Source organism: Phascolarctos cinereus, unplaced genomic scaffold (genome assembly GCF_003287225.1).
Source record: "Phascolarctos cinereus isolate Bilbo 61053 unplaced genomic scaffold, phaCin_HiC Scaffold_5;HRSCAF=322, whole genome shotgun sequence".
In the NCBI taxonomy this organism is placed as follows: domain Eukaryota; kingdom Metazoa; phylum Chordata; class Mammalia; order Diprotodontia; family Phascolarctidae; genus Phascolarctos; species Phascolarctos cinereus.
The window spans coordinates 374701286-374768410 of NW_027555958.1; the positions used below are offsets into that span (position 1 = coordinate 374701286).

At 37.0% G+C, this 67125-nt stretch overlaps 1 pseudogene across 1 annotated transcript; it reads right to left on the minus strand.

Moving 5' to 3' along the window:
- Positions 1–19562: 19562 nt before the first annotated feature.
- On the minus strand, positions 19563–60704 carry LOC144457806 (C4b-binding protein alpha chain-like; annotated as a pseudogene). The gene is made up of 6 exons (XR_013487318.1): positions 59899–60704; positions 59065–59251; positions 57969–58068; positions 45788–45876; positions 35158–35352; positions 19563–19711 (listed from the first exon to the last, which is right to left on the minus strand). The product of XR_013487318.1 is annotated as a C4b-binding protein alpha chain-like (transcript).
- Positions 60705–67125: the final 6421 nt, after the last annotated feature.

Genomic DNA, 67125 nt, shown 5'->3' on the forward strand with positions numbered 1-67125 from the left:
TTTCAGACCTACTGAAAGGGTCTCAAGAACCGCCAGGAATCCAAGGACCAAAGCTTGAGTTTCGTTCATCTAGAGAATTAGAAATGATCTAGTCCAACATTATATAGATGGTAAAGTAAGGACCACAAAGGGAAACTGACTTGCTTAATGTCATGTTAGAAGGCAAGTGGCAAAGCTGGTACTCCAACCCAAGCCTTCTCGACTCTGAGGTCTGCTCCTCTTTTCACTACACTTCTGCTTCAGAAGCCCTAGCTACTTCAATCTGTGGAGAACTATTTTCCATTTTAGGACAGACGAGGTTAAATGAGGAAAAACTGTAGGATCAACATAAAACAGCTTCTTAGACACTCAAGAGAAGTAATGTGAAGTTTGAGTTTAATATTCATTTGGTATTTTCAAAAGTAAGTCACAGTATTATGCATAACATTTTTTTCAAGAAAAATTTCTCATTGGAACCCCCAAATCCCATCTCTAAAAAAATTGATACATTGATGAATTTGTGATCTTATTAACATTGTTCTTACTGCAACAGAAGAGATGGCAACCCCATCACAGCTTTTCATCCTTACTCAGAATGGAAGGATCAGAAGGGACCTTGGAAGCTATCAACTCCAACTGACCAGGAATCTCCTACATAATACTATTGACCAACAGTCATCTAGACTTTGCTTGAAGATCTCCAGTGAGTGGGAGCCCATTACCTCCTGAAATGGCCCTTCTACTTCCGTAAGTTTTTCCATACATTAAGCCTAAATCTGCCTCTGTAACTGCTATCATTCCTACTTCTGCTTTCTGAGGCCAAGCACAGTCTAATTTCTCTTTCACCTGAGAAGCCATCAGATATTTAAGAATATTTCATTCTTAGCAATGCTTTGTAGACAATGCTTAGCAATGTTTTCCTGGCAGCATCAATTATGACTATATTCATCACCGTAGGCAGCTAGTACTTATTGAGGTTGAAAAGTGTTGGGAGGTTCCTATTTTGACATGGATGCATACCCCAGAAAGAGATCAGAACTCTCAATGTTAACACAGTTGCATAAATACAGGGGCCTTGGAACCCCTCATCATGGAGTCACCAACCACTACTGTTTGTCTCTTATTCACCCGGTCCTTACTAGATAATTTCTCAGCTCACAGAACCTGTGGGTCTACATGATCATTCCTTTTCAGTCACTCCAGGAGCTCCCTATTGCCCTTGGGATCAAATATAAAGTCCTCTGTTGGGCATTTTAAGCACTTCATAACCTGACCTCTTCCTGACTTTCCAGTCTTCTTACACATTACTCTCTTTCACATAGCCTGCCATCCAGAAACACTGGTCTCCTTGCTCTTCCTCATACAAGATGATCCATTTCCTGATTCCATGCATTTCCGCTTGTTTTTCTTCATGCCTGGAATCCTCTTCCTCTTCATCTCTGTCTCTTGGCTTCCTTGGTCGGTAAGAAGCCTTTCCTGATCCCCCTTAATGGCAGTGCCTTCTTTCTTAGAGCATCTCCAATTTATCCTGTGTCTATCTTTGCTTGCATATAATTTGTTTTCATGTTGCCTCGCCCATTAGACTATGATCTCCTTGAGAGCAGGGATTGTATTTGGCCTTTCCTTGTATCCTCAGTATGCCTGGCACAAAGTGGCATTTAATAAATGCTTATTAACTTGACTTGATTTATAGCACAGGCTGCTGTTTCTTCCTGGGAGGTGCCAGTTCCCTCTCCTTTGGGAAGAAGATGGTATTTTAACTCAGTGGACCTTCTTCCATTTCTTCACTATGTAACATTCTGTTACCCTCCCAATATTTTGAAACAATTAAGAAATAATTTTCTTTCTCTTTAATTTTTTTCTCTTTGGTCTCATAATGAGAAAACTTTCCTAATTTGTTTTAAAGGAACACTTCATTGCTCCTGATAACCTGAAGAAAAGAGAAGTATTCCCCAAGCCCCTTTACCTTCTCTTCTTTGAAGACCAAAGTTGGCTTTGAGCATACACAGTGATTGTTTGGCTGTAGCAGAAAGCAAGCATCATATACGCTATGGAGATTATTGCAAAATTGTTTCTGTTCTCCATGCTTACTGGATGCAAGATCTGTATTCCTTTCTTGTAGAACTCTTGTCCATTTTCTCCCATAAATCCTCCACGTGGATCTACCCAACATTCTCTGGTAGATTTCTTGATGTTGTTCATCTTTTCATTCTTGTGGACGTCATCATGCTGAGTGACTACAAATGGATCTTGTGAACAGCTCACTAATTATCCCCCATTCTTGCTTCATGACTGGCCTGTTTCCTTTTTTTGGCCATATAGCTCTCTGGTCATTTCCACATTCATCTCACTTATGCTGTGCAATTCTTTCTTGATAATGTGCTGCGGTAAACTACTTCTACCCACAGTGTGCCTCTCCATTGTCCTCTGGATGTCCTCAAATTTTACCTCCTTAGAGACTGTATCTCTAGGATCACTGCTATATAGCATTACCAGAAGGATAATGATGTTAAAAAGATGATCCCTCATTCCAGGGAGAAGTAATTCAAAGCACTGCAGAATTTCCCAAATGCAATCCAGCTTGCCCTGCCATTCAGTTCTAGGCCTGATAGCCTGTACACATGCTATGCACACAACAGTATTCATGATTTTTTTCCTGTGCGGATTGCTAGAAATGTTATGAGTGATTACGGATCTCATTTAGAAGGCTCTTCACTCTTCTGGGACTTGACCCAATTGGGGTCACTTGGGGAGCCTCATCATTTATATTCCACTTCTGTTTGGATTCTGTGCTAACGTCCTCTATGACAGTGGTAAACACATTGGGCGAGCTTATGTTTCCCTATTGTATGCTTCTGTCTCATATTCATATGGATCTGTGACCTCATTGATTTGCGTGTTCACTCTAACAATGCAGATCATAACCATCAGTGCCTGCCCTTCCACGTAACCTTTGTCCATATTCTCTAATAAGTTTGCCATAGGCAAACATCCTTGATGTTTCCTGACATCACAAAGATTTCAGTGGAGCACTTGGACTGCATACTTGTCCTCTCTTGCCACATCACCCTCACCAGACCACCTTCTCTTCCTCTGACAATTTTTTACTCCTGTTTTTCTTTGAAGTTCCTCATTGATTATATATTGCTGCCTGTTCACATCCGCCACATATTTCTTCACTGTCCTTTGTGTGATATTTCAATTCTTCATAAAGATTTTATGTGCCATGTTTTATAGTCATATAGAGAATATTGGTTTCAAAATATGGAACTTTGTTTCTGAGAGGATATTGGAGGAACTTGGCAATTTTCTGATTTCCTGAATGCAAATCCAATCTGATTTCTCCTTCCTATTTAATTATAGGCCCAATTTATTGTCCATTTTATCATCTGTCTCAGATTGCACCCATACACACACACACACATATATATACAACTTATATGTATATTATTCATATATGTATATTATGTATTGATAGATTATTATATTCCATAGACTCTCCATCCAATTGCATTCCATAAATGTGGCAATAGACATTTTTCATCCACTTGTTCTTTCCAAATTTTATGGTCAGGCCAAACTCTTAAGAGGATTGGTATCTCTTTTAGGAGACTGCCATATTATAGGACTTGATATAACCAATATAATATCACTCACAAACAGTAGTATCTATAGGACTCACCAAATCAAAATTTGTTTCAATAGTCAACAAACAATAAAATCAGTGGAATCTTGTATTCTTTGTCTATAAAGACGTGGTCTGCTTTAGAATATTGTTTTCAGGGGCATCTATGTGGCACAATGGATAGAGCACCTGCCCTGAAGTCAAGGGGACCTGAGTTCAAATCCACCCTCAGACCAAACACTTGACACTTACTAAGCAGTGTGACCCTGGGAAAGTCACTTAACCCCAATTAGCTAAAAAAAAAAAGAAGAAGAATATTGTTTTCAGAAACCTGCCTATTCACTTCTCATGCCTTCATCAAGGATAAAGATAGATATTGTTTTCATAAAGATGGCAAAGTAAGCATAGGTTAATAGTTGCATTATGTTGATCTTTTTTCTGGTAATAGCAAGGTCGACACTTTTTTTTTTCAAGTCTTTGGGCATCTTGTACCCTTCAGATAACTTAAGAACTTATTTCTAAATACCCTCACAATTATGCCAAATTCAGCACAGATCTACCCCATATATAAATGGTCCCAATGGTTCCAACCATTGTTGCCATCTCTTTTTACTTTAGTTATATTTCTAATTCCTCATGCAATACAGTGGGAACTATGACACTGGAGTCCAGATGTGATGGCTCTATTGTGATTTATGGAGAAAACAGTTTGATCTGAAAATACTGATAAATCTTTTCCATTTTTCATGTTTGTTATTCTTCCGCTCAAATAGTGGAAGAAAAACTTAAATAGACTTATGTGATTTGAAATGATCTGGTATACTTGCATCTCTCTCCAAGATCTCTGTAAACTTTCTTTCCACTACTTTTCAATGTTTTCTGGGATAGTACTACTTAATCTTCTATCATCAAAAACATTTAAAAATCAACTTATATTCTAAACTAGTGTTCTTCTTGGCTATCATATCTCTCCACATAGCAAGACCAAATGTTTGTTGAGTAGGACAATTTTTAGGCTCTTTTGTTCTCCCCATTATGGTAATTAACTTACATCAGCTAAACTTCCACAAGAAATAGTGATATTAATAATGTTCTTTGTCCTATCCATTTCCAATTTTTCAATGTCAACAGCATATTTAAGTAGGTCACCTTAGAGTTTTCTCAATTATATGCCACATCATCTCATTTTTATCTTTTCTTCTTATTTAGTTTTGATTTTTATCTTTTTTCTAAGAAGCAGATGGTTTGCTTTTTAGTGAATTCTCAGTGTATAACATACAATAAAAGCTTGCTCATGATTGCATATGGATGACTGATTTGGAAGTGATTCACACATTGGTAAGGAGTTGTTTCCTATCTATTAGACTACAATCAGTTTAATTTATTTTATGTTGTTCGGTGCTCACCATGCCCCTCTCAACTTTTCTTTAAGCAAATATTCATATTATATAGGGGTAAGGCTTCTGTATAGTATACAAGCCTTTGGCTTCTTTCATTTCTTATTTCTGAATCATACTTTCCAACCTTTTTTCCTATTGTCATCTATTTCCACTTTTGCATTAAAGTCACCAAATATTAATGTTAATCTAATTTGAAAGTTCTTAACAACTTCTTTATAGAATTTCTCTTTTTTCTTATTCTTTGCAACACATATTGTTTCATAACTTTAGTTAGAGGAGTTATTTTACAAATGCTTATTTTGAGTAGTGCTATTTAAGATACAAGTAGGTTTCTTCTTGCCTTTGGATGTCAGGTAGGACCCATTTTGCTAACTCTTTTGCTTGCTTCTCTAAGGAGAAACTGTGAGCCATTCTTCCAATTATAATTTCATTTAAGGAATTCAGTGAGATTTTCAAGATTGATGTGATTCATTTCTTTCCGTTGCATGCCATTCACTGGTCACTGAACAAGGATCTTCATTTAGAGTACAAATAACTTAGTTCTCTAAAATGGTGGGGTTTTTAGCTTTCTTTTCCCTTTTCTGTCACTCTTCCATAATCAGTTTATAGGTAGAATTGAGTTACACAGGACAGAAAGCCATTTTATGTTTTTGTTGCTTTGTGGGTTACCACAGAAGACTTTCTCTGTATTCAGGTAGCCTGGACTTCAAAACATATAGTCTATTATTAAAACCATGCTTGAAGCCCTTCCATCATGAAATAACCTCTCCAAGTTTGTATTTTGCTGGCATAACCCTCAAAAATGAGTATTAGTTACCCTTCTGCCATAAAATGGTTTCAAAGTAGAACTTTGTGGAGGGACATTGAACGGAGGAAAAATAAAAATAAAGAAAAAATTACAATCCTAAAAAAAAAAATAGGAAAATTTATCAGCAAAATGAACAGGTCTTTAGACACACTAACAGGTAATAGAAACAACTTTTCAACAAACAAAATGATCTATAAAAGAAAATGTATTACGTGAGTGTAAGATGTTTCAGTAAAACTTACATGCTTGCAAGAAGGAATAGGTATAAACAACGTGGGCCAGCACAGTCTTTTATAGGGACAAGTTCATCCATGATTTATGTGTTTGAAAAGAGCATACTGAATTCATGAAATGATAACAAATGAAGTCTATATTAAAAATTAATAATCCAAGATGACCTTTTGAATTGGAGAACTATGGGAAAAATACAATTTATTTACGCAGGAGTAGTTTAATAGTTTAAGAGTAAGACAGGTAAGTGGTGCCGTGGTGGATAGAGTGCTGAGTCTGGGGTCAGGCAGACTCTCCATCCTGAGTTCAAATCTTGCCTCAGCCACTTACTAATTGTGTGACCCTGGGCAAGTCACTTAACCCTGTTGGCATCAGTTTCCTCATCTGTAAAATGAGCTGGAGAAGGAAATAGCAAACTACTCCAGTATCTTTGCAAAGAAGACTCCAAATGGGGTCGTGAAGAGTTGGACATGACTGAAAAACATTTGAACAACAGCAGTTTAAGGGAAATAGCCTATATTTTAAATTTGTTTTAATGCTTTTTTTTTTTTTAAAGAATGGGTCTCTCTATCTTGCCTAGCCCAAAAAGGTGGTGGCTGCTCACAGATCCGATTTCACTGCTGATCAGCATAGAAGCTATGATGTGTTCTGTTTTTTGTTTTGTTTTTGTTTTTAACTCTAGCACCCCCTCCTTAGGCAGCCTGGCTCCCTGCTATATTCCCCCTTTCCCTAAAAGCTCCACATATTGATGCCATACTTGATGTGGGTCAGCTTAGCATCTGATCAGCTTAGCACATGGCAGCTTAGCATTCACAAGCTCCAGGGATTCGTCAACCTCAGACTCCCTGGTACAAGAGAATACAGGTACATGTGATCATGACCAGCTTTTGAGTTTTTGCAAATGCTTTGTTTTGGTAGAGTTATGGATATTTGTCAATCTCTTCAAAGAAACTTTCTGGCTAAAAGTAGTTAATATTAGAAGCAATTTGTAAATATTATAAATTAAAAAAGCAACTTTTCTCATAGTGACAATAAATACCAGGGAAAACAAATCTTAAATGAATTAACATGCATAGTTCTAATCAAATGTGTTTGTGTACTTGACAGAGATACTTACCGCTGGTAGAAGAAGACCCTGGGAAGGAAAAAAAAAAGGTAAAATGTAATGTTGCAAGTCAGTTATTTTTTAATTCATATTTATGTAGCAGCAGTGTAAAGCCATCTTAACAAGCATCAGGAGACTGGTACCTCCAATGGGTAACTCCTAATGTGTTCTCTATCAGTGTGGGCTGTATCATACATGGTTTCTGTACTTGCTCCCATTCCTGGTGTGTATTTTCTTTTGGAGTGATTGCTGAGTTTACAGAGGGCATATTGTGCTTTGAACAAGGATTGGCTTTGTCAATTAATTACAATGATGTGATGATTTGTGCATTTAAGTCAATCACATCTGGTGAGCGTGTCTTATTCTCTAGAACAGGAAAAGGAAGAAACCGTAAGCTACTTGGGTCGATTTGGCTTGCTTAGCTCATTATTTGGTAAGAGAAAAAGACCATGAAAAGGGACTGCATGTTTTCTTAAGTGTGATTATCACTCCAGTAAAAATTTAGTATTTTGTGTCTCATTTAAAAAATTTATTTTAAAGTATAGTTATTAATTTAAAAATTAAATTTTGTTTTCTTTAGTCTGATGAATAAAATATTTATGATTGAATATTTAATAAATGTTTATATTTTAAAAAACTGCCTGGGTACACACTCTGACAACATGTACTATGAATGACTGGAAAGGATTTTGGAGGCTGACAACCACATATGTGACCCTGGGCAAGTCATTTATCCCTGTTTGCTTTAGTTTCATAAATGAGCTGGAGAAGGAAATGGCCTACCACTCCAATATTTTTGCCAAAAAAAAACCCCAAAAGAGGTCCTGAAAAATGACTGAACACCAGCAGCAACACTGCAAGGAGTTGTTGAGGGTAAATCAGAAAGAGACATTTTAATCAAGTATGGGACTAACTAGAATAACTCTAAATTATAAAAATAAAAACTAGTGGAGAGGGTTGTCAAATTACAATTATAATTAAATTATAATTATATTATAATATAACATTATAATTATAATTAAAAATTTAAAAATTCCACTCTCTGTATGTGTTTAAATCAGGAATTTGGTAATGATATTCAAGGCTAGTTGATTTAAATAGGTATTCTATTTAAAGGTCAATTATCTCCATCTCAGGTAAAGTATGGCAACTGCATAAGTTTTATCACTTGACCACGTGACTCTGAGACACAGCTGTTACCTGGTGACAATACATAATAATTGTAATTTCATGCCTTTTATTGATGAAGAATAATGTGATGATAATGAAATTCTTACGAGGTAAATCTGGAAATCTAACATATAAAGCCATAATAATAATGTTATAAGAAGGGCTGCACAAATGCAATCTAAGGAATGCTTGGTATGTATGAGTACACCAGAACTGTCATGAAGGTCAGAGTGGAACACAAAACAATTCAGTTCTGTTGACAAGCAGAGTTGATAAGGGGCTGAGATTGGTAGGCTGCCTACTTGAGTGCTCATCAAAGACATATTGAACTCCAATAGATAAATGATCAAAGGATACAAACAGGCAATTTTCAAAAGAAGAAAAGCAAGCTATCAACAACCCTACGAAAATATGTTTCAGATGACTAGCACTTAAAAAATGCAAATGAAAGCAACTCAGACTTTCTGCGACACACCTGTCATATTAACAAAAATGACAAATTTTGTAGGTGCTGTGGGAAAATAGGCACCCTGCTGCACTCTTGGTGGAGCTACATGCTTATTGACTGGCCGACACTAGCTTTGTTTGCAGTTATTTCATGCCACTGATTCATAGTGAGCTTGACTTTTTCTGTCAAGTAAGTCTCCTTCCTTCCATACTCATGTAATTCATTTAAAAAAATCTAAAGGAAGGAGTTTTACATTTTTCTCATATAATCTGATCTTGTTAATTTTTGCCTATTTTTAGCCTTTAATCCTACTCTACTCCCAAATTTATGTCTTCTGAAAATGTAATTAGCATGTCTTCTATGTCTTTATCCAAGTCATTGATACAGATGTTGAATAATATAGGACCAGTGAAAGAATCCTGTGCATTGCACTAGAGACCTCCTTCCAATCTCCTTCCAGGTTGATATTGATCCAACAACCAATGTTCTTTGGAAACAGTCATTGAACCAGTTTTATATCCATCATTATCCATTATCATTATCCAGACCATTCTTCTCTTCCTTAATTGACATAGTGAAAAAATAATAAGGCAATTTTTGTTTGGAGCTGGAGCAAAGAAGAAAGGAGAATTAAAGAGTGGTGAGTGAATTTGGAATTATCCATAAAGAAGTTTCACAGATAGCTACTGATTAGGGAATTAGAAGCATTACATTAATTACTGATTTCTAGCACCTGGATAAATATCAATTGCTAATCCAAGAATGGGAGAAAGTCTCAGAGAAGATTGTGCCAAACCATACTCAAACACTTACAAGTGACCAGGAACTTGGACTTCCTTAGCAAGCAAGCATTTTAAGCCTTCTGTTCCCCATATATCAGGGGAGCAACAAGGAACAACAGATTTGTGATTCAAGATATAAGGGAAGTGAGGAAACTTAAAGTGACTACAAGGGACCACGCTACAGTTGTATTTCTTTTGGAAGCAAACAGCAACTACATATGTAATCAATGTTAGCATCCCCAAGAAAGGAAAAAGAAGAAGGGCTAAAGGAATGCTTTTCTACCCTCCAGCATGTTGGAGAGGATGAAGGGTTCCCACACAGAACTAAAAAAAATAATCTAAGAAAAATACTTCAAAGAGGCAGAGAAGAATCTAAATCTCTTTAAGACGTTGGACTATGGGAGAATTTGTCATAGAAGAGGAGAAGAAATTCCAAATTGGTAAATTTTTATGCCATGGAACTAAAGAGTTGGAAAGTACCTCAGATGATTATCGATCAATCAATCCATTAACCAATTAATAAGGATTTATAAAGTGTTCTTTGCCAGCATTGTTAGGTGCTGGGTTATTTATCCCAACTGTTGCCCAAAGCATGAATTCCTTCTCTGACATCTAGGACAAGTGATATCTACTTGAAGACCTTCAATGAAAGAAGAAAGTTCTATCTTTCCACGTACCCATGCACACTGCTATGCGTAAAAAAGAGGTTGAATGAGTGAACCTTCTGGAGGCCCCTGTGCTAAAAACAGAATATCTGGTAAATTCTTGATTTGGCTTGCTGATAATTTCATTGTTCAGAAGCCAGCGGAAGGGATGGGAGGAACTGCTGAAATTCTGTACTTGATTTAGACCAAAAAGGAAGAATTGGCAATTTGCTGGTGTAGTACTAAAAACAGGAATCTTGGGGGGAAGAGTGTGTAACAGATAAAGAAGGGAAATGCCACACATAGTTTGGTGTATGTTCTACATTTTATGAGAGATCTTTTAAAAATTCAGGCACAAGGTATGTGGGATTCTATGGCTTAGGACTCTGAAAGAGAAGTCAACTTAAGGAAGATGGGAGATAGAAGAGTTATAATTGCATTGTGCCATCTTGCCTTTCATGATTGCCTCATGAAATCAATCCTCTGTCTCCTTGTGTTGGTTTGTGATACTCCTGTAGTCCCTGAGGCAAATGTCCATCAAATCGCTACCCTTATCCTTCTTCTCATGGTGATCTCACTCATTTCCATAGCTTCAATTCAGTGTATTTATGGAGATGGTTTTTCAATCTATATATTTGGCCCTAAAATTTTCTGAGCTTCAGTCCTTCATTTCCCACTGCTCACTAGATAACACCATTCACATATACTGCCCACACCTCAAATTCAACACATCTTTTGATGCTTTTGCTAGGAGCTGTTTTGGTGGAGTTCTATGGAGTATTACTGTGGCAATCTTCAGAGTACAACAGTGGTCACTAGAGGGCAGCATGTTTTCATCAAAAACAAGTCATGCCATACTAACTTCTTGTCCTCATGCAAGTCATTTAATAAATATTTGTTGAATTGAATTTCAACAGGATTATTAGACTGATACCTAGATTTCAACAACTACCTGGATATCATAAAGGTGGACCTGAGGTAGAACTGTTACCTAGATTCTTAATTGATTGGGTAATAACCCAAATAATGGCAATTAACTGATGTGTGTAAACCTGAAAGTGGGGTTCTAGTGAACTCCAGTGGATCTACAAGGCCCTTGTTTTACTCAAAATTCTTATCATTGACTTAGCTTAACTACGGATGGTATTCTTATCCAACCATGATGGCACAAAACCAGGAAGAATGTCGGCAATGCTGGAAAACAATCTCAATTAAGATAGGTGGATGATCCAAATCAATAAGGACATATGAAAAGTTCTGCATTCAGGTTAATAAAAAAATTTCACCAAACACAAGGGCCATATGTCTAGATAGCAATTCATGTGAAAATAGATTTGAGGTTTTAGTGGCTACAAGCTCAATATAATTAGAAAGTATGCCATAAGTTAAAAATTTGGTTACAATCTAAGTCCATATTAATAGAAATATGGTATTTGTACTCTGATGTTTCATGGGAAGATGGAAATGACCTCAACTCCTTGATAGCAGGGATTGTCTTTTGCCTCCTTTTGTATCTCCAGCACTTTACACAGTGCCTGACACATAGCAGGTATTTAATAAATGTTTATTGATTGATTGAAAGCTACAGCAGCAGACTAGAAATTCTGGAAGTTTCAATTAAGTTGGAAGTCATTAGAATAAAAGCCTTGTAGAACACTTATCTGAGGACCAGTCTAACTATATTTGGAAAGGTGATCACCAGAAAAAGGTTATTAGCCACAGAGTAATACTTTTTTCTTTTGGCCACAGTAACTCAAAACATTTACAAAGGTAGGCTGCAGTAGTGATTTGTGGTAATAGAAGGCCTCACATCAGTGAAACTCATATTTCTTTTGAATTACTAAAGAGATATCCAGAACAAAGGAGGTTATAAGCCTATTGCACACTGCCCTGGTTAGATCACATTTGTAGTACTATTCAGTTCTGGGGGTCATGTATTAAGAGAGATATTGACAGAATGGAGATCATCTAAAAGTTGGCAACCACAAAGCAAACCATCTTGTTTTAAAATACAAATTCAAAGAAGAGCTCTCTGTACACAAATATCTGGAAGAGAAAAAAGAAAGGTAAATTAAAGCATGATATTTCATGACTGGTAAAATACTTACTAATACTGATAGTGACAGTGATCATGGTGGTGATGTTGGTGATGGTCCTGGCAGTGGTAGCCTTAATAGCTAAGAGGAAAAAAAACAAACTTGGTTAAAATGTGATGTTTTGCCCTTTCCCTGTACATTCTCTACTGTGATGATCTTGTCTCTTCCCATGGATTCAATGATCACTTCTATGCAGATGGCCACAAAATCTATGTATTTAGCCATAAATTATTTGGATCAGGAACTTTTAATGATGCTATTGAGGGTGCCGATGGATCTCTTGAGAAGCTAACAAATTACGATATGCTTCATTAATCCTAACAGATTAGTATTTAGGGGCCTCTCTTAGAAAGGCAACAGATGTAGTAAACTCAGGAAGACTTAGGTTTAAATCCTACATCAGACACTTACTGTCTCTGTGCCCTGGGCAAGTCATTTCACTAATCTGGGCCTCAATTTCCTTGTTTGTAAAGCAGGGGAGGGGAGCGGAACTTAATAACCTCTAAGATCCTTTCCATCTCTAAATCCATGATCCTGTGATCTCCATAGGATTAAGTAGGAAAAAGGAATTATTTTTTACAGCAGTAGGGATATCCTAGATATAAGGAAGCTATAGTAAAGATTGCTAAATACCACATTCAAGCACCACACTCATTTCAGAATATCATAGAGATGGAAGATAGAAGATGTATGGATCGAATGCATTGGATGAGATAGATGCCAAGGTGCCTTTCACCTTTCAGATTCTGATTCTACAAAGATAATGAGTATTATCATTTCATAAAAGGAAAAGCAGTAGAAGATAGAAGATGAGCCTGTAGTGAGCTTGGTATGAGACCCACAAAGCCAGATAAATCATCCTGAGAGCTCAAATGTTTCACTGGCATCCAAGAAATACCAAAAAAATCAGAGGAGGCCTATGGTTTGTTGGATAGATTCTTTTTATATAAGATTTATACAAAGACATGAGCAAGCATCACATAGGATGAGGAGGCATGGATTATTTGTAAACTAAGGGTAGTACCTATAGTGCTGACTTCATGGATTTATTGAAGTATTAAAGTATATGAGCATATATTGGGGGGTGGTAGAGTTAGATCCCCTATTAATAGCTCTCCATCACTAGACCATTGCCAGCAATTAGTTTATCAGATAAACCTAGTCACCTTGAAACGTGCAATGATGACCTCTGAGGAGAAGGGACAAAAAGGCAAAAACATTTCAACTGGTGAGGTAGAAAAATTGAGGGAAGGAGATGAGTTAGCAAGGTGGGAAGGAGCTCTGACTAGCATAAGGATGAGTAAGCCCAGTGTTAGGAGAGGTGTATACTAGTCTGATGGGGCATGGTTGACCCTCAGTGAACATGGTAACATTCAACAGGCTTTTTCTCTGCCCTGTACCTATCAAGGCAGGCTGGGCTTGGCTGCTGTCGTGACAGGATGGTGTGATGGCACACATTGTGTCCAGTCCTGTACTCTATCTGCCAGGAAGAGAGAACTTGAGTGGGAAGCAATCAGCAATAAACACCAATGTCAGGTCGGAGTAGTTGAGAGATCAATTAGCAGGAGTATGGAAAGGCATGCAAGAAACCATAGATGAAAGAACCAAGAAGAGAAAGACAGAGGCAGGAAACCTGTATGCATAGGTGTTCAGCGAGCAGGAAGTAAACATGTGAGGACATGGAAAGTACCTGGAAGACTCTGTCATTGCTCACAGTAGAACTCATCTCTATCTCCTGCTTTCTGGTACACTCTAGCCCCTCCCTCAGACTTTAAAAAGTAGATAAGACTAATACTTCAGGAATCCATGATTTTGTCTGTGTGGGTATTCCCTTCACCAAAACACTATGCAATGTCTTATGACTTAGTAGATGATCTTTGAGAATTGCTGCAGATGAAAAATCAATCACTCTGTGCCCAACCCAGTTATAAGTCTACATGAACTTAGGTGGTAGCTGATGTTACAGTCCACCTTCAAGCCCATTCTCAAAGACTTTTTAGGTGACTAATATTTTCCTCATCTTGAACTCCAATTGCTATAGTTTTCAAGAAGCCAGGTCACATTGCTGCTGAATGACATCTTCAGGTAACAAGGACATAGTTTCTCAGCTCCAAGGCCAGCTCTCTATCCATTATACCAGATTGCCTAGGTTATCACTGGAAATATGGTGCCGCTCACTCGTGCCCACCAGCTGTGTCTCTATTTTCCTTGAGGTCACCCATAATATTAATTTCTCAGAGATTCCAGTGTTCTAAGATTTGCATCCTTAAACAGTATTGCCTGGAGAACATTTGTACTTGGATCTTTGTGCTAGGGAGAAGCTTGGGCTCATTATCACAATGAATCATAATATCACATAATTTCCTAAACGCATTCCAGCTTAATATCTTTCTCCTGTCAAATTATGGGTCCAATTCACTATCCATCTGCAGTGTCCATCCAGAATATGTGTACTTAAATCCTACTCCATCCAACTTTATAGCATAATCTAGGAAACAGGCATTTTGTATTCATTTAGTTGTTTTGTTTTTGTTTTTGTTTTTATTTTTGTTTTTTGTTTTTGGCGGAGGGACTGTTAGGCTGATTGCTTTTGAATAATCATGGATCTCATTGAGGAAACTATAATGTTCTGAAACTTAATACAAGTAACCTAGTTTTATCTACAAATAGGAACAGCTAGAGGAACTCACTCTGTACTGGGAATCCTCACATTTGGAAACTACAGAAGAAATCCTTCAGTTTTAACCTATAGAATGTGAGAATGCCTCTAAGTGTGAGTGAAGTTCCAACTTGTAGTTTAAAGAAACAAGATCTGTACCATATACTATTAATAGGAATCAATGCATTTATAGTTGAAGTATCTTAGACAGAATCTGATCCAACCTTTCTAAGACATCCAAATATTGGAAACAAGAATAAATGAATCTTGTTTTCAAGTAATTTTCTATTTAGATAGAGATAAAGGGGGAGAAGGGAGAAAATGAGAAAGAACTGAAACACAGTAAATGGAAAGAGAACTAACTTTATATATTTTAGATTTTATAAGTTATATATACATATATATGGAGAGAGGCAAACTATTTTAGATTTTATATATTTACATATTATTTACGTATATATGGCTAACTTTGTCTATTTTAGATTTCATATATTTACATACATGTGTATATATGTACATATATATGTATATGACAAAGTAATTTTATATATTTTAGATTTTAAGGTTAGTCCTAGCTCTGAGTTAAAAAAAAAAAAGAAGGAATGAGGATAATAAGAGAAATACGTCTGCCACAATTCTTTCTTCCCAGCTCTGGCATCCTTGTGTTGTCCTGATTCGAGAATTAAATACTTGAGGTAAGGAGGTGTGAGCCAAGAGAGAGTGAAGAAAAACTGACACCCGCTGAAATGCAGGATAAGAAGAGCTATAAAGACCTTCCTCTTATCTCATCAGGTGTGGCATACAAATAGGATTCCATCAAATTATTTCATTATAGAGATTACTAGTGTAAGGGATTTGTCTAAGTTCATTCACTGACCTCATCACAAAAAAGGGGCCAATTAATGAGGTATTAAATTGACTATGTAATTCAGCCACACCAAGGGATTTCTTAATGAGGCACAAATTAATCTCTTAAGTGAATCAGAGGTCATAATGTGATATGAAGAATGACAGACAAGATCACAAAGACATCGGCCAAGATGTCACAGTAATAATAATAGCTAGCATTTAGAGCAATTGAAGGGCAGCCAGGCAGTGCAGTAGATAAAGAGTACCATGCCTGGAGTCAGGAAGTCTCATCTTCCTGAATTAAAATCTGGCCTCAGACACTTACTAGCTGTTTGAACCTGGTCAAGTCGATTAACCCTGTTTACCTCAGTTTCCTCATCTGTAAATGAGCTAGAGAGGAAGAGGAAAATGACAAAAATTTCCCTAATGAATATTGATGCAAAATGTTAAAATAAAACACCAGAGAAGAGATGATAGCAATAGCAAAAAGATCACACACTACGACCGGGTGGAATTTATACCAGGGATGCAGGGTATCGGGTGTGGCCTTTTGACTGAGTCTAAGTATTACAGAACAAATCCTTTTATGAAGAGGGTTTGCTCTTTGAAGTTGGGCTTCAGTTAAAGGGCCGCACTTGATTCTAGAACATCAAGGGAAATGAAGAAAAAAACTATGTTTTGAGTAATGACTAAAATGTTTAAGATCTTAGCATCGTGATTTGGATTCTGAAGGTGCTTACGTTTAGTGAATTGAAACGTTTACAAATTTGCTAAAATTGTTACTAATAAAGCAGAAAAAATACTATATTTGGAGTCAGAAGACCTGGATTTGATAATTACCAGCTTTTGTTATTTATAAGCTGTATGGCCTTGATAAAGTACCATAGCTACTCTGAATATCACTAAATCTCATCTCTAAAATGGGTGAAAGAGGTTAAGAGTTGGACTAGAACACCAGATAATCTCTAAGGTCCCTAAATCATGATCAGACCATCTAGGAATTACTGGATGCTGTACTGAAGCTCTCTTCCTCTCTAAATTTACACCAAGTTGTAAAGAACAACTCCCTCACTTTGCACTAATGTGCAAAATAGTAGGGACATATTTGTCCCCAGGCAAAAATGAGAACATAATCCTGTGGGACACTGTGGTCAGAGACTGGATTGCCAGTGTAAACATGTTAGGCAGCTACCTTCCCATGATCACCAGCAATACTACAACAAGAACAAAACACTTAAGAACTGGCATTTAGAACTTCTCAGAGGAAGGGGGCTGCAGGTGTGAAATGTTCCTTATCTGTCAAATTCCATGAATGTGTGGGTTAGTTTTGCTGAAGGGCTTTTCTCCCCCTCCTCCTTTCTTTTCTTTTGTTTGCATCAAGGGATGGCTATCTGGCTAGTAGAGGGAAGAGGGAGATATTTAGAAATAGATTCATCTCAGCAGCAGCATCTCTAGACACAAAAAGCCAAAATATATCAGTGAAAATTAAAGACCAAGAAAAACCTATCAATCACCACCACCAAAACAATGTTCATTTGTCAATGATTACTGGGATTTAAGCTAAGAAGCCTAATTATAGAGGTGAATCCAAGAGGAGGAGTAGAAGAAGTCATCCTCTCCCTATAATTGTATTTATTTATTTATTTAGGCTAGGCAATGGGGCAAGGTGACTTGCCCAGGGTCATACAGTTGTGTTATGTGTCTTAGGCCAAATTTGAACTCAGGTCCTCCTGACTCCAGGCCTAGTGTTCTATCCACTAGCTGCCCCAAGTGCCCCCTATAATTTTAAAAGGCATTCTTTTAGATCAGAGGGAAGAACTTAATAGAGAATCTAATTAACTCGGAAGTACTGAAAGGGAGCTTGTCTGAGCTCCATGAACCCTTAAGTGCCACTGAACATTATCTCTTTTCCCTCTATGTTCCCATTCTTGTTTGTAGCTCTTTGATAGCCTTTGAATTGCATTACATTTATGTAAGTAAATTCACAGACTAAAAGCTATTAAATATTTTGACTTTTACTATATTTACTTGTGTACATATATTAAGTCTCCTGTGATACTGTAAACCCTAGGAGGGAAGTAATAACAAACCCTCAAGCATGGGGTTTAAGAGGAAGACAGTCGGCTGTTGAAGTTTACCAACTATGTAACCACAGGCAAGTACCTGAGCTTTTCTGAGTATTGGTTTCCCCACATGTAAAATAGGGTGGGGGCTTATCATTTCATTGAAATGCAGAACTCAAGTGAGGAAGTGTCTTCTACTGATGCAGTTGGCACCTTCTGTCTGAGCAACTGTATGGGGGGGGGGGGCAAGGCAGGACAGAACTTCAACCTGCAGCCTCTGGCTTTGAGGCCTGTTCTGTATCCAACACTGAGAGGTAGAATACTACCTTTCATATGTAAAGTAGCACTTATTTAATAAATGAGAATTATTCAATTCCTCAAAAAATATTATTTTTAATATTGCATTACCAACCTCAAAGAATTGTTGTGAGGATGACATTTTAAAAATTGTGACACATAGTCATTTATATATATTGAACTATGGCCTTACAGAAATATATCATGAAGAATAGTTTATTATATCACTTTAAATAAATGTGAGCTATTATTATGCTATGGAGAAATATTTGTGGAATAGAAATGTATTCTGCACAATAAAAAGAGGAACAAACATGTAAGTATGTATGTTAGAAAATGTAAAAATATGTCTTTCTAGTTCTTGTCACACCCTGCTTAAATGAAATTATTGAAAAGAGAAAAGGTTTCACTTTAATTCTGTTACTCCCAACAAGAGTGCTGAACAGTTTTTGGGATGATGGCTTTGTGGCTGCAACTTGATCAAGTCTATTTCAAGAAATTTATGAAGCCCACTCTTGGATGGTAGGGTGTTTCTAATGGCCCCAATTCATAACATAAATGTTGTCTGGAAAGCGAACAGGGGAGAGGAGGTGTGAGGTAGTGGGAGAACTGAAAAGAAGGTGTATGATGCCAGCTAGGCTCTCCCAAATCACCAACTTTCCTTTTTTTTTCTCCCTTTCAAAAGACTTCTGGTCATTAGTCTGGGGATTCCCCCAATGATAAAGAAAACAGCAGTGCTATGCACAGCACCAATCCTATTGGCCACAAAGAGAGAATTGGCTGATGTTTTAGGGTGTGGATGCTGCTGCAATGGTTGCCCAAACCTCCACCTATTATGATAGATAGACTGAGATAACTGAGAGCAAAAATACAAGCTCCTTATTGGCATTGGGAGTTGGTATTGCCTGGTACCTAGGCAGATCCCTGGGACCCAGGACCAGCAGCTTTTGAAAGCTGTGTCACCTGGTGAGACCCTCCCATATTTTCTTGAACTAGCTGATAGATCCTGTGATCCCTAAAAAGTGTCCTAGGCTCTATTCCTTTTGCTTCTTAGGGAAAGCAGGAAAGGGGTTTGTGATTTGGGAAGTAGAGAATTTTCCTTTTATATTCTGTATGATGAAATGTGTGTAGCCACAGGGTACATTGGCTCTAAAGTTATAGAAAAGATAAAATTCAATTAGATTGAAGAAATCTTCCCAGATATGGAGTGGAGATGGAACCACGGAGAAAGTTATGTGGACATTTCCTTCATTCTAACATTTCAGAGTATAGTCCATTTCTTTATCTTTAGGGTAAGTTTTGAATCTCACCAGTGTTCTACCTGCAAACTCCGGACACTCAAGTAAAGAAAGTGACAAGCATTTAGTAAGTACCTACTATGTACCAGAAACTGTGCAAATCACGTTTCAAATATTATCACAGGAAATCTTTTGCTCGCCTTCCATGTAAAATCCAGCATCGCATTCCAAGGCCACAGTGTCTTGATACTTATAAGGTGGCCCTTTTCCAGATAGCAAATGTCCATTTTGGAGTACTGGTTTTCCACAAGTGATAGCTCAAAATTAAATCAATCATTTTACATTGAAGTGAGGAAGTATTGAAAACAAAGACTAAAAAGAATCCTTTGAAAACAATTACCTTTTTTGTTTATTAAAAGAATATTCACTACATTCATCTTTTCATTTTGTATCTTTTTTCTTTATATCATAATATAATGTGTGGTTTTGGCACTGGGACAAAGTGAACCACCAAAAATATTTTCAGACCTAACTTCATTTGTAAAGTTAAGAAAAGTTTAGTGGTTTCATCATTAATAAATTAATAAAGTTTATATACACATACTAGGTGTTATGGGATAGTAGTTAGAAGAATGTTTAAAAAAAAGACTTCCTGGAGTGAAAGCAGTGACTTGCTTGAGCTCTCCCCCAAACCCCTCCAAATACTCATAAAAAATGGCTCTAAACAAAAAGAAGAGAGAAACACAAAAAAGACAGAGTGAAACAAATTTCCAGCCCAAGACAACCTGGAAGATTGATCAGAAAGGTGTATCGTGCTGGGCTGGGAGCGCAGGTGGGTGCACAGGCTTCAGCGTGGGCGCGCAGGCTGCAGCAAACCTGGAGCAGGCCTCAGAGGACTGAATCGCGGGCAGCTATGGAGGTTTCCAGACTCCTCAATCCACAAATGCCTAAGACAACTTAGAAGGTCAGTGGGAAAACTCTGTTTCTGTCGGTGGTCAGAGAGGAAGGCGGTTCAGCTCCATTCCCCAAGAGCCTGGCCGGGGGGGGGGGGGGCGGGCAGCTGCTTCCTGAGCTTCCGCCACAGACTGAGGGGGAATCCAGTGGCTGATCAGAGAGGGATTGCAGGGATCTGTTTGCCAGTGCTGAGGCAGGAATCTCTTGCTTTGCCCGTGTGTGGATCTGGGTCACAGTTCTGGGCTGAGGTGCTGGGGTGAGGAGGAGCGCTGGCGTGGTGGAGCTTGTACTGGCTGTGGAGAGGAACCCCTCCTCACAGTTACAGGACAGAAAGGAATACTTGTGGTCACAGGCCAGGAAAGGAGTAAACACCTCACCCCTTATCATACACACTTGGAAGAACTGAAAATTTACAGGTCCTACAAGTATCTCTGAAAACAGCTACACAAACCCCTGAAGCTTGGACAGTACACTCTCCACATTGGAAGCAGACTCTTACCTTAACAAAGAGTTTAAAACTCAAGTAATTGGCTGGGATCATGAGCAAGCAGCGCAAAAAGAGTCAGACTATATTATCTTACTTTGGTGACAAAGAAGATCAAAATATACAACCAGAAGAAACAACAAAATCAAAGCTCCTACATCCAAAGCCTCAAGAAAAATATGAATCAGTCCCAGGCCTTGGAAGAGCTCAAAAGGGATTTTGAGAAGCAAGTAAGGGAAGTAGAGGAAAAACTGGAAGAGAAATGAGAGTGATGCAAGAAAATCATGAAAAACAAGTCAACAGCTTGCTAAAGGGACCCAAAAAATACTGAAGAAAATAGCACCTTAAAAAACAGCCTAACCCAAATGGCAAAAGAGGTCCAAAAAGCCAATGAGGAGAAAAATGCCCTAAAAAGAAAAATTGGCCAAATGGAAAAGGAAGTCCAAAAGATTACTGAAGAAAATACTTCCTTAAAAATTAGAATAGAGCAATTGGAAGACAGTGACTTTATGAGAAATCAAGACACTGTAAAACAAATCCAAAAGAATGAAAAATTAGAAAACAATGTGAAATATCTCATTGGAAAAACAACTGACCTGGAAAATAGATCCAGGAGAGGAATTTAAAAATTATTGGACTATCTGAAAGCCATGATCAAAAAAAGAGCCTAGACATCATCTTTCAAGAAATTATCAAGGAAAACTGCCCTGATATTTTAGAACCAGAGGGCAAAATAGAAATTGAAAGAATCCACAGATCTCCTCCTGAAAGAGATCCCCAAAGGAAAACTCCTAGGAATATTGTAGCCAAATTCCAGAGTTCCCAGGTCAAGGAGAAAATATTACAAGCTGCCAGGAGGAAACAATTCAAGTACTGTGGAAACACAATCAGGATAACACAAGATTTAGCAGCTTCTACATTAAAGGACCGCAGGGCATGGAATATAATATTCTGGAGGGCAAAGGAGATAGGATTACAACCAAGAATCACCTACCCAGCAAAACTGAGTATAATCCTTCAGGGGAAAAAATGGTCATTCAGTGAAATAGAGGACTTTCAAGCATTCCTGATGAAAAGACCAGAGCTAAACAGAAAATTTGACTTTCAAATACAGGACTCCAGTGGAACATGAAGAGGTAAACAGGAAAGAGAAATCATAAGAGACTTATTAAGATTGAACTGTTTACATTCCTGCATAGAAAGATGATATTTGTAACTCATGAGAACTTTGTCAGTATTAGGGTAGTTGAAGGAAAAAATTCTATGTATGTATATGTAGATAGATAGAGGGCACAGGGTGAGTTGAAGATTAAGGGGTCATATCTGGAGAATAAAATTAAGGGATGAGAGAGGATGATACTCAGAGAAGAAAGGGAGAGGTAGAAGGGGGTAAATTATCTCACAAAAAAAAACAGAAAAGAAAGTCTCTCACAGTGGAGGGGAAACAGGGGAAGGTGAGAGGGAATGAGGGAATCTTATTCTCATAGGATTTGGCTTAAGGAGAGAATAACATACACATTCAATTGGGTATGGAAATCTGTCTTACCCTGCAGGAAAATAGGGGAGAAGGGGACAAGAGAGCAGGGGGATGATAGAGAGGAGGGCAGATTGGGAAAGAGGGTAATCAGAAGCAAATACTTCTGAGGAGGGACAGGATCAAAAGAAAGAATAGAATAAATGGGAGGGCAGGATTAAGGGAAATAGAGTTAGTTTTTTACAACATGTCTACTAAGGAAGTGTTTTGCATAACTGCACATGTACAACCTATATTGAGTTGCTTGTCTTTTCAATGAGGTGGGTGGGGAGGGAGGAAGGGAGAAAATTTGGAATTCAAAGTTTTAAAAACACATGTTTTAAAAAAAATGTTTTCACATGCAACTGGGAAATAAGAAATACAGGAAATGGGGTTCAGAAGTCTATCCTGCTCTACAGGAAAATAGAAGGGGAAGGGGATAAGAGAAGGGAGGGGGGAGAGATAGAAGAGAAGGCAGACCAGGGGAAAGGGTATTCAGAATGCATGCCATCTTGGGGTGGGGGGGGGTGAGAAATTTGGAACTCAAAAACTTGTGGAAATGAATATTGAAAACTAAAAATAAATAAATTCATAACAAAGAGCAAAAAAAAATAAAGGCCTCATTTCTAAAATATACAGAGAACTGAGTCAAATTTATAAGAATACAAGTCATTCCCCAATTGATAACTGGTTAAAGGATATAAACAGTCAGTTTTCAGATAAAGAAATCAAAGCTATATATATATATATATATATAGTGATGTGAAAAAAATACGTAAACCAATATTGATTAGAGAAATGCAAATGAAAACAACTCTGAGGTACCACATAACACCTATCAGAATCGCTAAGATAAAAAAAAAACAGGAAAATAATAAATGGTTGGAGTAGAAAATCAGAACACTGAGGCATCATTGGTGGAGTCTATGAACTGATCCAATCATTTTGGAGAACAATTTGGAACTATGCCCAAAGGGCTATAAAACTGTGCATACCCTTTGACCCAGCAATACCACTATTAGGTCTGTATCCCAAAGAGATCAAAGAAAAATGAAAAGGACCTATTTGTATAAAAATATTTATAGCAGCTCTTTTTGTGATGAAACTTGATTTATAGTACTTTTCTCTGAGGTTCTCTTGAGATGACACTAATTTGATTAATCCCTTTGATTAGCAAGAAACAATACAACTAGAACTTTACTCATTGTTATGTTTGAAATTGGGCTGTCATGCAGAATTGAATTAATAGTCACTGAATCCTTCCTTCCTACTCTCTTCTTCTCTCTTGCTGATCAGACTCTATAGATTTCATTTAATCTTCCTGTTCCAGTCTCTGCTGATGTTTCTCTGCATGTAGGATCTGATTCCTTACTTTATTTGTTTTCTTATTTTGGTTGATATGGTTAGGTGTATAATAAACATTTTTTAAAAGATGTATTTACTCCAGAGTTGTGCTTCTCTTTTGAATCCCAAGTGTATACTATTATACTAGGCCAAAAAAAATATACAAAATTTTAATTTCCCCATTTTTGGTAGATATGAATTTAATATAATTCATTTCATTTAATATATGATTGGTGAAGAAAATGGTCTAGTTTTTAAAAATAATAAAATTATATAGGTAGGTAGTTGGCATAGTGGATAGAATTCTGGACATGGATTCAGGAAGAATTGAGTTCAAGTCAACCCTCAGGTGCTTACTTGCTAGGGGATCCTGAGTAAATAAATTAATATCGGCCTCATTTTCCCAAAATTGTAAAAAATGAGAATAATCAGAGCAGTTACCTCTCAAAGTTGTTGTTAAGATAAAATTAGATAATATTTATAAAGCACTTTGCAAATTTTAAAGCACTATAAAAATTGCTAGTAATTATTATCATTGAAAGGTTTATATTTCACATTAAATTTCGATTTATATTTCATAGCTACAAGGATCCTACCAAGACATCATTTTTCCCTAATTTCTTAAGTTTGACAACAGTGACAGAATCTTTTCTGAGGAAGATAGTTAGGATAAAGATTTGCCTTTATTGCTTTGGGGACTTAAAATACAGAGATGTGTGATATATATACACACATACATGTATATGTAATAAACAGATAATTTAGTAAAGAGAGAGAGAGCACTGCCAGTACCTTCCCTTCTAAGTGACCTTATATCTGCTTCCTAAATATCTTATTTGTACATTATATCTACTCTGTTAGAAGGTAAGCTTCTTGAGAGTAGGGACTATTTCATTTTGTCTTTCTCTCCCTAATACCTGGCAAAGCTTGACTTATAATGAACTCTTACTAAATGCTGACTGAATGCATGGTTGAGTCTATGCATTGATAATCATTTAAGATTAACTGAGCCCCAATAAGGGCCAAAACCTGAATCAATGTTTTCTCTCTGAGTGAACTAAAAATGCCCCTTCCTATGGTAGTAACAACAGGACCAGATGAAACTGATCAGCATACCTGGGACCTCTCTTGAATACTAGGACTTTTCTTATCTTGGTATCCTACAGACATATGTTATGTAGGGGAAACACAGTTATCCTGGATCTAGAATTTCAATTGACACTTTGACATTCTCCCATTTTATTGTATTTACAACCTCTTCAGCTAAGAAAATTCCTTTCCCATGCTATAAATTAAAAAATATATGGAGGCTATATTTCTTTGAGTAACATAGACATCCTGAGTCAGGGTTTAAATGCATCTGAAAATCGCTTGATTCAGTCAGTTAAAGCTCTGGCTCCACGTACATGTTTCTAACTTAAGGGAATAAACACTATGAAATTACTTATCACTTAGCTTGTTGCCTCTTTAACCAACTTTCAGGTCAACAGTAAGTAGATGATATGTACTGATATAAACTCAGCTGGTCAAAGGTGGGGCTATAAATGAAGCTGAGTGATGACACACCATTTATACAGCTATATTTAAAGAAAAGGGATTCACAAAGAACTATACAAATATGGAAAACTATTTACAGCAAGTTTTTGAATGTTTATAGTTAATCTTCTTAAGAAACATAACAGCAGTACTATTAACTTTCAAAACAATAATTGGCATCTTCTTTCATTTTCCAAGAATGCCTGAAGTCATTATTTTACTAATTTTCTTTTCATGTGTATATGAATCAATGAATCAAATTCATAAAAACGAGTCACCTTTGCATTGAGGGGGAGAGGCACTCCATAGTCCATCTTCCATGTTTTCAGAAGTACAATGGATAGATTTCACTCCAACAAGTTTATATGGTTCTGTACATGTATAAGTCACTGTTTGTCCATAATAAAAAATTTTTTGATCACCTCCTGTGTGTCTCCCATTCTCGATAGTTGGAAGTGGAGGACAGCGAATTACTGAAAAACAAACATACACACAAGGGCAAAGTGAGCTCAATAGTGGTTTGAATAAGGTTTCACCTTCTTCAAGATTCCTCTCTTCCCTCCTTCCCTTTTCCGCTCACTCCACCCACAAGGCATTATGACATAGCAGAAAGGCCTCCTCAGATTAAGGAGGAACTAGATTTGGTTCTCTTCCCTGATATATACATGCATCCTGAGCAAGTTACTTAACCTCTCAAAGGTCTGAGAAACTCTTTTAGGTTATAAGCATTCAAATCAATAGAGAATCTCATAAAGATAGAAGGAAAAATAGGGAAAAATTCAAAGAGACACCATAACATATTATATTATGGATGTTATAATAACAAAATTATCTTATGGTGGAAAATGAACCACAATGAAGAAAGAATTTTAGAGTCCCCACAGATTATGAGGCAATAGAAGGCAAAAATAAACAAAAAACTCCAGAATGATTCAAAAGAGAAAAAACTTTGAAAAGTTGTTCAGATAAAAAATGGGGTCAGAAACTAGAGTTTCCAATATTGAATTAAAGACAAATGATAGGTACAAAAGTCAGAACACATGATGTAGAGTATCTCCAAAGACAGAGGATTTGAAAGACAGAATGACAGATATGAAACTAAAAAATACAGAAACAGAAGAAAATTTGGTAGAAGAGAAGCAAAAACAAAAGTGGTAACTTTAGAAGAACACCTGAATTCTATTACAAGGCCTTGAAGATTAGATACACTGAGACAACTAATGGACAACAGTCACCCTAGAAATCAAATCACTTCGATGCCATACTGCAGGAAGCTGAACAAGGTAACAAGTCTTAGAAAAATAATCATAGACAATGTTAATCCTTACATACACTCAGTACTCCTTGCACCCTAGCCTCTATTCTCTCACAGAGTGGGCATAAATAGACCCACTATCTTGTGCTTCGGAATCCACTCATGGATCTCCTTTCTTGCTTCAGATGCTCTACTCTACTCTCCTTCATTCTGTTGCAATAAATATCAGACATTAATCAGTCAAGATGGCAGGTGCATGGGAGGAGAGGTAAGGAAGAAAATTGGATCAATCAGGCTTCTGTTTACCTGGAATAGCCCTTGACTTACACAAATTCTACCCAGAACACTTATCCTGCCCTCCCTGACTTGGCCAAACCTGGCAGACACTGCTGGCTAGAGAAACAAAGAACAGAGTGAATTGGGACAGGGCATCACTGTACCAGACCTTAAGGAAAGGGGACAGAAATCCAGGTAGGGCCAGTCCTATCCCTTTAGAAACTACTTGGGGCAGTGAAAAAAGTAAATAATTCAATGTGAAGGAGTTTGAAATAGCATTCTAGTCTAGCTCCAAGGGAATACCTACTATCAAAGGACAAGTAGTCACAAAATGACAGGGGAATATAAGAGGGAACACAAGCTAAATCCACCAAAGATTACAAGATGAAGATAATTCAATTAAAAACCTAAACTAACCAAGAAGACATTAAAATAAGAAAGATACATAATAAAACATTGAAAAATTATAAGCATCACTAAATAAATATTACTGTTCAAATAAAGTTGAGCTAATGCTTGATGGAATCATAAAACCACACTGGGATGTCCTAGAATGGTTCAAAAAAACAAATGAAAATCTTAAGAAGTTAGAAGAGAAAATATTAGAAATTTTGTCCTGTACAGAAATAATTAGCAGAATAGAAAAACTTGAAGCTATTGCAGTCTCTCCAAAGAAGCAAAAGAAAGAACAATGGATTAGAAATGCAAATATACTGAAGTGGACAGTCTAGAAGAAGATAAGCAAGAGAAACTAATACTAAAAGATACTACATAAACAAAACCCACTGATTTTGAAGACAGGATTTGCAGAGAGAACAGAAATCAGAAGTCTCCTAGAATATGACAAACTAGAAACAAAACAAAAAAAAAGCAAAACCAAAATTCAATACCGTAATGCAAGAAATAATAAAACTGTCTAGAACTATTGTGTACAGAAAACAAAGTATCACTCAATAAGATTGCGTTCTGAAAATAATAGAAAAATCTATGCTTCAAATTCTAAGACATACTGTGCTTAAATTGAATGATTCCAATGAGAAACAACATGTTATTCAAGTAGTCAGGGGAATAGCTTCCAAATGTAAAAAAGAGAGAAAGTTCAAATTTCTGCAAGAGTATTCTGTAACTACTAGAAACCTCAAAAGCAATCAGAAGAATATAATTTGAAAAGCAAAGGAGGTCAAGATGTAACCCCAAAATAACATACCTTACAAACCTGAGCCTAATCAGAAATGTAAAAAAGATTTATGTTTAATAAGGAAATAATTTAAAGTATTCTTGCAAAAAAAAAGATGAAAAAATAATTTGATTTGGCAGCCCTTGGGGGTAGAATCAAGATAGTGCAATAAGAAGTAGAAATTTTGTCTTTTCCCCTTCACATCTTTCTCCATGATGACCTAGAAAACATGCCAAGCCAGTTTCTGACTGGGAAAGACAAGAAAAAGTCACAATGAGTCAGTTTTTCCAGCCCAGGGAAGATTAGGAAGATATAAAGAAAAGATGGCAGACCTACAGTAGGAGTTGGTCAGGTGCACAGTGCAGTAGCAGTAGCATGGTAGGAGGAAGAAACATCACAGGACTGTGGCAGCAGCAGGAATGAGGAGCAGTATAGCTTCCAAGAATTGTAAAGGGACTGAGGATTCAGGCAGAAAGACAATGAAAGGGATTCCTGTACTATCACTGGTTCTAAGAACAGATGCCATGTGCAGCTCTGTTGCTAATTACCCTGTTCTAGATCACAGTTCCTATGAAGAGAAGAGCAGTCATTGTCACGAGGGAGAAGGGCTTCTCCCTAAGTAAAAAGCAAGGAACAAGTTCCTGAGCCATAGCTCTGTGATTCGACGCCCAAAAGCAAAAGAGGGATTCGATTTTCATCTTTAACCTTATACATAAGTTTGCGGTAGAATAAACCAGGACAGGACCAAAACTGAGGGGTAGCCAACAATTCAATCACACTGAACCTGCAAAACCTTCCAGAATGCTAAATGCGACTCAGTGTCCAGCAGCAGTCTATGAAAACTCAACTACACATAAGCCAACACACTCAAATTGGGTCAGGAATTTGCAGACCAGGAAGGCAGACCTCTACCAGATCACACCATTTTAGAAGCACCTAAAACTTACAATTCCCCAGACTTAGCTGTGAAAACAGAAGGATATAAAAAGACAGAAGGTCAGGCCACACTCCAGGAGTGAGCCCAGCTCAACACTGTAAAGTCCAAAGTCAAGAAGGAGGATGGAAAAAATGAGCAAACAGATGAACAAAAAGAACCTGGCTACAAAAAAGCTGCTATGGTGACAGGGAAGCTCAAGACACAGATTTAGAAGAAAACTTGAAAACATCTACCAGAAATTCTAAGAGGAAAAAAATGCAGACTGGACACAAGCTCAACAAGAATTTCTAGATGGGTTAAAAGAGATTTTTTAAAAGAGGAAAAATAAAATTTTAAATCAAATAAGAGTACTAGAAGAAAAATTGGGAAAAGAAAAGATAACTGTGCAAGGAAACCGTAAAAAGAGAATTAAGATCTTGGCAAAAGAGGCACAAAACTACTGAGGGAAATAATTCATAAATGATCAGAACTGATGAGGGACAAAGCCAAAATGGCAGATTAGAGTCAGAAACACAGCTGAACGCTCTTAATATTCCCCTCTAAACAACTTTTAAGTAATACTTCAAATCAAATTTTGAAGTGGCAGAGTCAACACAGGGTAATCCTGAGACATTTCCCCCGCCTAATAAACTTTGGAGGTCTGTAGAAGTGGTCTGTGACATCAGGACGGAAGTCTGTCCACAGCTGCCACATACGTGGCAGCAGGAACTGCCATAGAACCTTCAGGAGCTCTCAGCTCAGAGAACATAAGGGGGTCAGACAACCAATCAGAAAGAGATTCTAGGAAACCTGTTGCTGTTACTGGGTACAGGTCTGGCACTCATTGGCAACAGTATTGCCTATACTGGGTTGCATTTCCAGGGTGGAGAGGAATGCATGTGGTTGGTCCCAGATACTCTAGTCACAGTTCAGGGCAAAGAAGAGTGTTAGTGCTTGTGTCTACAGGGGAGCAGAGTCTCTTCTTGGGTACAAAAGAGAGTACAGACCATGAGTGCAGTGACCAAAACTCTTCCCAGATCATAGAACCTTGGAAGCACCAAAAAACTTGCAAACCCCAGTATTGACTCTGAAAATGCAGCATGGAAAGCCTGAAGCTTAGGACAATACTTCTTCACTCTCAAATGAGCAGTGTCCAACTTTAACACAAAGTTCAAGGTCAAGAAATAGGTTGGAAAGATGGGCAAATAGTAAAAAAAAAGAAAAAGAAAAAGAAAAAATAACCTGAGTACAACAACCTGCTATAGTGGCAGGGAAGACCAAAATATGAACTCAGGAGAAGACAATAATGTAAAAAATAGCTTCAAGGAAAACCGCAAAGAAAAAAAAATGCTAATTGGACATAAATTCAAGAAGAATTCCTGAAAGAGTTAAAGAGACAGATAAAAGTGGTAGATGAAAAACTGGAAGAAGTAAGGAGAGTGATGTAAGAAAATTATGAAAAGAGAATTAGTAGCTTGGTAAAAGAGACAGGAAAAATACAGAAGACCTAACACCTTAAAAAATAGACTTGATTTAATGGTAAAAGAGGCACAAAAATTCACTGAAGAGAACTTCTTAAAAAGCAGAATTGGCCAAATGGAAAAAAGAGGTACAAAAGCTTACTGAAGAAAATAATTTCTTAAAAATTAGCAATGGACAACTGGAAACTAATACTCCAGGAGACATAAAGAAACAATATGATAAAGTCAACAGAATGAAAAAAAGAAGAAAATTTGGAATATCTCACATATGAAATAACTGACTTGGAAAATAGATCAAGAAGAGATAATTTAAAGAATTACTGAAATATCTGAAAGCCATGATCTAAAAAAAGAGCCCAGACATCATATTTCAAGAAATTATAATGACATCTTAGATCTAAAGGGTAATATATGAATTGAAAAGTCCAGCAATTACCACCTGAAAGAGATCCTAAAATGAAATATCCAGGAATATCATATCCAAATTTCAGAGCTCCCAGGTCAAAGAAGAAATAGTTCAAGCAGCCAGAAAGAAACAATTTAATATCATGGAGCGACAGTAAAGATCATAGAAGATTTAGTGGCTTCCACATTAAAGGATCACAGGCCTTGGAATATGACATTCTGGAAGGCAAAGGAGCTAAGTTACAACCAAGAATAACCTACCCAATAAAACTTAATATGATCCTTTACGGCAAAATGGATGTTTAATGAAATAGAGAATTTTGAAACATTCTTGATCAAAAGACCAGGACTGAATAGAAAATTTGACACTGAAATACAACACTCAGATGCAAAAAAGCTTTTTGACAAAAAACAATACCCATTCCTATGAAAAACACTAGAGGACATAGGAGTAAATGTAATTTTCCTTACAATAGTAAATAGTATCCAGTTAAAACCATCAGCAGGCATTATATACAATGGGGATAATCTAGAAGCTTTCCTAATAAGATCAGAGGTGAAACTAGGATGCCCATTATATCCACTATTATTCAGTATTGTACTAGAAATGTTAGCTTCAGCAATAAGAGGAGAAAAGAAATCGGAGCAATTAGAATAGGCAAGGAGGAAGCAAAACTATCACTCTCTGCAGATGATATGATGGTGTAGTTAGAGAATCCTAGAGAATCAACTTAAAATTATTTGAAATAATTAACAACTTTAGCCAAGTTGCAGGATATGAAATAAACCCATAGAAATCATCATTTCTATATATTACCTACAAATCCTAGCAGCAAGAGATAGAAAGAAAAATTTTATTTAAAATAACTATAACCAACATAAAATAATTCGGAGTCTATATGCTAAGATAAAATCACGTAAACTATATGAGCACAATTGCAAAAATCTTTTGACACAAATAAATTCAGACCTAAACAACTGGGAAAATATCAGTTGCTCATGGGTAGGCAGAGTTAATATAATAAGAATGACAATTCTACCTAAATTTACTTACTTATTTAGTGGCATACTAATGAAACTACCAAAAATTATTTTATAGAGCTAGAAAAAATAATAACGAAGTTCATCTGGAAGAACAAAGGTCAAGAATATCAAAGTAATTAATAAAAAAAATGCAAAGTAAGGTAGCCTAGCCATACCAGATCTCAAACTATATTATAAAGCAGCAACCATCAAAACTATTTGTTATTGGCTAAAAATAGAATGGTGGATAAATACAATAGGGTAGGTACACAAGACAGAGTAGTAAATTACTATAGTAACTTAATGTTTGAAAAACCCAAAGATTCGACCTTTTAGGATAAGATCTCAGTATTTGACAAAAAAGTGGGGAAACTGGGAAATGGTGTGGTAGGCATAGACCAACATCTCACACTGAATGTCAAGATAAAGTCAAAATGGATACATGATTTAAATTTTAGACATAAAGGGAGATAAGCAAATTAGGAGAGAAAAGAATAGTTTACCTGCCAGATCAATGGAGAAGGGAAGAATTTATGACCAAACAAGAGATAGAGAACATATGATGTGCAAAATGGATAATTTTGATTATATTAAGTTAAAAAGTTTTTGCACAAACAAAGCCAGGGCAAGCAAGATAAGAAGGAAATCAGAAAGCCAATGTTTCTGATAAAGGCCTCATTTCTAAAATATACAGAGAACTGAGTCAAATTTATAAGAATATAAGTCATTCCCCAATTGATAAATGGTTAAAGGGTATAAATAGTCAGTTTTTAGATAAAGAAATTAAAGCTATATATATATAGTCGTGTGAAAATAATGCTCTAAATCAATATTGATTAGAGAAATGCAAATCAAAACAACTCTGAAATACCACATAACACCTCTGAGAATGGCTAACATAACAAAACAGGAAAATAAGAAATGTTGGAGAAGATGTGGGAAAATTAGAACACTAAGGCATTGTTGGTGGAGTCATGAACTGATCCAACCATTTTGGAGAGCAATTTGGAACTATGCCCAAAGGGCTATAAAACTGTGTATACCCTTTGACCCAGCAATACCACTTCTAGGGCTGTATCTCAAAGCGATGGAAGAAAAATGAAAAGGACCTATTTGTATAAAAATATTTATAGCAGCTCTTTTTGTGATGAAAATTGATTTATAGTGCTTTTCCCTTAGGTTCTCTTGAGATGACACTAATTTGATTAGTCTCCTTTGATTACCAAGAACTAATACAACTAGAACTTTACCCACTGTTATTTTTGAAATGGGGCTGTCATGCAGAATTGAATTAACAGTCACTTAATCCTTCCTTCCTATTCCTTTTTTTTTCTCCTGCTGCTCAGACTCTGTAGATTTCCTTTAATCTTCCTGTTCCAGTCTCTGCTGATGTTTCTGTACATGTAGGATCTGATTCCTTACTTTATTTGTTTTCTTATTTTTGGTTGATATGGCTTGTTTATAATAAACAATTTTTAAAAGATGTATTTACTCCAGAGTTGTGCTTCTCATTTCAATCCCAAGTGCATACTAGTATAATAGGCCAAAAATATACATATAGATATAGATATATAGATATATAAAGATATATATAAAATTTTAATTTCCCCATTTTTGGTAGATATGAGTTTAAAATAGTTCATGTCATTTAATAAATCATTGGTGAACAAAATGGTCTAGTGTTTAAAAAAAATAAAATTATATAGATAGCTCGGTGGTATAGTGGATAGAATTCTGGATCTTGATTCAGGAAGACTTGGTTCAAATCAAGCCTCAGGGGCTTACTTGCTGGTAAGTAAATAAATAAATTAATATCTGCCTCAATTTCCTAAATTGTAAAAAATGCAAATACTAAGAGCACTTATCTCTCAGGGCTGTTGTGAAGATAACATTGGAAAGTATTTATAAAGCATTTGCTAATCTTAAATTAGTATATAAATTGCTAGTAATTATTATCATTGAAAGATTTATACTTCATATTAAATTTAGATTTATATTTCATATTAAATAAACCAACTTAAAATGTAATTTGTAAACATCATGACATTAAAATTAACAAACTGGGGTGGTTTTTACATTGATATGTTTAAGTACATGCATCCTACCCAGACATCATTCTTCCTTAATTTCCAGACTTTGAGGACAGTAACCAAATGTTTTCTGTGGAAGATAGGAGAAAGATTTCCCTTTATTGCTTTGCGGACTTAAAATACAGAGATGTGTGATATATATACATACATGTATATGTAATATATAGATAATTTTGTGTATATATAGATATAGATATAGATATACATAGAGATAATTTTGTAAAGAGAGAGAGAGAGGGCTGCTATTACCTTCCCTTCTAAGTTGACCTTATATCTGCTTCCTAAATTTCTTATTTGTACATTTTATCTACTCTGTTAGAAGGTAAGCTTCTTGAGAGTAGGGACTATTTTATTTTTGTCTTTGTCTCCCTAATACCTGGCAGAGCCTGACTTATAATGAACTCTTATTAAATACTGGCTGAATGAACGGTTGAGTCTATGTATTGATAATCACTTAAGATCAGTTGAGCCCCAATAAGTGCCAAAAACCTGAATTAATCTTTTCTTCCTGAGTGAACTAAAAATGTCCCTTCCTATGTCAGCAACTAAAGGACCAGATGAAACTGATCAGCATTCTTTTTGTCTGTTAATACTAAGGACAGTATACCGGGGACCAGACACTCTCTTGAATACTGAGACTTTTCTTATCTTGGTATCCTATGGGCATATGATATGTAGGGAAACAGAGATATCCTGGATCTATAATTTCAATTAACAATTTGACATTCTCCTAAGTATTTATAACCTATTCAGGTAAGAAACTTCCTTTCCCATGCTATATGTTAATAAATATATGGAGGCTCTATTTTATTGAGTAACACAGACATCCTGAGTCAGGGTTTAAATGTCCTCTGAAAATTGCTTGATTCAGTCAGAGTTAAAGCTCTGGCTCTATGTACATGTCATTAAGTTAAGGGAATAAACACTGTGAAATTACTAATTACTTAGCCTGTAGCCTTTTTAACCAACTTTCAGGTCAACAATAAGTAGATGGCATGAACTGATATAAACTCAGCTGGTCAAAGGTGGGTGTATAAATGAAACTGAGTGACAACACATCGTTTATATAACTATATTTAAGGAAAAGGGATTCACAAAGAGAACTATAGAAATAAACACACCCATCTACAGAGAGTTTTCAAATGTTTATAGTTAATCTTCTTAAGAAATATAAGAGCAGTACTATTAACTTTCAAAACACTAATTGGCATCTTCTTTCATTTTCCAGGAATGTCTAAAGTCATTATTGTTCTAATTTTCTTTTCATGTGTATATGAATCAATGAATTAAATTCATAAAAATAAGTCACCTTTGCATTGAGGGGGAGAGGCACTCCATACTCCATCTGTCAAGTTTTCAGTAGTACAATTGATGGATTTCTCTCCAATAATTAAATATGGTTCCTCACATGTATAAGTCACTGATTGTCCATAATCAAAATTATCTTGATCACCTCCTGTGTGTCTCCCATTCTTGATAGTTGGAGGTGGAGGACAGCGAATGACTGAAAAACAAACACACACACAAGTGCAAAGTGAGCTCAATAGTGGTTTAAATAAGGTTTCACCTTCTTCAAGATTCCTCTCTTCCCTCCTTCCCTTTTCCCCTCACTCCACCCACAAGGCATTATGACAGTAGAAAGGCCTCCTCAGATTCAGGAGGAACCAAATTCGGTTCTCTTCCCTGATATATACATGCATACTGAGCAAGCTACTTAACCCCTCAAAGATCTGAGAAACTCTCTTAGGCTATAAGCATATAAATCAACAGAGAATCTCATAAAGACAGAAGCAAAAATAGGGGAAAATTCAAAGAGACACCATAACATATTATACTATGTATATTATAATAACAAAATTATGTGATGTGGAAAATGAACCATAATGAAGAAGAGAATTTTAGAGTCCCCAGAGATTTTGAGGCAATAGAAGGTAAAAACAAACGAAAAGCTCCAGAATGATTAAAAAGAGAATAAACTTTGAAAAGACGTTAAGATAGAAATGGAGTCAGAAACTACAGTTTCCAATATTGAATTAAAGACCAATGATAGGTACAAAAGTCAGAACACATGATATAGAGTATCTCCAAAGACACAGAGGATTTGAAAAAGAGAATGACAGATATAAAACTGAAAAATACAGAAACAGAAGAAAATTTGGTAGAAGAGAAGCAAAAACAAAAGTGGCAAATATAGAAGAACACATGAATTCTATTACAAGGCCTTGAAGATAAGATACACTAAGAAAACTAATGTACAACAGTCATCCTAGAAATCAAATAACCTGAATGCCATACTGCAGGAAACTGACCAAGGTAACAAGTCTTAAAAAAATAATCATAGACAATGTTAATCCTTACATACACTCAGTACTCCCTGCACCCTAACCTCTATTCTCTGGCAGAGCGGGCATAGACTCACTGTCTTGTTTTTTGGAATCCACTTAGGGATTTCCTTTCATACACTCTCCTCTACTCTCCTTCATTCTGCTGCAATAAATATTAGACATTGACCAGTCAAGATGGCAGGGTGTGTGGGAGGAGAGGTAAGGAAGAAAACTGGGTGAATTAGGCTTCTCTTTACCTGGAATAGCCCTTGACTTACAGAAGTTCTACCCAGAACTCTTATCCTGCCCTCCCTGACTTGGCCAAATCTGGCAGACACTGCTGGCTAGAGAAACAAAGAACAGAGTGAATTGGGACAGGGCATGGCTGTACCAGACCTGAAGGAAAGGGGACAGAAATCCAGGTGGTGCCAATCCTATCCCTTTAGAAACTACTTGGGGCAGTGAAAAAAGTAAATAATTCAATGTGAAGGAGTTTGAAATAGCATTTTAATCTAGCTCCAAGGGTATACCTACTATCAAAGGGGAAGTAGACACCAAGTGACAGGGGAATATAAGAGGGAAAAAAAGCTAAAACCACCAAAGATTTCAAGATGAAGGTAATTCAATAAAAAACCTAAACTAACCAAAAAGACATTAAAATAAAAAAGACACATAATAAAACATTGAAAAATTATAAGCATCACTAAATAAATATTACTGTTCAAATAAAGTTGAACTAATGCTTGATGGAATCATAGAACCACACTGGGATGTCCCAGAATGGTTCAAAACACAAATGAAAATCTTAACAAGTTAGAAGAGAAAATATTAGAAATTTTGTCCTGTACAGAAATAATTAGGAGAATAGAAAAACTTGAAGCCATTGCAGTCTCTGCAAAGAAGCAAAAGAAAGAACAATGGATTAGAAATGCAAATATACTGAAGTGGACAGTATAGAAGAAGATAAGCAAGAGGAACTAATACTAAAAGATACTACATAAACAAAACCCACTGATTTTGAAGACAGGATTTGCAGAGAGAACAGAAATCAGAAGTCTCCCAGAATACGACAAGCTCAAAACAAACCAAAAACAAAACTCAATGCCCTAATGCAAGAAACAATAAAAATGCCTAAAAGTATTCGGTACAGAAAACAAAGCATCAGTCAATAAGATTGCATTCTGAAAATAATAGAAAAATCTGTGCTTCAAATTCTAAGACATACAGTGCTTAAATTGAACAATTCCAATGAGAAAGAACATGTTATTCAAGCAGTCAGGAGAACAGCTTCCAAATATAAAAAAGGAGAGAAAGTTCAAATTTCTGCAAGTGTATTCTGCAACTACTAGAAACCTCAAAAGCAATCAGAAGACTATAATTTGAAAAGGAAAGAGGCCAAGATGTAACCCCAAGATAACATACCTTACAAACCTGAGTCTAATCAGAAATGAAAAAAGAATTTATGTTTAATATGGAAATAAATTAAAGTATTCTTGCAAAAAAAAAGATATGAAAAAATAATTTGATTTGCCAACATATGGGGATACAGTCAAGATGGTGCAGTGAGAGGGAGAAATTTTGTCTTTTCCCCTTCAGATCTTTCTCCATGAAGACCTAGAAAACATGCCAAACCAATTTCTGATTGGGAAAGCCAAGAAAAAGTCACAATGAGTCACTTTTTCCAGCCCAGGGAAGCTTAGGAAGATAGATAGAAAGGAGTACAGACTCACAGTAGGAGTTGATCAGGTACACAGTACAGTAGCAGTAGCATGATAGGAGGAAGAAAAATCACAGGACTGTGGCAGCAGCAGGAATGGGGAGCAGTATAGCTCCCAAGGATGGTAAAGGGACTGAAGATTCAGGCAGAAAGACAATGCAGGGGATTCCTGTACTATCACTGTGAGCAGAAATGGATCCCATGCATGGCTCTATTGCTAATTACCTTGTTCCAGATCACAGTTCCTGGGAAGAGAAGAGCAGTCATGGTCACAAGGGAGCAAGGGTTCTACCTATGTAAGGAGTAAGGAAGTTCCTGAGCCATAGCTATGTGACTTGAAGCCCAAGAGCAAAGGAGGGATTCAGTTTTCATCTTTAACCTTATACATAAGTTTGCAGTAGAATAAACCAGGACAGGACCAAAACCAAAGGGGAGCCAATAACTCAAGCACACCAACCTGTTAGGGTGACAGGCAAACTCAAGAGGAAACTTAGAAGAAGAAAACTTGAAAATGTCTACAAGCAAAGTCTAAGAGGAAGAAATGCAGACTGGACACAAGCTCAACAAGAATTCCTAGAAGGTTTAAAAAAGATTTTTTTAAAAAGAAAAAAAAATTTAAATCAAATAAAAGTGCTAGAAGAAAAATTGAGACAAGAAAAGATAACTGTGCAAGGAAACCATAAAAAGAGAATTAAGATGTTGGCAAAAGAGGCACAAAACTACTGAAGGAAATAATTCATAAAAGATCAGAACTGATGAGGGGTGAAGCTAAGACGGCAGATCAGAGTCAGAAACACAGCTGAACTCTCTCAATATTCCCCTCTAAACAACTTTAAAGTAACACTTCAAATGAAATGTTGAAGTCACAGAGTGAACACAGGGTAATCCTGAAACATTTCCCCTGCCTAATAAACTTAGGAGCTCTGTAGGAGTGGTCTGTGACATCAGGATGGAAGTCTGTCCACAGCTGCCACATATGTGGCAGTGGCAATTGCCACAGAAGCTTCAGGAGCTCTCTGCTCAGAGAACATTAGCTGGTCAGACAACCATTCATAAAGAGGGGACCTGCTGCTGTTGCTGGGTTCAGCTCTGGCACTGATTGGCAACACTATTGCCTATACTGGGTTGCATTTCCAGGGTAGAGAGGAATGCATGTGGTTGGTCCCAGATGCCCTGGTCACAGTTCAGGGCAAAAAAGAGTGTTAGTGCTTGTGTCTACAGGGGAGCAGAGTCCCTTCTTGGGCACAAAACCGAGTACAGACCATGAGAGCAGTGACCAAAACTCTTCTCAGATCACACCACCTTGGAAGCACCACAAAACTTGCAGACCCCAGAACCAACTTTGAAAATATCAGCATGAAAAGCCTGAAGCTTAGGACAATACTTCTTCACCCTAAAATGAGCAGAGTCCAACTTTAACATAAAGTTCAAAGTCAAAAAATAGGCTGGAAAGATGGGCAAACATTAAAGAGAGAGAGAGAGAGAGAGAGAGAGAGAGAGAGAGAGAGAGAGAGAGAGAGAGAGAGAACCTGACCACAAAAAGCTACTATAGTAGCAGGGAAAACCAAAATAAAAACTCAGAAGAAGACAATAATGCAAAAAATAGCTATAAGCAAAACCACAAAGAACTCCTTAAAAAGCAGAATTGGCCAAATGGAAAAAGAGGTACAAAAGCTTACTGAAGAAAATAATTTTTTAAAAATTAGAAATGGCCAACTGGAAGCTAGTACTCCAGGAGACATAAAGAAACAATAAAACAAAGTCAAAAGAATGAAAAAAAGAAGAAAATTTGAAATATCTCATGTGGAAAACAATTGACTTGGAAAATAGATCAAGAAGAGATAATTTAAAGAATTATTGAAATACCTGGAAAGCCTTGATCAAAAAAAAGAGCCTAGACATCATATTTCAAGAAGTTATTATGATATCTTAGATCTAGAGGGTAAAACATAAATTTAAAAATCTACCAATCACCTCCTGAAAGAGATCCCAAAATGAAACATCCAGGAATACCATAGCCAAATTTCAGAGCTCCCAGGTCAAAGGGGAAATATTTCAAGCAGCCAGAAAGAAACAATTTAAATATCATGGAGCCACAGTAAGCATCATACAAGATTTAGTGGCTTCCACATTAAAGGATCACAGGCCTTGGAATATGACATTCTGGAAGGTAAAGGAGCTAGGTTACAACCAAGAATAACCTACCCAATAAAACTTAATATAATCCTTTAGGGCAATATGGATGTTTAACGAAATAGAGAAGTTTCAAACATTCTTGATCAAATGACCAGGACTGCATAGAAAATATGACCATGAAACACAACATTCAGATGTAGAAAAAGCTTTTTGACAAAAAACAATACCCGTTCTATGAAAAACACTAGAGAACATAGGAATAAATGTAATTTTCCTTAAAATAGTAAATAGTATCTACTTAAAACCATCAGAAAGCATTATCTATAATGGGGATAATCTAGAAGCTTTCCTAATAAGCTCAGAGGTGAAACAAGGATGCCCATTATCTCCACCATTATTCAATATTGTACTAGAAATGTTAGCTTTAGCAATAAGAGAAGAAAAGAAATCGAAGGAATTAGAATAGGCAAGGAGGAAACAAAACTATCACTCTTTGCAGAGGATATGATGGTATGGTTACAGAATGCTAGAGAATCAACTTAAAATTATTTAAAATAATTAACAACTTCAGCAAAGCTGCATGATATGAACTAAACCCACAGAAATCATCATTATTTCTATATATTACCAAAAATCCCAGCAGCAAGAGATAGAAAGAAAAATTATATTTAAAACTACTATAACCAACATAAAATAATTGGGAGTCTATCTGCTAAGATAAAACCAGATAAACTATATGAGCAAAATTATAAAAATCTTTTGACACAAATAAATTCATATCTAAACAACTGGGAAAATATCAATTGCTCATGGGTAGGCAGAGCTAATATAATAAAAATGACAATTCTACCTAAATTAACTTACTTATTTAGTGCCATACTAATCAAACTACCAAAAATTAGGTAATAGAGCTAGAAAAAATAATAACAAAGTTCATCTAGAAGAACAAAGTTCAAGAATATCAAGGTAATTAATAAAAAAAAATGCAAAGTAAGGTAGCCTAGCCATACCAGATTTAAAACTATACTATAAAATAGCAATCATCAAAACTATTTGTTACTGGCTAAAAATAGAATGGTGGATCAGAGCAATAGGTTAGGTACACAAGACACAGTAGTAAATTACTATAGTAACCTAATGCTTGAAAAACCCAAAGATTCCAGCTTCTAGGATAAGAGCTCAGTATCTGACAAAAAATGGGGAAACTGGGAAATGGTATGGCAGAAACTAGACATAGACCAATATCTCACACTACATATGAAGATAAAGTCAAAATGGATACATGATTTAAATTTTAGACATAAAGGGAGATAAGTAAATTAGGAGAGAAAAGAATAGTTTACCTGCCAGATCAAAGGAAAAGGGAAGAATTTATGACCAAACAAAAGATAGAGAATATATGAAGTGCAAAATGGATAATTTTGATTACATTAAGTTAAAAAGTTTTTGCACAAACAAAGCCAGTGCAACGAAGAAAAGAAGGAAAGCAGAAAGCTGGCAATCCAATGTTTCTGATAAAAGCCTCATTTCTAAAATATACAGAGAACTGAGTCAAATTTATAAGAATACAACCAATTGATAAATGGTTAAAGGATGTAAACAGTCAGTTTTCAGATAAAGAAATTAAAGCTATATATATAGTCATGTGAAAAAAATGCTCTAAATCAATATTGATTAGAGAAATGCAAATGAAAACAACTCTGAGGTACCACATAACACCTCTGAGAATGGCTAACATAACAAAACAGGAAAATAATAAATGTTGGAGAAGATGTGGGAAAATTGGAACACTAAGGCATTGTTGGTGGAGTCATGAACTGATCCAACCATTTTGGAGAGCAATTTGGAACTATGCCCAAAGGACTATAAAACTGTGCATACCCTTTGACCCAGCAATACCACTACTAGGTCTGTATCCCAGAGAGGTCATACAAATGGGAAAAGACCCATGTGTCCAAAAATATTGATAGTAGTTCTTTTTGTAGTGGCAAAGAATTGGAAATTCAGGGGATGCCCATTAATAGGGGAATGGCTGAACAAGTGGTGGAATATAAGTATAATGGAATACTATTGTGCTATAAGAATTGATGAGCAAGTTGATTTCAGAAAAACTTGGAATGACTACACAAGCTGATGCCGAGTGAAGTGAGTACAACCAGGAGAACACTGTACCTAGTAACAGCAACACTCTGCAATGATTAACTATGATAGACTTAACTCTTCTCAGCAATATGATGATCCAAGACAGTTCCAAAAGATGTGATGGAAAATGCTATCCACATCCAGAGAAAAAACTATGGAGTGTGAATGCATATCAAAGCATATTATTTTCACTTATTTTCTGCTTTTTCGTTCTCGTGGTTTTCCCTTTTTGTTCTGATTCATCTTTTACAACATGACTAATGTGGAAATACAGTTAATGTGATTGTACATCTATAACCTATATCAGATTGCTTGCTGTCTTGGGGAGGGAGTTGGAAGGGAGGGAGGGAGAAAGGGAGAAAAATTTGTAAATCAAAATCATATAAAAGTGAATGTTGAGAACTATCTTCACATGTAATTGAAAAAAATTTTTTAACATTTTATTAAGTAGGAAAAAACACAACACAGCATAAATACAATGATACAAAATAATTCCAAAGGACTTATGATGAAAAATGCTACCTACTTCCAGAGAAAGAATTGATGAAGTCTGAATGCATATTGAAGCATACTTTAAAAAAACTTCACTATTTTTTTTGTGTTTTCTTTTGCAACATGGCTAATATGGAAATGTTTTGCAAGACTACACATGTATAATCTGTATTAAATTAATTGCCCTCTCAAAGAGGAGGGAGGGGAGGGAGAGAGGGAAATAATTTGAAACTCAAAAATTTAAAAGAAAGTTAAAGATTTTTGTTTACATATAATTAAAAAAAATAAAATAAAAATTAAATGAGAAAAAAGGAACACAAGATTCAAGAGAAACATTTAAAGGTAAACATGAAAGAGTGATATAAGGGACTCAAAATTAAACTGTTTACATTCCTATATAGGAAGATAATTCATGTAACTCCTAAGGACTTTATCATTATTAGGGCAGTTAAAACGAGCTTACATAGTCAGAAGGAATGGGTATGAATAGATGCTGAAATGATCTCCCCCCAAAAAATGAAGGGACAATAAAGAGGAGAATAGTGGGAGGAGGAAAGGAGGTAGAATGAGGAAAATTTTCTCACATGAAAGAGGTGCAGAAGGAAGAGATTTTACAGTGAAGGGGGAAATAGTGGGGTGGAGGAGATAGGAAGAGTTTAAACATCATTCTTATCAGAATTGGTTCAAAAAGGGAAGAATATATAAACATATTCAGATGTGTATAGAAATCCATCTTACCTAATAGGGAAATCAGAGGGAAAGGGAATAAATGAGAAAAGGAAGGATGATGAAAGGGAGGGTAGACTAAGGGACATAGTGATTAGAAACAAAATGGACTTTTGGGGAGGGACAGGATAAAATAGATAGAAAAGAACAACCAGAAGAAGATGGGATGGAGGTAAATACGCAGTAATCACAACTGTGAATGTGAATGGGATGAGCTCAGTCACAAAAAGGAAGCAGATAGAGTAGATTAGAAGCCAGGATGCAACAGTATGTTGTTTACAAGGGGTACGTTTGAAACAGAAAGACACATATAGAGTAAAATAAAGGGCTGGAGCAGAATTTAAGATGCTTCAGGTGAAGTAAAAAAGGGAGAGGTAGCAATCACGATCTCAGCCAAACCGAAAACAAAAACAGGTCTAAAAGAGTTAATCAGGGAAACTACATTTTGCTAAAAGGTACCACAGAAAATGAAGTAATAGCAAAAAATTGTATATCAAGTTTCTCTGATAAAAGCCTCTTTTCTCAAATAGATAGAGAACTGAGTCAAACTTACAGAAATGAGAGCCATTCTTCAGGTGATAAATGGTCAAAGCATATGGACAGACAGTTTTCAGAAGAAGAAATCAAAGCTATCAATAGTCACAGAAAAAAAATGCTCCAAATCCCTACTGATTAGAGAAATGCAAATTAAAACAACTCTGGGATACCACCTTACACCTATCAGAAATGATAAATGCTGGAGGGGATGAGGGAAAATAGGTCCACTAACAAAGTGTTGGTGGAATAGTGGTTATGGGAGGTGGTCAGAGGGAGGCAGAGAATTTGGAACTCAAAGTTTAAAAAGAAAATAATATGTAAAAAATAAGTAATTTTTTTCAAATATCAGAACTGACCAAATTGTAAAAGAGGCAAAAAACCTCACTGAAGAAAATAGTTCCTTAAAAATTAGAATTGGCCAAATGGAAGCTAATGACTCCACAAGATATTAAGAAGCCATAAAGTCAAAAGACTGAAAAAAAATAGAAGAAAATATGAAATCTGTTATTTGATAAACAACTAACCTGGAAAGTAGCTCTAGGAGAGATAATTTAAGAATCAGTGGGCTAACTGAAAGTGATGAACAAAAAAAGAGCCTATACATCATATTTCCAGAAATTATAAGGAAAACTACCCAGATATCTTAGAGCTAGAAGGTGAAGTAAAAAATGAAAGAATACACTGCTCTTGAAAGAAATCCCCAAATGAAAACTCCCAGGAATATTATAGCCAAAATCCAGAATTTCCAGTTCAAGGAGAAAAAACTGAAGGTAGCCAGAAAGAAAGAATTAAAATACTGTAGAGTCAGAGTCAAGATAAAATAATATTTAGCGGTTACCCCTATAAAGGAATGGAGGGCTTGGAAAATGATATTCTGGAAAGCTGAGATTACAAGAAAGAATAACCTACCCAGCAAAACTGAGTGTAATCAGACAGGGGAAATGAATATTTAATGAAAGAAAGGTATTGATCAGCTTTATTGCATTTCCCCTCCTCTTTTTGCTCTTCTGTTTTTAAAAATTCTTTGTTCTAGGAAGGGGAAGGAGAAATAGAGAGAAATCTAGACAAAGTAAAACCAAAAGATAACAAAACTATTAAAAACTGGATTGTATCCCAAAATCACATGCCCTGTAAACATGTCCATTATTTGAAAATGGAAAAATGAACCTCAAAGACCAAAAGAACAATTCTGAAAGAATTCATCAACGAAAAGCTACAGGAAATCCCTCCAAGCAATACAAAAGGAAATCCAAACTAACTGAATGATATGACTAACAAAATTAGTAATAGATTCTTTGACTACTTTTTCCTTTAATTAAAATTTAATATAGACATAGAGATAATAATAAGATCTGTAATTCATCTGACCTATAACCTATAACAGGAATTTAAAAAACTAGAGCTTGGAATAAAGACGTATATTTCAACGATCAATATCAGTGGGTAAAGAACATTTTAAAATACTGAAAAGGCATTAACATAGATGAGAAAAATAACAAGGGTGAGGGGCAAAGGCAAGGTACTGACATTTATAAAGGCAAAGCTCCTCTCTTTATACAAAGATATGACCTCATATTGCCTGCCAGATAAGGGACTGATGCTCCTCTTTTGGAATAAGTTCTGACATTCATTAGATAGCTGGGTTTAATAGCTTTAGAAAATAAATTTTCGTGTTGCAAATTCAGAATGAATAGTACCTTCATTCTTAAAATAAATGCTCTGAGTGTTTAAGGTTTAAATAAAAGTTAACACAGTATGCAAAATATGCCCCAATGCTCCTTTGGCAAGGCAGTTTTAAACTGTATTCGCTATGCAAACTACAAAGTTCACCCCACGAATTTTTGTGGCTTGGGTTAGCAACTTACTTTGGCAATGTGGAAGACGTTTACTCCACCCAACCTGGTTTCCACCTACAATTACACATGTGCTGTCACACTGACCGATTAATATGAACCTAAACGTAAGAGTAAAAAACATTTCTGTTTGTTCTTGTGTGAACTGTGGGGCAATTCAGAACAACTGGGGAGTTAATATCAAAGAAAAGGGAGGTATGGAATAAAGTCCTGCTGATAGATGGAAAGAATGCAGTAAATAAACAAGGTCATGAAAAAAAGGTAGATGGATTTGCTTATCTCAAAATAAAGGTTTCACAATCAAAGGAATCTCAAAATTCTTGAACAAGAATGACAGAAGTAAAATCTTCATAATAAATATTGCTTATAACAATCTGATAATAACCACTAAATATCCTTTGTGAAATTGGTAGTCTCTTAAATTTTTATCACTTCCTTGTAGATTCTGGTATTTTCCAATAGGTATAAAAAAGATATTTTAAAATTTTTTCCAAGGAGTTAGGAAAGAAATTGTTATAATCACTTCAATTTTTTCAAATTCCACAGTATACACACTTACAACTATATAAACAACAACAATAATAATTTTAAAACAGCCAGAAAAACATATACAAGAACAGTACCAAAGAAGACACGGGAAGAGATTGTTTCATTACTATCATCATATTAAGATAAGGCGCTGTCTTTTTCCTGCATGATCAGTCTAGTTGCTGAAAGGGTAAAGAACTTTTGTGCACAAAAAACCTAAATGAGGTTGAAAATTAATTTTAGGAATAGAAATCCAGCTGTTGGGTAAAGAAAAAGGATTAAATCATTTTGTGAAGGATGCAGGATACTACCCCCATTTGAATGTGAATGGTTGGATTGCCAAAAGGGACCGAAAAAGAACCTTTGTGCATTAATTATTATTATTATATTATAACTTTTTTGCTATTATGAATTTGACAAATATCAAACATTTCCCCACACAAAGAAAGAAACAGGACTATATCTGAAATCACAAATCTCCTCTATGAACTTTTTTTTCAACGAATATTTCAAATTTAACATGGTAAGCCCAGCACTGCTCTTCTCTTGCTTCTGTGTCTGAAAATGTAAGCTTTCTGATATACCTCTAGTTCATCATATCTATACCAAGAGGTAGGTAGCAGGAATTATCATTAAAAGAGGGATCATTGCATTGATTATAGTTCATTAGGTTTTTTTTCCCCACAGTTATTTTCTTTTATAATGGAGTATTCATTGTAAAATATTGTTCTACTGGTTCTGCTTAGTTCATTATGCATCATTTCCTACTGTACCCCCATTTCCACTTTACATCTTTTTTTTATGGGTTGTATTCTCCCATTAGAATGTAAGCTCTTTGAGGACATGGACTGGCTTGCTTGCGTTGTACAAGTTGCATTGCATAGTACAGAGTAAGCACTAAATAAATTTTTTAAAAAAGAGAGGAAAACCAAATTGCTAATATCAAAAGGGAAAAAGGAAAATTCACAAGGAAAGTTCATAATAAATGAAAAGAAAATAAATGAAATTATTAGAATCCAACAATATACCGGGAGGTGAGGGGATGAAAGAGTAAAGGGAGAAGTGAGGGACAGAGACAGAGAAATGGAGACAGAGACAGCAAGGGAAAAAAAAAGATTTTTGTTGTTCAGAGTTGTGTACAACTCTTTGTAACTCCATTTGGCATATTGGAGTGGTTTAACCATTTCCTTCTCCAGATCATTTTACAGATGAGGAAACTGAAGCAAACAAAGTGAACTGACTTGCCCAGGGTCACACAGGCTAGTAAGTATCTAAGGCCAGATTTGACTCAGTAAGATGAGATCCATTGCTCCACCTAGCTGCCCAGAGAGAATGATTGTATTAGAGAAAAGACACTTCCTCAATCCCCTCAGGGATACCCTTAGAACCCAGAGGAGGCCGCAGAACCAGCTTTGCCCTGAGAGAGAAAAGTGAGTCCAAAGCATTACTCTATTCCAAACAGCTGGTAAGAGTTTTTTTTTTAATTATTTTGAAAACTATTTGCCCATAACCTTTAACTACTTGTACCTTATGAAATGGCTCTTGGACTTATAGACATGTTAATTCACTATATATCTTTTTTTTTTTTTAGGCAATTGGGGTTATTGACTTGCCCAGGGTCACACAGCTAGTAAATGTGAAGTGTTTGGTCTGAGCCCGGTTTGAACTCAGGTCCTCCTGACTTCAGGGCTGGTGCTCTATCCACTGCACCACCTAACTGCTCCTCATTATATATCTTAATATAAGACTTTTAAAACATTTGATGCAAAGATGCAAAGATTTCCCCCCCCCAATTCATAGCTTCTCTTCTTAATTACATTAATTTGGAGATTTGCCAGCCCAGGTTCCTGCCCTGAGAGTATAAGTCTGTGAGGCCTTTCCTCAGGCCAGATTTAGTCACTGACTCTGGGACCATTCCCCATTCTTCCCTCTGCTCTCATCCTTTCCTTCAAATAGATGGGCAGAATTAGCATCTGCTGTTTCTTAATGCGGTGAGTATGGGCAAAGGAGTTCAGGAAGAGTCTAATACAGTAATGTTGGTCCTTACTCTAGGCACTGCATACTTACTTTCAGGCACTGAATACGCCTGAAAATCTGCTTGCTTGCCTGCATATTGCAACGTTCATCTGCAGTGGGTAAGTGGAGGCTTTGTACGGTAGTAACTAGTCTTTTCCTGTCTGCCAAGTTATATTCAGTATTATATTTTGTGATTTTTGGGGAGATGTTTGCCATGTCTACTGGCTTCCAACTTTCTTCTTGAAGAAAGTAGTGTGATCCATAAGTAGATACGCTTGAATATTCTGAGAAGCCTATGGATTCTTTCATTTCTTAATCTTGAACCATGTTTTCCAACTTATCAGTCAGTCAGTCAGTAAGTCAGTCAATAAGCTTTTATTAAGTGCCTATTCTGTGTTAAGTACTGTATTAATCACTGGAGATATGAAATTAGGCAAAAGACAGTCCTTGACTTTACGGAGCTTGCAATCTAGTGAGGGAAACAATGAGCAAACATATACGAACAAGCTACATGCAGGATATATGGGAAATAATTAACAAAGGTATTAAGAAGAGTTGGGAAAGGGTTCCTATAGAAGATGGGATTTTAGCTGGGACGTCAGGGAAGCCAGGAGGCAGAAATGAGAAGAGATGGCATTCTAGACATGGGAGATGGCCAGAGACTAGAGCCGAGAGATGGAGTGTCTTGTTCATGGAACAAAAAGGAGGTCAGTGTCACTGGTTCAAAGTGTATGTTGTAGGGGGTAAGGTGTAAAAGACTAGAAAGGGGTATGTGTGTGTGTGTGACAATTACAAAGGGCTTTGAACTCCAAACAGAGGATTTTGTATTTGATCTTGAAGACTGTAGGGAGACATTAGAGTTGACTGAGTGGAGAAAGGAGTCACGTGGTTAAATTTGTGCTTTAGAAAATCACTTTTGTGGCTAAATAGAGGATGACTTGGAATGGGGAGAGACTTGAGGCAGGCAGACCCACCAGCAGGCTACTGCAATAGTCCAGGAGTGAAGTGATGAGGGCCCACATTAGAGTGGTGGCAGTGTCAGAGGAGAGAAGGGGACATATCTGATAGGTGTTACAAAGGTGAGAGAAGGGGGTGTATTTGAGAGATGTTGCATATATTTCACTATGCTCCTGTGTGCTCACCTTTACGGTGATGTTATCTAGCATCAAGGTTTGACTTGATCTGGAGGATCTTGTCAAGTTGTTTTTTTTTTCCTATGATTTCTCTATTGCTTCATCCTCCTCTGTGCCTCTTGGTATCACTTAAGCCAAAATCCTCTTTGTGTTCATCTTTTTGCTCTAACTCAGCTACTCATGATGAGTGAGGCAAGATGACCAAGAGCTCCATGAAATGGGGTTTCATGTTGCTTTTGAGAATAAATGAAACCAATTCTGCAAACTCATTCGCCTCCCTGAGGGGAAACTATGAGCTATTCTTCCATTTACCTACAACTTATGCTTTCTATTTTCAAATGCAAAATTGTAAGCATGGATATGGTTCACTTGCTTAAGCAGCATCTCAACTAAGACACTGGACAAAAATTTCATGTCTAGAGTAGCGGCCAGTGCATGTTTATACATGGTCTAAAAACTATGGTATTTGGTGGGTTTTGCCCTCCTTTGTACCAAACCACCATCATCACTGAAGTAGCATAAGAAAGGATCACAAAGTAATGAAGGCCTGGACAAGTAACTTAACCCTTGTCTGTCTCAGTTTCCTCAATTATAAAATGAGGATAATAATAGCAAGAATCTACCTCCTAGGCTTGTTGTAAAGATCAAATGAGATATTTGTAAAGAATTTAGCACAATGCTAGGCACAGGGCAAGCATTTAACAAATCCTTCCTTCCCTCCCTCTTTCCAGCTCCTTCCCTTTCTTCTACCTTCTTACATTGCTTCCTTTCTTCTTTTCTCTCTCCCTTCCTCCCTCACTTCCATCCTTTCTACTTTCCTCTCTCCCCTGCTTCTTTCCTTCCTCCCTTTCTTCTCTACCTCCTTTTCTCTTTCCTTTCTTGCATTTTGCCCTAGTATATGTTTCATGGGTCTCCATAGCCAAAGAATTTATCACCCAATGGTCAACACACTACTGATCCTTCACAATCATCTAGGCTGGCCGTCAGTCAGTAAACTGTTGCTAAGACTATAACTGAAGTTCTTCAGTTTGGAAGTTTGGAAGAACTTTCTACAACTTATGCACCCCTGGTACAGTCTTCAAGACTCAAAGTCACCTCCAAAACACAAAGGGGAATTCTAAATAGATTTTGTGGAGTATCCACCAAAAAGATGCAAGAAATAAGAGGCAAAAATTGAGGGCTTGATAATGTAAATATGAAAGGACTTCGTGTGATAAAAAGGATTCTCTCTAGAGTAAAAAAAATGGAAATGGATTGTAGAAAACATTTGCAAGAAATGTATAAGATAAAGGTCTGATATCCAGAATTTGTAAGAAAATATGTATGGATATACACACACACACACATATGAAACTTATAATAATAAAATACTTCAAAAAACCCATACCATGTAGAAAATGGGGATGTTTATTCTGGAGAAGAGATGACTTTGCAAGAACATGACTGCAGTCTTCCCACATTTCAGCTTCTGTTACAGGGGTTGTCACATAGAAGAGAGACTCAGATTTAGTCTGCTTGGCTATGGAACATATAACTTGAGTGGAAGTTAGAGAGGCAGATTTAAGCCCAATATAAGGCAATTTTAAAAAAACAATTGTAATTGCCCAGGAATGGAATGCCAATGGAATGCCCATACGGGCAGTATGGTATTGTAAAAAACTCCAGACTTGAAGCATGGGATCTAAGAGTTGGGATCTCTGAAATCAACTTAGTCCATCCTATACCTGAACGCTTTATTTCTCTACAATCTATGTTATCAGTGAATATCCAGACTTCGTGAAAAACAAACAAACAAAAACCTCTATGAAGGGGAAAAACCTTAAACGAAGCCAAATCTGTCAATAATAATAGCTATGGCAGGGGGCATGGTGGAGAGAGTACTGGGCTTGGAATCAGGAAGATTCATCTTCATGAGTTCAAATCTGGCCTCAGACACTTACCAGCTATGTGACTGGACAAATCATTGAACCCAATTTGCCTCATTCTCCTCACGTGTAAAACGAGCCAGAGAAGGAAATATCAAACCACTTCAGTATTATTGTCAAGAAAACCCCAAAATGGGGTTATGAAGAGTTGGACACCACAGAACAACAACAATAATAGTTAGCATTTATACAGATCACTTTAAGGCTTGCAAAACACTTTATACATGTTATCTCACTTGAAGAGAAAGGAAAAGAAATAATCCAGGGGTGGAGAACCTGCGGCCACATGTGGCCTCAAGGCTGCAGGCTCCCCACCCCTGGAACAAGCATTTACTAAGTAACTACTATGAGCCAGATAGTGTGCTCAGCCCTTTTACAAATTTACAAATACCATCTCATTTGATCTTCACAGCAACCCTGCAAGGTAGAGACTGTTATTATCCCCATTTTACAGATACGGAAATTGAGTCTGAGAAGAGTTGACTTGTCCAGGATCACACAGCCAATAAGGGTCTGTGGCTGGATTTAAATTCAGATATTCCTGACTCCAGGTCTAGCACTCTATCTACTATAGTACCCAGCTTGCCTATGCAGCCTGCCTTCTGAAGTCAAAGAGAACAAGTTCAATCCTTCTTTGCAAATGCCTAAAGACTCTAGGACTTATATTTGTTACAAACAGGAGAAGAGAGATTCATTACACGATCAGAACTAGAGGGTAAAGTTTTCTGGTACAGCAGAGTTTTAAAAATCTCTGTTGTAGACATGGAGGAAGATGGAGAGTTGCAGAGAAAATGCATCGGGGCAGTGGATTCAGAACTTTTCACAGGAGACTAACCATGAGCTGTGTGTAGTCTTTTCCTTTCCCTGGCTTACAGCTCAGTTTATGATGAGAATCCAACAGAGAGTGGCTGACCATGGCGTATATACTACACTCTCAGGGCAGCACTGCTCATTATGTAAGAATTCTTTGCTTTTTAAAAGTTTTACTTCCTGGCATTTGGGGTTAAAGTGACTTGCCCAGAGTCACACAGCTAGTAGGTGTTATGTGTCAGAGGCTGGATTTGAACTCAGGTCCTCCTGTCTCCAGGGTCAGTACTCTATTCACTGTGCCACCTAGCTGCCCCACCCCCTTTTTAAAAATTCTGCTTTTTTTTGGGGGGGGTGAGGCAATTAGGGTTAAATGACTTGCCCAGGGTCACACACCTGGTAAGTATCAAGTGTCTGGGGTCAGATTTGAACTAAGGTCCTCCAAGACTGGAGCTCTATCCACTGCACCACCTAGCTGCTCCAACCTTTGTTCTTCCAGGCAAATTTTGTTATTATCTTTTCTAGCTCTTGAATAATTCTTTGGTAGTTTGATTGGTATTACACTGAACACCAATTTAAATAGAAGTCATTTTTATTATATTGGCTCAGCCTACTCATGAGCAATTGATATTTCTTCAATTGTTTGGATTTGTCTTTATTTGTATGAAAAGTGTTTTATAATTGTGTTCATATAATCCTTGGCTTTGTCTTGGTAAGTGGACCCCAAGTATTTTATGTTTTATGCAGTTATTTTAAATGGAATTTTTCTTTCTGTCTTTTACTACTGGGTTTTGTTGGCAGTATATAGAAATGCTGATGATTTATGTGGGTTTATTTTATATCCTTCAACCTTGCTGAAGTTGTTAGTTATTTTAAGTAGTTTTTTAGTTGATTTTCTAAGTATACCGTCATATCATCTGCAAAAAGTGATACTTTTGTTTCCTCATTGCCCATTTTTATTCCTTTAATTTCTTTTCTTGTCCTATTGCTATAGCTAGCATTTCTAGTACAATATTGAATACTAGAGGTGATAATGGGCATCCTTACTTCACTTCTAATCTTGTTGGGAAGGCTTCAGTTTATCTCTCCTACAGATAATCCTTCTTTCTAGTTTTAGATAGAAACTACTTATCATTTTAAGAAAGGTTCCATTGATTCTTGTGCTTTCTAGCGTTTTTAATAGGTGTCATATTTTGTCAAATGCTTTTTCTGCATCTATTGCTATAATCATATGATTGTTACTGACATAATCAATTACACTGATGGTTTCCCTAATATTGAACCAGCCCTGCACTCCCAGTATAAATCCTACCTGGTCATAATGTATGATGATTGTGATATATTGCTGCAATTTCCTTGCTGGTATTTTATTTAAATTTTTTCATCAATATTCATTAAGGAAACTGGTCTATAGTTTTCTTTTTCTGTTTTTGCTCTTCCTAGTTTAGGTACCAAAACCATATTTGTGTCATAAAAGAGATTTGGTAGCACTCCTTCTTTACCTATTTTTTAAAAACAGTTTCTATAATATTGGGATTAATTTTTCTTTAAATGTTTAGTAGAAATCACCATCTGGTTCTGGGGATTTTTTCTTAGGGAGCTCATTAATGACTTGTTCAATTTCTTTTTCTAAAACAGGGTTATTTAACTATTCTATTTACTTTTCTGTTAATCTGGGTAGTTTATATTTTTGTAAATATTCATCCATTTTACTTATATTGTAAGGTTTGCTGTCATATAATTAGGCAAGATAACTCCTAACAAGTACTTTAATTTCAACTTCATTTGGTGGTACATTCACCCTTTTCATTTTTGATACCTGTAATTTGTTTCCTACCTTCTTTTTTTTAATCAAATTAATCAATGATTTAACTATTTTATTGTCCCCTCCCCCCATAAAACCAGCTCCTAGTTTTATTTGTTAGCTCAATTTTTTTTTACTTTTAATTTTATTAATCTCTCCTTCGATTTATTATTGCTTCAGGTAGTCAAATAATTCTTAAATTGTTTCTCCTCGATTTATTTTCCATACCAGTTGTTTTCCAATGAGATATTTCACATTGTCTTCTATTTTTTCCATTCTTTTGGTCTTGTTTTATAATTTCTTATGTCTCATGGAGTCTTACTTGCCGATTTTAATTTTTAGGATTTATTTTCTTCAGTGAAAATACCTTTTTCTCCCATTTGGCCAATTCTGCTTTTTAAGGTGTTGTTTTTATCAGTGATTTTTTTGGTACCTTTTTCTCCATTTGGAAAATTCTATTTTCTTGAGTATTTCTTTTTGTCCCTCTTTTACCAAGGTGTTAGTTGTCTTTTAATAATTTTCTTCCTTTGCTTTAATTTCTTTACCTAATTTTTCACCTACCACTTTTATTTGATTTTAGAAACATTTTTAAGGTCATCTAGGAATTTTTTTTTCTTTTTTTGGCAAGGCAATTGGGGTTAAGTGATTTGCCCAGGGTCACACAGCTAGTGAGTGTTAAGTGTTTTGTCTGAGGCCAGATTTGATCTCAGGTCCTCCTGACTACAGGCCTGGTGCTCTATCCACTGCACCACGTAGCTGCCCCTCATTCAGGAATTCTTGTTGAGCTTGAATCCACTTCATATTTTTCTTTTGAGGCTTTGCTTGTGGCTGTTTTGACTTCATTGTCATCTTCTTCTGAGTTTGTGTCTTGATCTTCCCTGTTACCATAGTAGCTTCTTATGGTCAGGTTCTTTTTTCATTGTTTGCTCATTTTTCACTCTATTTCTTGATTTGGAACCTTATGTTAATGTTGGGCTCTGTTCTCAGTTTGAAGGGTGAGGGGTTCTGTCTTAAGCTTCAGGTTTTTTCACACTGCTATTTTCAGAGCTAGTTCTGGAGGTCTGGAAGTCTTCTGTGCTTCCAAGGTAGTTTGGGGAAAATTGTGGTCACTGTTCTCTTGGTCTGCTGGCCCTTACCCAGGAAGGGGTCCTGATCTCTTGAGATTGCAATTGATACTACTCCTTAGGGCCCCTCCTCCCTTGGAACTGGAAACAATACTGTTCCTCAGGGTCCCTGATCCCTTGGGGCCAGAAGTGATACTGCTGCTCAGGGATTCCACTCCCTCTTGACTGAAAGTGCTCCTCTCCTCCCTTGAGCTATAATCCAGAAGTGAATATAGGTAATGGAGTTGCCAAATAAAGTCTGGCCCTGTTGTTCAGTGCTAGAACGGGTGTCCCTTGTAATCTCTTTCTGACTAGCTGCTAAGTCCCCTTACCAAGTCTGGCTTGAGAGCACCCAAACTTGCAGCTGCTTCTGTCACTACCACAGGCTCCCACCATTGTTGTTTCATCCACATGCATCAGCCTCCACCCTCATGTCATAGAGCTCTCTTTCCAAACTCATAAATTATCTTTGGCTGGAAGAATGTCTCACTTTGACCTTTTGTTGCCTCTGCCATTCCATGATTTAATTTGAGGTGTTATTTTAAAGTTCATTGGAGGGAAACATTGGGAGAGCTCAGCTGAATACCTTCCTTACTTCTGTACTCCACTCTCTTGGCTCCACCCCCAGAAGAAGATAAGATAATTTAACAGTATCCTGAATTTATTTATTTATTTTTCTATAGAAAGTATGATAAAGGAAGGGAAATCTGTGGCTAATTGTTAAATTCAACTGGCCAGGAAATTACCCTCTCTTCTTGGAAATCAACAGATTCTCTGAGGGCTCATAACATTTTATAAATTCTATTTGCAATTCATTTTTTTTTAAAGTTCTATAACTTTTCAGAGAAAGGAAGCCAGGTGGAACGGGGACCTTCGTACTATATTAAAACCTTCACAAGCTAATCTCATTATTTCCAACTAAACAGGTTACTTCCCACCAGGACTTTCCTGAAGACAGAGGGAAGAGGAATTGAGACTTCAAGGGATCACTTCCTGAGGCCACCACAGTGACTGCTGCTAGACAATACTTTGAAGATAGATACTGCACTGCCCTTTTCAACCTTTTTCCTTCTTCCTGACTTCCCCCCAAGTCTTCTTTTCTCCAGATAAACACCCTCCATTCCTTTCTTCTGACTGTCTTATGGCATGATCTAAGGCCCTTCATCATCCTGGTCACCTTTTTTTTAATGCTTGCTAAAAATAACCAATATCCCTCCTAAAATGTAGCAACAAAAGATTCTAGATAGGGTTCTGACTGAGGCAAAGAACAGCAATTTGAATCTTGACCCTGACACTAGTCAGCTGTACATCCACGGGCAAATCACCTAATTTCTCTGAGCTTAGCTTCCTTATCTTCCTTATTTATTCTGTAAGATGATGATAACAAGTTTTTACAAAAGAATTTACCTGTAAGCCTTAAAGCACAATAGAAATGTTAGTTGTTACTATTATGAATTCCCTGGTACTGTACATTTTCAAAGTGAAAAGTGGAAGGCCATTTAAGGAGATCCATACTTCAAGGATGGGTTGGGCTAAGTGATCTCTGAGGTCCTTTCTAACTTGAGGTAAATACAAACCTTTACTTCAGTAGCAGGTCTAAGGAGACCAGAGTTACTGAACTTTCAACTTGAGACTGGGGAAAATAAGTTAAGTGATGCCAGGTATGGGAGAAGGTACAGATTGAATGGAAATGAATGAAAAGTTTGACAACAGTTAGAAAAGAAGTTCTAAAATTTTTTTGTTTTTTAAAGAACAACCTGATTTATATTCTATTACAAATTCCCCCAATGAGGGAGTCTGCTCCCAAAGCGTCATGGCAGGTATAATCCATAACCATCCCCTAAGGATACTATCTCCCTGACACCAAAATATTATGAGAAAATGGTGGACTAGGTCTCAGAAGAGTATCTTTAGGCAAGTTTACTTTCTAAGAATTCCCACAATATTAACTGAGTTCCCAAGATTTAACTAATGAAAATCAATCCAATTATGTCCTTTAAATGTAGGACTTCCCCATGCTATCTATTCTCTAAAAATTGGACTCAGTCACAAAGAACTAGAAATGAAACAGATACCCATTGATTGATAATGGCTAAACAAATTGTAGTATATGAATATGAAAGAATATTACCACATTACAAGAAATCATGACTATGAGGACTACAGAGAAACACAGGAAGATATGTGAACTGATGAAAAATGATGTAGGCAGAACCAGAAAAACAATATACATGATGATTACAATATAAATGAAATGAACAACAGAATTACTGACATCATAATGACCAATTTTGTCCTCAAAGAAGAGATATGAAAATGAACTTCCCTTCTTTCTTTGCAAAGGCACAGGACCACAGATATAGATCACTGCATATAATATAGTATATTGGACTTGTCTGATGAAAGAAACTGTTTTACTGAACTGTTTTGTTTACCTCTTTAATTCTTTATTACAAGAGGTGGCTTTCATGGGGTGGGGAAGTATGGGTGGGGTAGGATAGGGAGAGGAAATATTGTGAAATATAGTGATATAAAAATACAAGGTCAATAATAACAAAAATAAATTATAATATGAAATCATTCTGAACCAGTTAAGGTCAATGAAATATATAACATACGAGTGCAACAATTAGCTTGAGATCATAACAACAAAAATCATAAAGAACTCTGGGCTGCCCTAATATGAATACAAGTAGCCATTAACCTGTTCCTTCACATTTTTGGTAAAGGAAAGTTTCAGAATTTTTAAAGAAAGGATCCTCAGTAACTGTAGACTACAGAGAATTAAAAATAGAAATTTCAACCTTATTTTGGTTCTTCAGTTATTTATCAAAGATAATAAATATAATGAATGATACATCAAAGTTAGCAACTCACCCTTTATCACAACTAAAAGTGATAGTTGAACCAAATACAATGCTGTTGTTGATATTAACATGACCATTGGCTAGCTCTCCAATGTCAGGGCACAGTTTTTCTAGTAAGAAATAAAGTGAGAATTAGTTGCCATTTCACATTATATGAAGCACACATTAGTTTTTAAATCAAGGCCATAACTATACTGAGATATTTGGGGGCCCTGGACCCCACTTAAAAACTCTTCCTCTTGCCCATTAATTGGAGAATGGCTGAACAAGTTTGTGGTATATGAATGTAGTGGAATAATATTGTACAATAAGAAATGACATGCAGGCAGATTTCAGAAAAACCTGGAAAGATTTGTACCAATTGATGCAAAGTGAAATGAGCAGAACCAGTAAAACATCGTACATAGCATCAGCAACATTGTATGATGATCAACTATAAATGACTTAGCTTTTCTCAGCAACACAATGATCTAAGACAAGTACAGAGAACCCATAATGGAAAATGCCATCCACATCCAGACTCTTTACTCTCCCTCACTTTTGAAGCCAATCAGTTACAAAGTCCTGTCCATGCAACCTCTATGATACCTCTCATTCTGTCCACTTCCATGTATTCATACTGGTCCTCTTCTCACAGTTACCTCTCAGAATTCTTAGATTTCTTCAACATTCAACTTAGGGGACCTAAAGAAGCCTTTTCTGATTTCCTGATTTTTTCCCTGATGTCTCTCTTCATCTTCTGATGTTCTTGAATTTCATTATCTAAGTGCTAAATCTCCTCAGAAGAATGTAAAGTTCCTGCAGTGTCTCTGTACCCCATGACCTTGCATGTTAAGTATTTAATGTTCATTGAATTTAATTGAAGTTTTGTTTCAATTTTCTGGCAAAAATCAGTGAATTCTGACACATAACACAGTCAGTGGCCTTTTCAGAATGGCTAAATTTCATGTTTTCATCCAGGACAGCTATCTTAATTCATCTACTGCTAAAAGTACATTACACTATTACTTAAAATAAAATCAAAGGGTTTAAATGCAGGAATAGAGTAAAAGCTTCTTTTGAAAATTAATTGAAAAGGGAAGAGTAACAGTTTTAAGCATACTAACTTGTACAAAATGGGTCTAGCTAAGACCATAGTCCATTTGCAAGACAAGTACGGGTATCTGAGAAATTATGGTCTCTTTGGTAACCTCGTCGACAGTTATGTCACCTTGTAACCCTCAGGAAAGGTTTTCCAGCCAGCAGGATCTTTTAACAAAGCAAATGGTAATCTTCCTGGGGAATCACAGACACCTACATGAAGAGAGAAAAAGAATAAATACTGGAGAGAGAAAAAGAGCCACTTTCGGATCACTTCTGGCACAGCCACAATCCCCACTGAAGGACATCCCAGACATCACCAATTCACACCAATGAACCTTTCAGCCCTTGAGCTCATGTGTCATTCTTTCACCCACTGGGCCAGGTGTAATTCATTTCTCAATGAGTATGGTCTCTGAGTGTCTGGAGATATCTCCTCACTCCAAACCCAGCCCTTGCACACCACTCCCTAAAGTAGGAAACTCCACATTTGAAAATAAAGCTGCAGCTAGCTGCCTGCCAATGGTTTGATCCCAGTTTAAACCGTCTACTGCTACACGACTAATAAAGATAGAAACAGATGCATTGTGGGGTCCTCAGGAGGAACTGGGGTGGATTTATCTTGTTTTTATTGGTGGTATTTGGTTCGTTGGTCTCCTTGATACTTCCTCCCGTTAGCCTCTGCCGGGGAGGCCAGCGGGAGTCCAGAAGCTCCAAGAAGGAGACAAGGACCACCCATCCTTCATCCTCTCTCATCCCGGGCCTCTCCGTTGCCACGACAACGCCCCCTTTCCCCCAGGCTGTGTCTGCCTTTCCTTCTCTCCTCCTCCCCGAATCCCACGCGCCCTCCTGCCAGTCACCGCGCGCCAGGGGCAGGTCGAGCAGCAGCAGTAGCAGCAGTGATGGTGACAGGCAGAGCAGCCCCAGCGCGGGAGGCGCGCTCCGGGGCCCGCGGCTCATGATAGGCCCCGGCCGGGATGCACCTGGGGTGCTCCGCAGTGCGGAATGCAGAGCGGGGCCGGGATGAAGGGGAAGGCGGCGGCTGCTGGGCCAGCGCCAGCAAGGGACGTCTCTGGGCCTTGTTCGGGACTGCCAGCAGCGGCAGCGGGGCGGAGGCCAAGGACACCAGCGTCGCACTGGGATCTGGACGAAAGCGTGAGGAAGCACCGGCCTGTTGGGGCGGGGCGGGGCGGGGCAGGAAGACCTCCCCACCCTTTGCTTGTCGAGGTCTCCGACGGTGTGGGAAGCATCTGCAGCCCGCCGCGCCCTCAACCTCCACCTAGTCCCGAAAACCAAGCCCTGTGCCCAGCCACTCCCTTCCGGACCAGACCTAGTTAGGCACCCTCACACATCGTCTCCGGGCTTCATCTGGCTTGCACATAGTGAATGCACGCTGGCTCTGCAATTAGACTTGGGAGCGTCTTGAGGGCAGGCCCTCCCTTTTCTTTTATCCCCTTTGTACCCTCAGCACTTGGCGCAGTGCCTCGAATTATGGCAGACTCTTAATAATTGCTTCTTGATTTGAACACATTGCTATCTGATTGTAGAAAAATAAAACGAGGGGCTGCTAGGTGGCGCAGTGGATAGAGCACCGAGCCTGACGTCAGGAGATCCTGAGTTCAGATCCTCCTTCAGAGCAAACGCTTGACACGTGCTAGTTGTGTGACCCTGGGTGAGTCACTTAACCTCAGTTGCCTAAAAAAAAGAAAAAGAAAATGTAATAATGCCTGGTGACACAAGTAGGAAAGAAGGGAAAAATTTTTTTAAAGGAATAGAAGTTTCTTTGGTAGGAAGAAATGATTAGGAGAAGGCATTCCAGGCATGAGGGACAGCCATCATAAAGGAACTGAAGTAGGGGAAGAATGAATTGTGTGAGGAACATAAAGAAAGCCAATCCTCGAGTGCTGACAGATGGTAACTATATAATGCCTCTGGAAAGGTGGTCTGGGCCCAGGAGGTGCAGGGCTTCAAATGCCAAAGCCGGGAGTTTACACAGAGTGAGAAGGGTTCCAATACTGTATCAGAGCTGAGCGTATGATTCTGCCATCCAGAGCAAGATAGTGATTCAGTTTTCAGTTTGGTGGGTACATGGCCCCTCAGAGAGAAAGGGGGACCCCCTCTGTAAACTGTATGGATCCTCACATTGAAACTTGCAATTCCAAAGCACTGAAAGTATATTTCAAAGTAGGCTACCCTACAATTTAAATCATATTTGTTAATAAGAAAAAAAAACAAGGCATATAGGATTTGGAATATGAGACATAAAGAATTGAGATATTCTTCTATGTGGTCACTAGGACTGGTCTATTTGAAAAATGGTCATCTCTTTGAAGTAATTAGGGAGTATCTGTAGTTTTTCACATGAGACTAAATTTTGCTGTAAAACCCAGAAAGACTTAGTGAACAGAAAGCCAGCCTTGTAGGCATGAAGACCTGTACTGAAGGCATGAAGATCCCTATTGCTAGATGGATTTTCCATACCCAGATTTCCCTACGCCAGTGAAATTTCAGGTTGAGACACAACAGGAATGTGAATGAATGAATGAATGAATGAAAAGGCCCAGTGGTCCTTAGAGTACAAGCAATGAAGCAGATGGTAAGGAACCTTCTTTAATGTAATTTCCAATGATAAAACTATATTAATTTTTGGTGCTGAATCATTTGCCTGTGCTGAGAATTCTGGTGGCAAGAACTTTATTTTTCCAGGTCTGGGTAACTATGGCTGCTGAGGAGTCAGGGGGTTTCTGCACCTGCAGATACATTTGCCAGGTCCCATCTCCACAACAGTTGCTTTCCTGGGTGATAGTTGCAGGGAGCTGGCTGGAAGCAGTGTTGATGGTCTGGGAGGGGGACCCTGCTATTCCCGAGCTTTGGAGACTTATTTGTGGGATAACAGTTCTCAAATTTTTTGGTTTCAGAAAACTTACTGAGGACCCCAAAGAACTTTTATTTATGTGGGTTATATACATCAATAGTTAATCATACTAGAAATTAAAATGTATAATTTTAAAAAAAATTTTAAAACAGCAGTAATAAGCTCATTATACATTAAAATAACATTTTTAACTAAAAAGGACTTTTTCCAAAAACAAAAAAAAAGTGTGAGAAGAGTGGCATTGTTTTACATATTTTTGCAAGTATAGGAGAAAAACTCATCTGCCTCTCATGAAAAGATAGGACTTTTGTTAGGACTTACTTGTCAGAACTTTTAAAATGCAAATATGTCTGCAGTAAGAGCACTTTAATCCTATTGTTATAAAAATAAAAAAAAAGAATGTGGTGAAGGGTTCTCAAAGCTCAAATAAAGGCCCAATCCTTTATGAACCTCCCTGATGTCAGGTAATAGCTGATATCATTTCCAGTTATACCAAAGGCACAGCATTGTTGGCTATAAGACCTGCAATGTCATATGAAACAAGGCAAGTTACTACCTTGGCACCACCAAGGTACATTAAGTGTACGTTGTTGGGGCAGCTAAGTGGTGCAGTGGATAGAGCTCTAGCCTTGGAGTCAGGAGGACCTGAGTTCAAATCTGGCCTCAGACACTTTTCACACACACTAGCTGTGTGACCCTGGGCAAGTCATTTAACCCCAATTGCCTCACCAAAAAAAAAAAAGTACATTGTGTAGTTATGTACCCAATTCCACAGTTTTATTCCAGTAACATATTGGAATAGTCCACTGTTCCAGGGTATATTGTGAGCTTTAAAAAGCAACAGGATTGGAAAGAAGCAAAATAGATGCGGGGTCCTTCAAGAAAATGAGAGAGTCACTATGTGAGGAAAGACTCAGGTGCCCAAATGCTTCTTCCTGTCCTGAGTTTTTGCCTTCCAGTTATGAGGATAGATCAACTCCTGAGACTAGGAAACAGTCAAGAAGACCTGGGTCTAAGTTCTCCCTCACGTGCTTGCTAGCTGTGTCACTCTACGTGTAGTAAGAATAGTGCTTTACGTGGGCTGAGGCGGCTTTCCTTGAATGAAGGAAGAAGGGCATGCTCAGGTCTACTGACCTAATGCCTAGTGTATGTGGAATTGGTGCTGTGGAGGTTGAAAGGAAATGCCTTTGCCCTGCGAGGATGGCTGACTTGCATTGCTTTGGCTGTAGTGAATGTGAAGGCAAAGGGGAGTAATGTTTTGGCTGAATTAATAACTAGGAATTGTAACCTTTTTAATCTTACAAGTGTAACCATGTTTCAGACAAAAATTGAATTCACATAAATTATAAAAAAAAAATTCATTAAAATCAAAGTTAAAATTTTTATGGCACAGTGTGTCAAATGTATGCAGCAATAATTCAGGAACTTCTGCTTAAATGAGGCAAGAAGAATTTAAAATAATAAAACATTTTAAGTCCCATTTGTAGTTTCCACTTCTAACCAGTAGATGTTGCCATGTCACATGATTTGGCTTGGCTTTTTTTTTAACTTCCCAATAGGAAAGCAGAACAAATTCCTTCCAACAATGCCTTTCTCTTCCCACTTAGGAGTAGCCTTTCCTTTGGACCTTGACAAATGTGAAAGCTGTTATTTGTTGTTATTGTTGATGTTACAATAACTTAGTTTTATGGGGCAGCTGGGTGGTACAGTAGATAGAGCACTGGCCCTGAAATCAGAAGGACCTGAGTTCAAATGCGGTCTCAGACCAAACACTTGATGACACTTACTAGCTGTGTGACCTTGGGCAAGTCACTTAGCCCCAATTGCCTAAAAATTAAAAAAAAAATTAAAAAAACCCAATCACTTAGCTTTATACTAGAAGCACTGATTTCAACTTTTATTCTTTTCCTGTTAACTGTCCTCATTTATTTTTCTTACATGTCTTGTCTGACGTGTTCACTTGTTAAGTACTCCCACTCATGAATGGTTTCTTTTAAAGAAGGGACTTACATTCTTAAGGTCAAATTTCCAGGAAGTTATTTGGAGATACAACTTGCTCTCCTTTGAGTTTTGGATATCATATTCCAAACTCTAGTTTTGCACGGCCAAATTATGATTCTGAGATATCGGATTTCATCTTCCTCAATAACCACTGGAGTTTACTGAGTCAGGAGCTGACACGGTTGGACCTGCACCTTAGGAAAATCTATTTGGTGACTAAATGGGATGATGGATTGAGAGATATTTAAGGCAGGCAGACCCATCGTTAGGCTTTGTAAGAGTCCAGGCAATGATGTGAGTGGTGGCTGTGTCAGACAAGAAAAGGGGGCATATGAGAGATGTTGCAAAGTTAAAATCAACAGCTCGTGGCAATAGATTGGATGTGTGTGGTGAGAGACAGTGAGAAGCAGAGGAGCACATGAAAGTTGTGAGCCTGAAAGACAGGGAGCATGATGATGTCCTCTAGAGTAATAGGGAAGGTAGAACACAGGGAACATGTAGGGAAAAGATAATGAGTTCTGTTTTGGACATGTAGAGTTTAAGAAGTCTCCTGGATATCCATTCTGAGATGTCTGAAAGACAGTTGAAGATGTATGACTGGAGGTCTTGCACCATGGTATTTAGTCTTTTTAAATTAATCATTTTTTCCTGAGTGACATATGATTTTTAAATTATCTCTGTGTATTTATTCATTTAGGTCAATCACTTTGGCATTTATAGAACTCATGTTTTCTTCCAACGTGTTTTTAAAAATTCTTTTGTCACATTTTATTCTGTATTCATGTATTTGAATTCTCAATCTGCCATTCTTTTATTTTTTTTTTCAGAAGCTGCTATTCTGGAGAGATTCTCAATTGTTTATCAACTTATATAATCTTTTATTAACAGTATTGATTTTTTTCTTTAAGATCTCTGATCTTTCCTAATTTGCATTATTATTTCTTCTTTTAATCACTATTTTATTTATTTTTATTTCTCTTCTGAACCATTACAGGATTCCTGGCTGTTTTCCCATTATTTCTAGGAATCTCAGATAAATTTTTTTTTTCATTTTGGAGGTTTCGGGTTGCCTAACATTCGCTAATTATGTTCTATCCTTTTGTAGATTGTTTAAGCATTTTTCCTCCTCCTTTTATGAGTCTCACTGATGCACTGTCTGCTTGGGGACTGGGCTCATATCCCAATCTTTCTGTCTTGGCATGCTTGCCTTTTCACCTTTCTCTTCTGTTTTAGGTAACTCTGCATCAGGCCACTTCACTGACTTGTTGCTCTTCCATCCACTGTCATATATTTTCTCCTGTCCAGTCCACAAGATGTCTGCATCCCTACAGCATAGAAACTCCATTGGTAAATAACTAGAGTTGGATTAATACCATTCCTTTGACCCAGCAATAAAGTGTCTCTGATCTTGAATCAACCTCCCTTTAAACCTCTCATCCTTCTGGTGATTGTCCAGGATGAGGTCATTGAGATAACCTAGAAAAGTCAACAACAATAGTCTGGTCCTTTCTGAGGCAGTTTTATTGCTGACCCTCCCTGTACTCTGAGACATGCTCCTACTATGGTAAACCTTGTAATTCCTAGAATTAAATTAAATTGAGAAGCTTGAAAATATCATGGAATCAAAGCATTTTATATCAAATATAAGCCCTTTATTTTACAGAAAAGGAAACTGAGTCCGAGGCAAGGATCAGTGACAAGCTGAATATCGAACAGATGGTTCACGTCAGAACAAGGATCAGAACCTTGTTCTCCTAATTCCTCTTCCAGTGATCCTTCCAATGTATCAACTACTTTGCTTTCCTGGGGGAAAACTAACAATAATTCATGACAGATCTGTCATCCATTAATTTATCTAAAACTTTTCTAAAGATTTTTAGCTTTTTAGTTTGTTCTACCTCTTGAGGTCATGAGTTTTATATGTTAACTAACCACCATGTGAAATTGTGTCATACTTCTTTTAGATATGCCCTGTTATACACACAGCTTTATTCTAGTAACCTTGCATTGGATGAACAAGTTTATTTACCTTATCATGCCTTACTTGATTTCATGGGTTTGCTCACATTTCCTTTTAACTGCTTTAGTCTGAAGATTCTTAGTGTTTTAGCCTTTCTCCTACCACCCATCTGACCTCTGTTACTTGAATCATTTCAGCTGAGCTCCTCTAGTTGTTCCCTATTTAATGAAATTGAAGGCTCAGCACCACACACGGTATTTTAGGTGAGATCTAACTACAGTTTTGTGCAAGAGTAAGGCATTGTTTTCTGTCTTAATTTTTATTCTCTATCTCATGTCTCTCAATGTCTGCGCCAAATATGTTTTCTCTGAAGCCAGCCACACTGCTCTACTCTCTCAGAAAAGGTCTATGCCAAATGCATCACATCAAAAGCTTCTCCCTCTTCTAATCAGATCACTTCAACATCATCTCCCTCTCTTTCTTGCTTTATTTAGGCAATTGGGGTTAAGTGACTTGCCCAGGGTCACACAGCTAGTAAGTGTCAAGTGTTTGGTCTGAGGCTGGATTTGAACTCAGGTCCTCCTTACTTTAGGGCTGGCACTCTATCCACTGTACCACCTAGTTGCCCCATCTTTACTCCACTCTTAAAAGAAGAGATGGACTTTTTCATTGCACATGCTAACTCCTCTGCTTGTGCCCTTGTGTGCCTTCAGCCTATCTCTTCCTATGTCTTCTAAGACCTTGCCCTCTTGATCATCCCTTCTTGCTCTCCCTAATGTCTATTCCTTCTTATCCACTTACATCTTCCCCACTGCTTTCAGAGACATCCATATTACCCCCATCCTTAGAAAAAAGGAAAACAAAAACAAAAATTTTAACTTAATTCTATCATCCCTTCAAGCTACAATTCTACATCTTGTCTCCTTTTCACAACCAGACTCCCAGAAATAAAACTGTCTGCATTCATTTGCCTCTATTCTATAATCACACATTCAGTTCTCAACTCCTTGCAATCTGGCTTCTAGCCCCGTCACACAAATGAAATTGTTCTGTCTTGGGTAACAATGATCAATTAATTGTTAAACTCAATGGTCCTTTTTCAATCCTCTCTGGACAACCTCTTCTCCTTGAGTTTTTATGCCATTTCTTTGTTTTAATTAATTAATTTAATTAATTTTGATTTATCAACAATCACGTCCATAAGCTTTTGAGTTTTAAATTTTTCTCCCCCTTCCTTTCCACCTCCCTCCC